Source organism: Rattus norvegicus, chromosome 11 (genome assembly GCF_036323735.1).
Source record: "Rattus norvegicus strain BN/NHsdMcwi chromosome 11, GRCr8, whole genome shotgun sequence".
Lineage (NCBI taxonomy): Eukaryota > Metazoa > Chordata > Mammalia > Rodentia > Muridae > Rattus > Rattus norvegicus.
Genome location: NC_086029.1, coordinates 27,962,785 through 28,034,873, shown reverse-complemented (window position 1 = coordinate 28,034,873; position 72,089 = coordinate 27,962,785). Strand labels below are relative to the sequence as shown.

Sequence of the window (72,089 nt, the reverse complement as noted above, 5' to 3'; positions counted from 1 at the left end):
ATAAAGAAAGAAATTGAAAACTTTTTAGAATTTAATGAACATGAAGGTACAACATACCCAAACTTGTGGGACACAATGAAAGCTGTGCTAAGAAGAAAATTCATAGCGCTGAGTGCCTGCAGAAAGAAACAGGAAAGAGCATATGTCAGCAGCTTGACAGCACACCTAAAAGCTCTAGAACAAAAAGAAGCAAATACACCCAGGAGGAGTAGAAGGCAGGAAATAATCAAATTCAGAGCTGAAATTAACCAAGTAGAAACAAAAAGGACCATAGAAAGAATCAACAGAACCAAAAGTTGGTTCTTTGAGAAAATCAACAAGATAGATAAACCCTTAGCCAGACTAACGAGAGGACACAGAGAGTGTGTCCAAATTAACAAAATCAGAAATGAAAAGGGAGACATAACTACAGATTCAGAGGAAATTCAAAAAATCATCAGATCTTACTATAAAAGCCTATATTCAACAAAACTTGAAAATCTACAGGAAATGGACAATTTCCTAGACAGATACCAGGTACCGAAGTTAAATCAGGAACAGATAAACCAGTTAAACAACCCCATAACTCCTAAGGAAATAGAAGCAGTCATTAAAGGTCTCCCAACCAAAAAGAGCCCAGGTCCAGACGGGTTTAGTGCAGAATTCTATCAAACCTTCATAGAAGACCTCGTACCAATATTATCCAAACTATTCCACAAAATTGAAACAGATGGAGCACTACCGAATTCCTTCTACGAAGCCACAATTACTCTTATACCTAAACCACACAAAGACACAACAAAGAAAGAGAACTTCAGACCAATTTCCCTTATGAATATCGACGCAAAAATACTCAATAAAATTCTGGCAAACCGAATCCAAGAGCACATCAAAACAATCATCCACCATGATCAAGTAGGCCTCATCCCAGGCATGCAGGGATGGTTTAATATACGGAAAACCATCAACGTGATCCATTATATAAACAAACTGAAAGAACAAAACCACATGATCATTTCATTAGACGCTGAGAAAGCATTTGACAAAATTCAACACCGCTTCATGATAAAAGTCCTGGAAAGAATAGGAATTCAAGGCCCATACCTGAACATAGTAAAAGCCATATACAGCAAACCAGTTGCTAACATTAAACTAAATGGAGAGAAACTTGAAGCAATCCCACTAAAATCAGGGACTAGACAAGGCTGCCCACTCTCTCCCTACTTATTCAATATAGTTCTTGAAGTTCTAGCCAGAGCAATCAGACAACAAAAGGAGGTCAAGGGGATACAGATCGGAAAAGAAGAAGTCAAAATATCACTATTTGCAGATGGTATGATAGTATATTTAAGTGATCCCAAAAGTTCCACCAGAGAACTACTAAAGCTGATAAACAACTTCAGCAAAGTGGCTGGGTATAAAATTAACTCAAATAAATCAGTTGCCTTCCTCTATACAAAAGAGAAACAAGCCGAGAAAGAAATTAGGGAAACGACACCCTTCATAATAGACCCAAATAATATAAAGTACCTCGGTGTGATTTAACCAAGCAAGTAAAAGATCTGTACAATAAGAACTTCAAGACAATGAAGAAGGAAATTGAAGAAGACCTCAGAAGATGGAAAGATCTCCCATGCTCATGGATTGGCAGGATTAATATAGTAAAAATGGCCATTTTACCAAAAGCGATCTACAGATTCAATGCAATACCCATCAAAATACCAATCCAATTCTTCAAAGAGTTAGACAGCACAATTTGCAAATTCATCTGGAATAACAAAAAACCCAGGATAGCTAAAACTATCCTCAACAATAAAAGGACTTCAGGGGGAATCACTATCCCTGAACTCAAGCAGTATTACAGAGCAATAGTGATAAAAACTGCATGGTATTGGTACAGAGACAGACAGATAGACCAATGGAATAGAATTGAAGACCCAGAAATGAACCCACACACCTATGGTCACTTGATTTTTGACAAAGGAGCCAAAACCATCAAATGGAAAAAAGATAGCATTTTCAGCAAATGGTGCTGGTTCAACTGGAGGTCAACATGTAGAAGAATGCAGATCGATCCATGCTTATCACCCTGTACAAAGCTTAAGTCCAAGTGGATCAAGGACCTCTACATCAAACCAGACACACTCAAACTAATAGAAGAATAACTAGGGAAGCTTCTGGAACACATGGGCACTGGAAAAAATTTCCTAAACAAAACACCAATGGCTTACGCTCTAAGATCAAGAATCGACAAATGGGATCTCATAAAACTGCAAAGCTTCTGTAAGGCAAAGGACACTGTGGTTAGGACAAAACGGCAACCAACAGATTGGGAAAAGATCTTTACCAATCCTATAACAGATAGAGGCCTTATATCCAAAATATACAAAGAACTCAAGAAGTTAGACCGCAGGGAAACAAATAACCCTATTAAAAAATGGGGTTCAGAGCTAAACAAAGAATTCACAGCTGAGGAATGCCGAATGGCTGAGAAACACCTAAAGAAATGTTCAACATCTTTAGTCATAAGGGAAATGCAAATCAAAACAACCCTGAGATTTCACCTCACACCAGTGAGAATGGCTAAGATCAAAAACTCAGGTGACAGCAGATGCTGGCGAGGATGTGGAGAAAGAGGAACACTCCTCCATTGTTGGTGGGATTGCAAACTGGTACAACCATTCTGGAAATCAGTCTGGAGGATCCTCAGAAAATTGGACATTGAACTGTCTGAGGATCCAGCTATACCTCTCTTGGGCATATACCCAAAAGATGCCCCAACATATAAAAAAGACACGTGCTCCACTATGTTCATAGCAGCCTTATTTATAATAGCCAGAAGCTGGAAAGAACCCAGATGCCCTTCAACAGAGGAATGGATACAGAAAATGTGGTACATCTACACAATGGAATATTACTCAGCTATCAAAAACAATGACTTTATGAAATTCGTAGGCAAATGGTTGGAACTGGAAAATATCATCCTGAGTGAGCTAACCCAATCACAGAAAGACATACATGGTATGCACTCATTGATAAGTGGCTATGAGCCCAAATGCTTGAATTACCCTAGATCCCTAGAACAAAGGAAACTCAAGACGGATGATTAAAATGTGAATGCTTCACTCCTTCTTTAAATGAGGAAAAAGAATACCCTTGGCAGGAAGGGAGAGGCAAAGATTAAAACAGAGACTGAAGGAACACCCATTCAGAGCCTGCCCCACATGTGGCCCATACATATACAGCCACCCAATTAGACAAGATGGATGAAGCAAAGAAGTGCAGACCGACAGGAGCCGGATGTACATCGCTCCTGAGAGACACAGCCAGAATACAGCCAATACAGAGGCGAATGCCAGCAGCAAACCACTGAACTGAGAATAGGACCCCCGTTGAAGGAATCAGAGAAAGAACTGGAAGAGCTTGAAGGGGCTCGAGACCCCATATGAACAACAATGCCAAGCAACCAGAGCTTCCAGGGACTAAGCCATTACCTAAAGACTATATACATGGACTGACCCTGGACTCTGACCTCATAGGTAGCAATGAATATCCTAGTAAGAGCACCAGTGGAAGGGGAAGCCCTGGGTCCTGGTAAGACTGAACCCCCAGTGAACTAGACTGGTGGGGGGAGGGCGGCAATGGGGGGAGAATGGGGAGGGGAACACCCATAAGGAAGGGGATGGGGGAGGGGGATGTTTGCCCGGAAACCGGGAAAGGGAATAACACTCGAAATGTATATAAGAAATACTCAAGTTAATAAAAAAAAAAGAATTCCACTGGTTTTATGATGACGGGAGACAAAAAGGGATGGGAAAAAGTGGCAGTCACTGACTTCTACTAGAAGCACGCACTCCTTAATTTTAGCTGCCAACTTAATACTACCTGGAATCTCTTCCAAAGGGAAGCTCAATGAGAAGTTGGCTACACCATGTTGGCCTGTTGGCTTGTCTGTGAGGAACTATCTTGGTAATGGGATGTAAGAACAGCCATCCCAGTGTGGGAGGCACCATTTCATGAGCAGAGCTCTGTCCTATATACTAGTAGGGTGTTAGCTGAATAACAAACAGCAAATGGTACAAATCAAATGGTACATTTGATTCTTTCTGCACTTGGCTATGAATATGGCGTCAATGCCTGCTTAAGTCTCTGCCTTAGTGGCCCTTCAATGATGAACTATAGCCTAGAATTGGAAAAAAGATAAACTCCTTTCTCCCCATGGTTATTTTTTTAAAGATTTATTTATTTGTTTATTTATTTATTTATTTATTTATTTATTTATTTATATGCACATATGTCTACATGACTTTATGCCATGTGAGTATAAGTATCCTTAGAGTTCAGAAAATGCTGGATCCTCTGGGACTCGAGTAAATGGTGGTTATGAGCCAACAGACATGGGGACTGGAGACCTAATTCAGATCCTCTGGAAAAGTAGTAAGCACTCTTTATCTACTGAGTCTCTTCCCCACGCACACACTCTTAACTTCTAAGCTGCCTCCCCATCTACACATTGGGCTACTTCTGTAAGACCTTGTATCTCAGTGACAGAAAGGTCACTAGAGCAAGGATGTAGAAATGAAACAAATGAGTCAACATAGACCTGAATCCCGAGAGCCTGGGCATTTGTCAAGCTGGGAGGGAGATTCTGTCTTTCAGGAGCCCCAGCATGAGTGATTATATTGCAGAGCCTACAAGGTGTCAAAACACATTGATGAAGATTGGGTGGGAAGACTGTAAGAATCAGAGAATTGGGGACTTTGCTTGAGATTATGTCTGAAGCTACACACAGAAGAGTCTCATTGTCATGACTACACACACATGAGCTAAACAAGCATGATACCAGTGGACATGCTGAAGATTACAGGGAAAACCCTAAAAGACTAAAACCCTGCACACAGAACTCTAGGCAACTGAGGAAAGTTAGGATTTCCCCAAGGAGGGGCACACTAACTGTTTGCCCAGTGCTAAAAGTCTGCCCTGAAAACATACATATGGTTCACATACAGACTGAGCAAGTTATATTTCAGAGTGTACCTGTATTCAGTAACCACTATTCAAAAGGGAGGCCACGAATTTAAAGGAGAGTAGGAATGGTTATATGACATGGGAGGCATTGAAGGATGGAAAAGGGAGGAAAAATATTGGAATTATATCATAATCTAAAAAATAATGTGAAAGAACTTTTAAGAAAACAAATATTCAAGGAAAGAAGAAGAATCATAATAAAACACAGAGCCACGGATAATGGAGAATTATTTTGAGAAAGGGGGACAGCCAGGACAGAGAGAGGATTTGAGGGGATAACCCAGGAAACACACTGGCAAATCTCCACAACTCTAGGAAACAGATAAGCATATATAATTCTGAGAGAAAAATTACTGTTCAAATGCTACATACTGTAAAAACAGGGCTTAAGAGTAAAGGATCTGATAAAAACTTCACCTTTTCCTACATTATAGGCATATGGTTCTGCAAATGAAACTCTAAGTGAAGAGATTTGGCTGAGATTAAATCTATCTCAAGGGAGAAAAATGCAACCATAGAATGGGAATCAAATATGAGCCTCAGGTTATTAGATTTCACATACTGGATGTTCACATCCAAATCTCTCCAACACTACCTTGATCATGAACTTTCTGACCTATGGTGTTGTGAGAAGTCAATTTTATTTTTTGAAATGGTCAGTTCATGGCATTTTGGTATAGCAGCAGGAATGCCCTTAGACATCTTGTAAGATCTATCACCTATCTGTGAAACTGGTACTGTCTTGAGGTTCATTCCAGTTTTTCATATGGATTAAGAGTGCACCAATTTTTGTCTGTAAAAAGTGCTTGCTCTTTCTTTAGACATGAATCTTCATTTCCACATTTCACTTGCCTTAGCATTATGTCCAAATAATGATCATGCTCATTTTCCTACTTCTATAAGATTGTCTACCCTACACTTTTAAATGATATTTTTAGATCAGTAAAGTTGAAAATGCTTACATCCAACGAATTAAAACCATAAGTTCCTAGAGCCTCCTTCTTTACATCCCTCCATGCTTGAGTCTTCAGTTCTTTTCTGATACCTGCAGCATTTTTTTTAAAAAAATGCTGTTTGCATACGATTTTCTAGATGATAGGTATACTCTGTTTTTGATTTATGTATTAGAAAATATCTATTGATTCTTGTTTTTGTCCTTGAGGGCTATGTATTGCTGTCTTTCTCCAGATCTCATATCTATTTAGTTATAAAATTATGTAAACAGTAACGTTTATGGCTGAATCAAACAGTGTTCCATGCTTTATATTTTCTTACTTGTCCAGTTTTACAATCACTGGCTCTCTTTTATGGGGCTGTTTTCATTCACATAAATTGTTATGATTTCAACAGAGATACTCTGTAAACATATGCTTCTGTCCCCACCTCTCTCATCCACTTCTTTTGAATCCTCTTCTGTTTTCAGGTCATTTCATTTTAAGTTTTAGACCGTTACCTTTCTGATCCTGTATGTTGTATATGTGTGTATAAAATTGTGTATGACAGATTGTCCTTCAGCTTTCCCGGATGATGAATGAGTTTCATTCTTCTTTATGACTTTTATTTTGTTGTTGCTGTTGCTGTTGTTATTGTTGTTTAAGGAATATTCATATTGCTTTTTATAGTAGATGTTCCAATCCATGTTCCCAACACTAATGTATAAAGGTCCCTCTCCACATCTCTGTTGAGGATTTTAACATAGAAATTCTGTACTTCTACAAAGTGCAGGCATTCAGGCTACAGCACTGGATAACTTCAAGCCTGAAAGGAGTTTTACAATGTATAGAGAAGATTGAGAAGTATTCTTACCCACATTATACTTATCTGTTTCAGCATAAAATTAGAAAAGATGATTATGATTATGATTAAGGTTAGCACTAAGTAGTGGTAACATCTACAGCAAAGAAATTTGAATTCAAAGATAGCTTTGTCATCAATGTTTTTACACATTCTTGAATTGATTTTCTCTATAACTACCTCAAGCTGCTCAGAATTATCCTCCCAGACCACACTAACCATTCCTGACCCCCACTACCCCATAAATCACAACAACTCCGTGCCAGGCTCTCTTAGTGTGCCAAGACACAGTTATGACATAGAGTGATGGTTATGAGGTGAGATTTTGGATTGAGTCCTGACTTCAGCACTTCAATGATGATCAGATTCGAATGAGCTCAAGAGAATTTGTAAAGATTGCATGGAAAACATAAACAACTCACATATCATACTTTATGACATATAATAAGCACTTAAAACCATAACCACTTCATAAATATTATTAAGTTTGAGGATGAGAGTAATTCATGAATATTATAATTTTTAATCACACACAAATAAAGTGTATCTTTATTGTGGGAACCACTAAAACATCTTTATATGATTTAAAATTACCCAGCAAGTATGTATTTCTAATTTATTAAAGTAATCAGAGAGATTTATATCCATGCATTAATTTTATCAGCTCTCCTAATTTATTCAGTTTCTTTTAAACCTGGCCTCCGTTTCTCATTTCCTTAGTCTCCCTATTCTGTTTCTCAAACATCTCCCATGGATAAATGTGAAGTAGGAATTTCTATCTCTTTCAAGTGAGTTTCAACCTGTGTGATTCTCTGAGCACTTAGATCAATGTGCTTTCTTTCCTTATTCTACAACCAACATCATAGTAACTTGTACTGCATTTTCTCTTTAGAATTGTAAAATAAAATATAATTTTGAAGGACTAGATTATCTTCAAGACGGTTCTGCAAATACCCAAAGCCTCTTGGTACATCTATGTTTGATCTTTCAGAAATATTCCGAGTGCAAGAGCGAATCTCTTTTTCACCTCCATATATACACAGACACAGACACACAGACACACAGACACACAGACATTCACACACACAAACAGAACAGTGCATTCAATGAAATTCACTTAGTGGTTAAAAAAAAGTAAGTTTATAGGGAAATAATCTAAAAAAGAGTTTCAAGTGGATCTGCAAATAGAATTGCTGTCTTCCCTGCAGACAATTTTAACTCCTCAAGGAGCCCATTCAATTGTTAATGGAGCCTCAAATAAGAACAAACAATAGGAGTTAAATACATTTCTTGTTTATTGATACCTAACTAGAATGATTATATACATCCATCTCAACATGCTGTATTCTTGGGGGGATGGAGTTTTCAGGAAAATTAATTATTAGGCTTTGCTTTTTTTAAGTCCTCCATCCCAGATGATCAGTACTATCTACCTTTGTTACTTTATTTATGCAAGGCAAAACTGGTCAGGTTCTCCTCTAATATTCCAAACCTTTTAGGAGAAGTGAGAACAGGCCATCCATATTTGTGCATTTATAAGTATTACATCACAGATCTCAGGTAAGACATGGAATCATAGAAGACATTAATGGAAAAGATTTTAATTTCAAATGTAGGCTTGAAAGGATTCTACAAAGTCTGGAAGATAGGATCAGTAGGCAGGGACTCCAGGGATGGGTAAATGACTCCCAGAGTAAGAAAAACCTTGACGTCCACAGGGAAGCCACCACAGCGGCAGGAGGCTGTGAGAGCTCTGTATCTGAACGTTCTCGAGATTATAGACAGGCTGAAATTGAGCGCCTCAGTCCATACTGCTTTCTGTAAATTTCCCTTCACAGTATGGAGAAAAGGGAGCCTGGTCTGAGGGGCCAAAAAGAAAAAGGACCTATCAAGTCAAGTTGCTTTTATGGTTGGCTCCTTCTATTTTTTCAAGACACCGAATTCTGCAGATTTTAATGGAGTAGTCTCTTCTTCTCCACTAATCTATTTTATATTGTGACTTTCAGAGATGTAATCCATGATGACAATTTTTTTTTATCTTTATACTTGAGTATTTCTTATTTACATTTTGATTGTTATTCCCCTTCCCGGTTTCCAGGCCAACATCCCCCTAAGCCCTGCCCCTCCCCTTCTCTATGGGTGTTCCCCTCCCCATCCTCCCCCTGTTACCACCCTCCCCCCAACAATCACGTTCACTAGGTATTCAGTCTTGGCAGGATCAAGGGCTTCACCTTCTACTGGTGCTCTTAATAGGCTATTCATTGCTACCTATGAGGTTGGAGCCCAGGGTCAGTCCATGTATAGTCTTTGGGTAGTGGCTTAGTCCCTGGAAGCTCTGATTGCTTGGCATTGTTGTTCATATGGGGTCTCGAGCTCCTTCAAGCTCTTCCAGTTCTTTCTCTGATTCCTTCAACGGGGGTCCAGTTCTCAGTTCAGTGGTTTGCTGCAGGCATTCGGCTATGTATTTGCCATATTCTGGCTGTGTCTCTCAGGAGAGATCTACATCCGGTTCCTGTCGGCCTGCACTTCTTTGCTTCCCATGATGACAATTTTATTTTGCTTCTTTTAACACTCTTGAAAGACTTCCCTGAGGGCCTGATCAACAAGCACTAGAGGTACAGTTAGCAATGTGCTAGGCTGTTTCTAACACTGGTCTCAGACACAGTTGTCTCAGTAAAGTGTAGGACCATGAAATTGTATGTGACCAAGCATATGGGTTTGAAAAGGCACAACTATCAAGGCAATGTGGTACATATAAACCCATTTCAAAGGACTTGACTTCAAAACCATTCATAGGTTGACACGAATGTAAACTATAGTCAACAAGACACTTCTATTCAATTTTATTCTTTATAATAGTCAGGCAGTGATGCCAATGGAACCCTCAACCAATCAATATGTTCAGATCACATCCCATCAATCAGACAGAAATTTCCCATGGTAACTACTTTCCTGTCACTTATTGTTTAACTTTGATGGTGACTGAATAAATGACTGGTGGATCAATGAAACAGCTTGTGTAAATCTCACTCCAATTTTTCAAAATGTATACCCCACTATCTCACCTCATTGAACTTTCTTCACAATTTTGACTCACCATCTACAAATAGGAAGTGGTTATGGACACCCTGTCCCATACTTGTTTCAACCTGTGCGTGCTTTATAAAATCATTGAGGTAGCATGTGGAAGCAAAGTACCGAGAGGACACTTTTGCAATTTCCTTCTTTCGCACATGTCTGAAGCAACATGTGGCCTGGTGGCTGACTTCAACCATGACTAGCAGTAGGTGTGTTCAGTGCTGCTCCTCACCTCTGTCTTGTTGTAGAATTGCCTTCTGAACTGGACCATTTGACGTCACTCATTAAATATCTGAACCGCAGACTTCCCTAAAATATAAGCAGGTTAATGGAAGCATTTAAGTGATGACTTCTAACCAGGACTGCAACATGGTTACATTGTAATAAGAGCTCAAACGTCATATCTTTAAATTATCAGAGAACAATTTTCCCAAATGAATGAAAGACTGGAATCACATTTTTTCATACATAAATTTAAACAAGAGAATTAATTTTATATTAATTTAAATACACCTTATGGTATTAGAACTGGTTAAATGCTTAGACATATATGCAGATGTTTATATGGAACTCTTAAGTATAATATTGTTTACTATAAAAATCATCTAATTTATACTCTGATAATTTCATATGTACATTCATAAATCTTGGTTTACATATCACCTAAGTCCCCTTCTTGCTTCATCTGAGATCCTGAATCCCTCCCTACCTTATATCTTTTCATCCTTTGTTGAGTAGTAGGTCTTCTCTAGGGTCCATGACCTCTCCAGCCACAGGCCCTTGGCTATGTTTACAGCACCATGCACGGATTTCCTCCTATTGACTGGGCCATAAATCCAGTGGGATAGCCATTGGTCACCTTCAAGATAATTGTACTACTATTGTACCACTAGGCATATTTTTCTAAGCAACTAATTCTTAGCGGTTTGCACAAACATCTTCTGACACTATGAGAGCTACTCCTCAGATGGGGTTTCCTGGTCAGTTCCAGTTCATCTAAGCCCTGTGTCTGGAGTGTATGATATCTTCGTCACTATGTGTTATCCTCACATTCTTAGAGGTAACCAAGGACAATGACAACATTATGTATTGTTATACTGTCTCTCAGAATCACTCACCACCAATTAGGAACTAGAAGGGTGCTTTCTATGACTGGAAAGGAGAGTTAAGTTAGGAGTCTATGACTATTTGGGAGAGCATTCTTACTATCATATGTTGTGTAACTCCACTGTATACACACACACACACACACACACACACACACACACACACACAAAATGGGGGTACCAGAGATTTGAATATTCACTATATTTTAGTTGTCACTATAAAAATAATTTTTGGTGTAAAACTGTTCTGAAGTGATGTCGCATGAGGGTGGCCTTATTGGCATTAGCTTTTATTCTCTGTGAAAGAATCATGTAGAAACTATCACCATCACCCTTCTCATTGAATTGATCAAATTCCACTGATGAATAAAACTTCTATCCATTAGACATGGAGATGCAAGAATTCAAGGACACTGATGTTACAGATAAAGTATTTTTTCATGACTTTCAGTTTCTTAGATGACAGAGTAGTTTATTTCCTTGGGTTAACGGAGACCCATCCAGAAAGCTTACAGAAAGTCACACTGCTAGGGAATTACCGAGCCTGAGGGTTTTCAGGTGGTCAGGTGTTATTCCCCTGTCATCGTACTGAAAATACTAACCTCTTAGTTTTCCAAACAATTCCCCTGCCAATAACCGCAACAGTTTATTAACTCTAATCCTCATAAGTGGTTCACCCATTCTACTGCAGTACATAAAATACCATTTTATTCTTGTTAGTCAAAAGTATTATCACATAGAAGTTGAGTACCTACTATGTCCAATAGCACATAGTAGGTACTTAATTCAGTCTTTCTCAAGTGAATTGGTGAATTTCAACTGGAACTCCAGGAGGAATGCACAGAGGTAGGAGGGAAAACAGACATGGGGGGCCAGAGCATGGCACCTACAGAAGCACCTACTGAGAATATGGCACTACTGTTTTTAATCTAAGGGGTTTATGAGCAGCAAGAATTACTTTTCTTGAGGCAGCCCATTTAACCAGAGCCAGCATTTGAAATACTCTGCACATGCTCATCTGATAAGGCCTTGTTTTGAAAGAAAGCATGGATATCTGGATTTGGCTTTTAGTAAAAACTTTAAGACATATTGGGGCTATTCTAGGCCCACTTAGTAAACACTGAATGCCTTAACTGATGGGAGGACTATGCAGTCAATGACATCATCTATCAACCAGGAATTATCAGAATACAGGAAGCGGTTCTTTTATTAATCATGGGTTTGTAACAATGATGTGCTTGCTTTTTAAATGTCACTGATGCCCAGTCATTAATTTCTGGAGTTAGAATCCTATTACAGTTAAGTATTTTTACCCTATATCCTACTTTGGTAGCTTTAGGGGAGATTAATATTATTTAACTTCAAATTGATCTTCATGTAGAAATGTACATTTATGTATATAGAAAGATACAGATGTATGTCACATTTAAAAATATGGGCAGTGAAATTGGAAGGTAGGTACCCTGGAAAATTTGGAAGGAGAAAAGGAAAAAGGTGGAAATGATGTAAGTATATTATAACATCAAAGATTAAAATATTATAGAAATATAAGATGGAATTCTTTAAATAGCCTCAAATTTTTAATAATATAAGTCCACAATATTCTATTTGATTTTATTTATTGGTTCAGATATTTTCCTCTTGTATCATCTTATTTAAAGTATTCAATTCTTTTACTTTTACGTAAACTGAGAAAATAAGTTTTGTTTTTCAAATCATTACACCCTTAGTAATTACTGTAACCATGTCAAGGGTGTGAGATCGGAATTATATCATAGACTATAGCACTGAGAATACAATACAGAGTTACCAAATAATTACGGTAAGGAAGGAGAGGGGAAAAAAAAAAAAGAAACTTTCCCCCAAGCAGACACTGAAGTCACATCCTGACCAGAGGAGGAAGTGTCACATCAGACACTTCCTCAGTGCTATCAGATGCTGTGTATCACGAACAGTAACGGTGCCTGCTCTCAGAGGTCTCTGTAAGAGCAGAACCTGTACTTACTAGAGGTGGCCTGAAGTCAAAATGCTAAAGAGGAAGCCATCCAATGCTTCAGAGAAGGAGAAACACCAAAAACCGAAGGTAAGTTTATTTTCTAAAAGAGTAAAACAAACCAAAAGATTTTACTAGAAAGCAGCACATACAGGCAACACACACACACACACACACACACACACACACACACACACACACATTTACATTCCTCTCACACATATAGACATATACATGTATACATACACATACATACACAAACTCACTCAAACACACAACAATTCAAACACGCATGCACAGTGACACACATCATACATAAAACACACACACACACACACACACACACACACACACACACACACAGCCTACACCATCAACACTACTTTCATGACACTTCATCTGGCACATAAATTGAGTAGAGGGCTGAGGGCATCAAAATACATATGGAAGAATTTGCATACTGATGGGCAATTTTGGTCTTTACAATTGTGTATTGGATCAAACCCTTTATGTTGGTGGCAAAGATTGGGTTAGGATAATTTTATAGAACTCTGTTTGGTGTCCTCTGCTTAACCATTAATATCATGAATTCTCAGCATATTTTCATTCCTTGATTGTTCAATGTCTTGCCAGTGTACTGAAGATATTATTTTATCTGTTACATCGTAGACATTTAAAATACATAACAGTAAGAAGACTATAAAATGGAGAAATTTTAGGTTTTTTTTTATTCTTTTTGTAATTCGACTGTTAAGCTATGATATCTTATTGGAGACATGCTTTTCTACAGTGTCACTAGAGAGAGAATTGTGCCCTATTTTAGGAAGACAGAAAAAATTATAAATTAGTAAATTTGATAATCCAGTTTTATGCAGAATGTTCTTTTATTCTTTCTCTAGATAATAATTGCCATTAAAATAATAGAGAAAAGGCCATGGCTACATTTTTATTGAACTCTAAACTAGTTTTACTAGTAACATTAATTTCTTCAGTATGAAATTATGATGTTAGAAAATTTCTGCCCTATTTATACATTCCTAAGGTTTCTCAAAAAAAAATTCAATCCTTTTTGTCTGTGAGATAAATACTCTTGGGGACCGATTTTCCTTCTGAACTGAGGTGGCATGGAATAGTCCTCAAAGATTTAAAACCTTCTCCAAAAGATCTAAACTAAACTGAGAATAAACTATTTCCTAGTATAAGAAACTAAAACTACCTGATTTTCAATATTATTTTTTCTAATACAAAAATTCAACAAAGGTTAGACAAGCATCTTATAAACACAAGGCATAAAAATATATCACTTTCTGTCTCTTTATTACTAGAATAAAAATTCACAGCAACACATCCCAAAATATACAAAAAAGGTTTTTCAAAGTATCATTCATACAATTATATTTGGTTGTGAGCCTAGCCTTTAACAGCTGAGCCGTATCTCTGGTCCCATATGCTTATTTTATGCAGAATATCCCTGATTAAATGAAAATATTCAATTGTCTATAGCTTTGGGAGGTATTAAGATCCAACAGTAGCTTCCCTCAAAATGTTTCAAAAATGACATTTGACTATTTCATAAGGACTGTATCGTGCAGTATATTATCAGAATATCACTTCACTAAACTGTAATCAAAATGATCTTTCATTATTTGCAATAGTCTAAATAACAGTAGTTATAGAGTACATATGAACTATTGGTCATCTTATTGACGTCTGCATATATAAACTAAAAACACACTTGACGCACCTGAGAATAAAATATATCATGAGAAATAGTCACACTGCAGACATATATGGATTTATCTTTTTATTGTGAAACTAATAACTTTCTGATTACTATAATTGTCTTTAGAAAAAATCTCCTACTAATTCATATTTATTTCTCAATAGAAAAATTTTGCGTATTTCATGAATAAGGAGTATACTCAGTAGAGAATGACAGAGAAGAACACATTATGTTCTGAGCCTTCCATAGATGGCTAGTTGAAGGAGTACAAATTCCACCACATGTACTAAGGGAGTGTGACATCTGTCTACAAAGACACATTAAAGCTACCAAGAAATTGGCCCGAAATACAGGATGTCACTGATGATACTGATTATCTATCAGATATTTTCCATATCCTGACCCACAGGGCTTCGTTCTTTGTGCTGTGGAGTATGGGGGGATTTCCTTGGTTTTACTGTTTAATTAAATTAGAGTTTTAGATATAATTGCATGGTATAGCACCACCTCTGTGCATAGGTTTAATCCCCTCAGACCACACATGGAGAAACCTATTTTATCTAATATTACCTTAAGTAAAAAGTAATGAACTTTTTGTTTAATAGACCGATGGGTACTAAATTATATGGGAGTAAGAAGTTCTGGGATGCTATGGGATAATAAGATGGCTATTTGTAATTAAAATGTAGCATCTTCTAATGAAATGGTAGGTTGGGGTGAGGGTAAGTCTCAGTCTGTAAAATGCTTGACATGCAAGCATGATGACCTGCAGTATTTCATCAGAACCTATGTGAAAATATAGGGTGCTGTTAAGTGCCTCTTAACTCAGCACAGGAGGCAGATACAGGCGAAGACCTGGAAAATGCTGGCCTGCTAGCTTTGCCTAGCATGGCCTAGCCTAGCCATCAAGACTCAAGTAGTAAGAATCACTGTTTCAAAGACCAAAGCAGACAGGGACTGAGAAGGAATAACACCTGAGATTGTCTAGTGACCTTCACACACACGTACGTACATGTACACTCAACTTACACGTGCACAAGTACATCCATGTACACACACATATACACATAAAGAAATAACTTGATAAATGTTTGAGAAGGGAAGAGAGATGCTTGATTTGAACATTTACAGACTTTATACATGTGTTGAAATTCATATGGTAGCCAGATTTATATGCAATCTGAACAATTCTTATTTTCATCTATAATAGCTAAAAATAATGTTACAGCAAAAGAGTTTGCTATTTGCATTTTCTAATAGGTCTATAGCTGTGATGTTAAAATATTTATGAATCTAAAATGTAGTGATAGATTTTAGAGAATTCTACATATAAAATAATTTATTATTTTCTTATGTGTATAGATAGTACTTATCAATAAACATTCTAATAAATTGAACTTTAAAATAAAATTATAGTTTTGCCACAACTTTTTTATCACTTGTGATGTACATTTTTATGTTTGTTTTTCTATTTTGCTAAAGATTATTTCAGCTAAATAGCTTGTATGTAAGATTGTCGCTCAACTATGTTCTTAAACATTAAAAGCAAAGACTGAGAGTCACAAAATAGAAGACATTATCAAGTAGGTAACTGTATGTACTAAAAAGTTAATAAATTCTTACAAGTTTAGTATACACCCGAACTCCATCTGGCATATTGGGTAATTTCCAATTAAAAATGAAACTTGGTGAGTAGTGGTTAAGAATTCTACATTTAGGGTACTTAAAAATAACCTTGCTTTATACACCAGACTTTCCTCTTGAGTTTTATTTTGACTGTTTTAGCACTAGTGCCCAATGCTGACAGTGACTTTAGAGACAAGTAAACATATTCCACATGCAGACCCAGTAGGTTTTCATCTCTACTGTTTTTGTGATCTATAAATGCACAAATGATTATAAGGCATGGTGTTTCTTGTGTTTGTCTAACACTTTTATTTTTGCTGCCTGTGTTTGTTATTAATTTATGATGTAACTGTCACTCTATTCAGATTTTCTACTCTCTTTAATACTTGTTCTAACTCTATGTGAGATCAAGTCTTACCTAGCCTCATAAATGAAGAGTCAAAGGCACACTAAAGATTATATGCATTTTAAAAATCCATTACCTTAACCAGAGATACATAGATGAAATATAGTGTCATATGAAAACACATGCCAATTGGTGCTGTCAAAATCCTGGATGTCTTACTGCCGCTGTGACAGGACCAGCATTGTCTGTCTTAAATGCCAGATGACTGTTAAAGACACCAACAAGACCCCATCATTAGAAATCTGTGTACTTTGAAAAGGAATTTAGGGACTTTCTCCTCTTCCAACTATATTCAGGAATTTTACCATGAAATCTCTCCAGGTACTATATCAAGATTTCAGCATTTAGAATTGTATGCATTTTTTCCTTAATTGCCAAATGGTTTTATAAAATTGTTATATGATGCCAAAACTAAGAGCTTGTCTCTTTCTTCTTTGCTTAGCTTCCCAACATAGTAAGGTCTCAACAGATATGGGGAATATTAGAGTTTCCTGAGTCTGTTAACTGTGGTTTTGGGCTACCGGGTTGTGCATGTGTTTAAATCCACCCTTGGTTCATTTTTGAGTGTTAAAGAACAACCCCAATGTGCCCAAGATTTTGCAAGATTCCTAGAAAGCGTATTGTCCTCTCATGGTCAACCTTTGTTTCAGGTGAGAGAGCATGCTAGAAAGTTTATAAGGAAAAAGGTATGGACCACCCAGATGAGATTTGGAAGTGTAATTAGGACTACACAGACTTAATATGTTGGCTTATGGTAATCTATATAAATACATTTTCACTGAGGTCTTCTTCCAGTTAAGAAGATTCAATACCACTGTCATTGTAAAGGGAAACATCGGAATAATGGCCCTTCTTGAAATAGCTTCTTTAAAAAAGGTTCTTTTTAATCTAAAGTGCATACAGAATGAGACACCATTAGTGTCACAGATGCTAATTTTCACTCGCAGTGACTGAAGTGGCATTCTTTCCCATTTGCATTTGATCCCAGCGATGATGAGAGGTGATGAGTTGATTATAAGCTGTTTTCACTGCACTGCCCGCTGTGCGAATTTATGCTCCTAGACAGGGATGACACGTAGTTGTGGCATTAAAGAGACGCCTGTATTGTTTTTTTGTACCAAGGCTGTTAAAATGCACTTTAACTCTTATTTAACCAGGTACAGGAAAATGGAGGCTCTTTCGGGACCTGGTATTTACTTAACACACTTGCACACAAAACCTATGTCCTTTGATCACTTTATTAAATCTTTGAGAACTTTACACAATAAAAATTTAATCCTATCACTCCCCCCAACCCTTCTCAAGTACACTTCAGATATTATGTTATATCTGTCCAATTTCAGCATTCAGAACTGCGTTAATTTTTTCTTACTGGTCAAAAATGATTATTGTTACATTTTTTTAAAGAAGTCACCAAGTCCAAGTCAAAGTTGTGTTGAGCATATATTCATGGGGTTGGAACCATCCACTGGAGTGTGGTTGACCTACCAGGGACACACCTTTGAGGAAACCGAACTTCCCCCTCCCTTAGAAGTTAGCACCTGTCAATACCTCCTCAGGGGTGGGAGCTGGCATGACTCCACCCGCCGTGCTGGAATGTTGACGACCTTTATCTCCTGCAGATCTTGCACATATAAATGCAGGAGCTGTGAGTGCTTGGAGCTGGCGTTCTGACATGTCCAGAAAATACCGTTTTGTTTGGTTCTTCCATAACCTCTGACTCAAAAACGAACCAAGGGTGGATGTAAATGCGTGCACAACCTGCTACCACATCTGCTTTCATATGGCCCCCAGAGCTTTGTGGGTGGGTTGATACAGAAGTCCCTTTTTGGGTGGAACAGTCCTCTGTCACTTATTCTCTGAAAATTAATCAGTTATGAGCTTTTGCACTAACTACCACCCGTTGCACAAAGGAAACTCTTTGACGAAGTACGAGAGCTGTACAAATCTACTAGTATAAGGATAAGCATTGATGATAGTTTGCTACAACACTGACTAAACGAAACAGTACATTCAGGGCACCACTGTGACCTGTGAACTACTCAACTATGGGTACTTGAGTAAATTTATTACATCAGGCATGAATTCCCTCCTATAAAGCAGGCTTCAAATCCAATCCAAAAACAGTTTGTTACACCACCCAACTCCCCAATTACCCCTCCCCCTCTCTCTTTCCTTTCTCTCTTCTCTCTCTCTCCATCTCTCTCTCTCTGGTATACACCTAACATTTGTGCCCATATTGTACCCATAGGCAATGTTGTTGACAATGTTGTTCAATATATAGCTCATGGGATTCACAGCTGGGCAGACTGGGCAGACTGGGGATAACCCCCGCCTCACAGTATACATAGTACCTCACAGTATGAGAACTAGCCAGTAGAAAGGAAGGTTCCTGGTCAGTTGCAAATTGATTTTTAAATATCCTTTGTCCAAAATTTGTAGTGTCTACAACAATGGGGTCAAGTGTTTGCCTGCTGGATACCAGGAACTCCCCTGATCAATAACTCAAGGCATGATACCCACACCAAGTTTCATTAACTTTAAAAATATTCCAAAAACCTCAATGACATGACACCATATTCTGTTAGTTTATAGAAAACAGTGTAACCCTACACATGTGAAGTATTTCACTCAAAATTAAGAAAGGATTTAGATTTTACATAACAATATTTCTATAACCAAATCTATACCTTGCTGTTGCTGCTGTTGCTTTTTGGATTTAATTTTAAGATACTCTTTTAGATAAATTCAGTTCACTGTGTAATGTTTCAAATAATAGGAGTTGGAAAACTGGGTCCATCGGAGGACTAGAATCATGAGTGTGCTGTGGACAAGACTTAGAATCTGTCATCCGTTTGGAAAGATGATATCCCTTTAAGTGTATTCACACTTCAAATATAGCAAACACTCAGACTGCTACTATCCCATAATCTTTCTATTCAGCTTGTGCCCATATGATAAGAAATAGCTCACGTTTATTGTTCACTGGTTCAAAGAAGTCATGAATAATTGATATACAACTTCCATCTTCCTTCAAAATATATTTATTTGATGGGTGAACTCATAACTTATTCAATTCACTATTAATTTGATTAAAATTATTAGTTGTTCTTTAGTGACAAATATTTTTTCTAACAAGTCACTAATAGGCTTTAGATTTTCCCATCCTGTAGAATGTAAACCCAAAACCAAAATTTAGTCTCAAGCAAGAGGCAACGCTTTGGGGCCAAATGGATTGCAAATACTTAGAAAGTGCTAAGTCAGCATGCAGAAAAATCCAGAGAGTGAGAGAGCATGGCTTCCCCTTGGTATAAGACCTGAATGTTTTATATTCTATAGGAAGAACGTAGAGCCACTACCTGGACTACTAACACACTTGTTAAAACTCCATTTGTCTCTTGTCTTTCCCTGCTTTAGAGAAAAATGATTTCATTATCCACAGGGAATGTATTTTTTCAAGCAATGGAATCAAGTCCATAAACAATATATCTAAATTTTCAGGTCATGGCTTACCAACTGATTCATTTCTCCCTCTTCGCTAATACTAAGAATTCAGGTGGATTTTTTGAAATAACCCATTGACGTTCACTTCTTAGTAGAAAAAAAAAAAAGCTGTCCTGAATTAAGAAGAAGGGATGTTTTGAAATTGTCTGTGGTGGTAGTTGGGGTGATTCCTGTACACAGGAAGAAAGCCACTGTCACTAGAGTTAAATTCACCTCATCTGAAATTAACATGGAAGGACGTTTGGTTTCCAAGGAGGTCTGCAAGAGAAGAGACTCTGCCACAGAGCGCCTAGCTTTGGCCTATAGATGCCCCATGTTTTCTTTTTCTGTGCAATTTACCCCAGGATCTCTTTCTGTCTTACTGACATCCTATAAAGAATCCAGTGGGATTTTATTAAGAAACACCCCAATGATTACATCATTTAGTTAATGATCTCTTTGAAGTTCTTCACACACAGTTACCTTCTGAAACACTCAAGTTAGAAGACGACCCAGAGGGCAACACAGTTTAGCCACTAACAGCCAGAGAGCTCCCACTAGTAGAGGTGATGATTTGATCTCCAGCTGCTTCTTTTCTCCAGCCATCTTTGAGGCCTTACTTCTGAGAGCTTCTCCACACTTGACCTGAACTCGATTGCCCTGCATGTTGCCCTTTCTCACACCCTCCCGCCCACTTCGAACTCTCGTCTTCTCTCATCCAGATGTACCTCTGCTATAATCCAGTAGCTTCTCTGAGGCATCTTTTAAAACAGAGGGATAAAATCTGCTCTGTACCGTTAAGCAGTACTTTGTAATTACATATTGGGATCTTCTGAGGTGCTTTACAAAGATAACCCACTAATGTACCATCTGGTTTAGGGGCTCATAGAGACCTCTGTTCCTGACGCTATGACCACTCACTCTGCTGCTTGTCCTCTTCAATGTGTCTGTATGTTCATGAGCTCATGCTTCGTTGACTACTAAGCTGACTGTCATGTCACGAAAGCGTGCCTCAGTGACTCCAACATGGTAGAAGTCATTAGTTAGCAAAAGAGTAGGCTACATGGACTGGAGTCACACAGACCTGGGTTTGAAGGTATGATATTGATAATTTCTAATCCAGATTATGGGTACTTTACTAAACCTTATTTGAACCTTGGTGTTGTGATTGGAAAAAGGGGACATGATAAAGCCTGTCATGGAGGCTTATTGTAGGTTGCTAGCACATGTATGTGTCCTGTATTAACTATGTTCACTAGATAATCTTGTGTAATCCTTATTTCATAACTGCTCCATTTTTGGGGCTATAGTTTCTTTCACTCCAACTAGCTCTCCTGTCAAGAGCAGATTTATCTTCAAATTTGTATCCTTTGAGGGGAGAACTCAAGAAGGACGAACTCAGTCTTTCTGACTTTCAGAGTACATTGGAGGTAGTTCTCTCTCTCTCTCTCTCTCTCTCTCTCTCTCTCTCTCTCTCTCTCTCCTCTCTTTCCTTTTATTCTTGATTACCATCAAAAACATTTTTAAAAGGCAAAACCATAGTGACTTTTCAGTATACGTGCACTGAGTGTGGCATGACTACTGGGTAATATTAGTCATTTACAGAAGTAACCTACTTCAGAGATGCCGAGCAACCCATCCATGATAAAGATCTGAGCAACACATGATAAAAAGCAGAGCAACTGTTTCTAGAATCAGAATGCAAAGCAGCAATGCAATAAACAAATAGTGTATTATAATGCATGAGAAATGAATGACAGCAGTACAGTGTTGCTTTGTAGGGAGCATTATATATATATATGTATATATAATGCTTTTTTATAATGATAAAATTTATTATATATTATATATTATATATTTTATCATCATAATAAAATGTGTTTTATATATATGTATATATATGTATATATATATGAAGCAAGATGTGCTCATTTAGCTCTGCAGATGTGCTCACAAACTCTTGAAATAACATCTCCTGAATTGATTCCACCTGACTTTACCATTATCCAGCTTCACTAAATAAACAAACCAGGTCCCAGTGGCATGCAGTACCATGGGCCATTTCTTCCAGAGGAGATAATTCTTTCAATAGTATGGAATCAGCATTCTCTTTTTAGGGAAGACTCGCTCACAGTCAAGAGATATTCGAAAGTGCTAAATCTTGGTATCCTTGTTTATAAGTAAGTCAGTATAAAGTTCTTATTTAAGTAAGCCCAACAGAATCCCAAGATCTGACCCAGAGACTCACTCAATGTACTTGGTTTCCTAAGACTAACTGGTGTTACTTCTAATAGCTTTTATTTATGTAATAAAGCAAAACCAGTAAATAAAGAGTTTTCATTCTGTAATTATGTAGCTTTATGATCTAGAATAAGATTCCAAGCATATTTAGCCAATATAGAATCTTACTTTACAATATCCAATGATTGGAATTAGATACGCACTAACCAAAGAACACACTGAAATTGTGTAGGGATATTCCCTGAATATTTTATTGTTGCAGTTGACTTTCTTTTGCAATCTTTATGCTTGCCTGACGTATGTTCTCTATTAGAATTGCATAGTCACCATTTTCCTTTGGTACAGTCATAGTTTTTCTTTGCCTTGTTTAAGATAGGGTATCTACAGGTTACTCAAGATTAGGACTACCGCAGTATTATTACCTCACTATTAATATCTACCAATTTTAAAGTAGCCATTAACAATGAAACAAATGTTTATAGTTTAAGTAATACAATTCCTTCAGAAGTAAATATTCTAGAGTTCCGAGACATGACATTATAGGCCATAGATTGTTTGTTGGTTCAATTTATTTTCATCATTACTGTGTATCCCTTAATACACTGAAATACAGGCAGATGTGAATTTGCAGGAAGAAAAAAAGGTTTTATAATGACAGATTTAGTTGTAATAATACATGTATTTGATAATGAAGAAAACCCAATGGTCTCTTTAAAAAAACAAAACAAAACAAAAACCCTAGCACCCAAGCTTTCTATGATTTTTATCCACATATTCTTTCCCTGTATGGGATTGCATATCATATATTTACCCCACATAAACATGTCTGTTCTTACTAAGAGAAAAAACACGTTTAAACTCCTAAGCCCTGTGGCAGCAGTTGCTGCCCGGGAAGAGAATGTTTATAAGCTTCATGATATTAACTGCAGCACTCAACCTCGGGCAGCATAAAGCATGCAAAAAAGAACTTTCTGTCAGTTTTATTATTTCTAAAAAGGTTCCCCTTGAAGCAGAAGAGTGACCTTGCTTTGCTGAGCTGACATATGCCACTGGATTAATGGTGGAGCTTGGCTGAAGGGAATCTCACAGACACATTACAACTCCAGAAGCTGGGCTGGCGGTGGCCATTAATCAGGGTCACCAAAATCATGCATCAAACCCACCCATTTAGAAGTAGTAAAGATGACTTAAAAAAACTTTTTGAGAATTAGCTTATTGTTTGTCATTACCTGTGTTCAAGGAGATCACTGCATGACTAAAATACCCCTTGAGGAGACCTTTAGAAAGGTCATTTCGTACTCAGAGGCCACCTGAAAGCGGAGTGTGGTTAAAACGTAAGGGACTTACAGGGTGCAGACTTACTCAGGTGATCCTGAGTGTCTGGTGGAAAGCTACTGGATGGATTCATTCCTTCCAAATTAACTTCCAACTTTGAACTATGATGTCATAGCAATGAGTACTATGAATGAACTTGACTTCTTTCTGACTAGATGTTACACTAATATATATTATAATCAAATATTACATTATATTATATGTATTATAAATATATACATATATATTTAAGCATCATAAACTCATATATAAGTCATAACTATAGGCTTGGTTGTTGTAACACATGACTGACAAGTTTGTTAGAGGTGTTTTCATAAACCTAAAGTTTGAATCAACATATTAAATGATTTAATATGTAAAAAGGTGTCCTTGGCTTGGAAGTGCTGTACATCCTTTTGTCATACTTATCACTGATGATGACTTCATTAGAAATGTTCATGGGCTTACTACCTTTAATTATTGAAAAGGTTAAAAATAAAAAGATCTGAGTTATTAACTTCTAATAAGGATTGTTCAATAAATAAGAAGGTAAGTTACTCTTATCTTTTTTGAACTTTCTTAATGCCAATATTTAAAGCTTTGCTTCTGCTCCGCACTTCTTATCTAGATTAGTGTTGCGTTATATAATACTATAATTTTCTTTGCAAGCCGTGCAAGTCAGAAATTAAACACATATTAAGGGGAAAAAAGATATTTTTAAATTTATTGAAAATGTGGGCTACCATAAAAGGGGAGCAGTGTTTGAAGTTCTTCTAAATAGTACTTGCCTTCTCTTACCAGGAACTTAGTATCACTGTGGTTGCTAGACATATCATACACAAAATATTAGAATGCACAACTATCTGTTTTTGAAGTTTACTTATTTGACAAAACTGTTAGAAGATTAAGATCAGTAATGACATTGACCACTTAATATCATACTAATATTTGGTTACAGATTAAAAGGTCAAGTGTGTACAAAAGTTATCTTTTAAACTTATTGGAGAAGAATGTATTTTTTTATTCATTAGAAATTTGAATCCCTATCCTTTGCACAGCTTTTCCTGTACCATGGTGCATAGAAACTAAGATTAGTAACGAGAAAGTTGCCAAAGGCAAGTTTTAGCATTTGGTAAGGGTGGAAGATACGTAAGCCCTGTTACCTTGGCTCCGCGGTCTTCCCCCTCCTACATCCCACATCCTCCCAAGTACTACCTGTAGACAGTATGCACTCTATAGAATAGCCGGGAGCGCTTAAAACCTAGGAGTGGCTTCTCAACATTTCTCAATGCGGCTCCCCCATAAAGCTTTCTAACAAACTATCCACACTAACATACTTGCAGAAAAACTTAAGAGTTCTTGCTAATTGTTTTGGGGACGTGGAAAGGGTTTATTTGGGTTACACTTCCACATCACAATTCATCATCAAAGGAAGTCAGGACAGGAAATAAAACAGCACAAGAATGTGGAGGCAGGAGCTGATGCTGAAGCCACGAAGAGCACTGCTGACTCAGCTCTTGCTAATTTTAACTTTGAGATATTATTGTTCACTCAGACAATGAAAAACCCTAATGAAATAACAATGTTCCAAATTTAAAAAAGATTAGTCATTAAAATGATTATGTCCATATGACAGTATTTTTTGTTCTGCAACCACTAAAGAGGAATTACAGTCTACATTAGTCACATTTTTGTCTTCCAGAAGTACTTTCAAATGCAGTAAACACTCCACCACCTTTTTTGTTATTTCATCATTTTAAAAAGCAATACTACCTTTGGATTTGGTGGTTTACAAAGGGTGTCTCAGTAAACAGCTACAAAATCTCTTAGAATAAGGAGTTTTTGAAGAAACAAACTTGTGTTGATTTGAGATCATTTCATGTCCAAATTTTTGATCATTTAAACTAATATTCTGTAAAATTAAGAGTATAGTTATGGGCCTAGATGTACATACATGATAGTATTACTAAGATTGATTACTTTTATGATCATCTGTGTGCAGTTTATCCATGTAGGTTCCCTTGTACATATTTATGTGCACGTGTATGTGGAGGCAGAAAAGAAACTCTATTACTCTTTGAAACGGCATATACCTCATTTAGGACAGGATCTCTGGCCTGATTCTCACACTGAACTGGGTGGCCAGCAAGCTCCAGACACCCTTTAGTTTCTTCCTCCCTGGTTCTGGGAGTGGCGCTGCATCAAATATTTTTAGTGATTAGGGGATCAAACATCTATATGCTTACAAGGGATAGAGCTTAACCAATGAGCAATATTGTTTCTTATATTTTATAGAATTTGTAAAGATTGTTCATTGTAATTTTTGCCCCCTGATACTTTTTTGGAAATATGTATTTAGAGCACATCAATGTATTACTTCTGAGCTCCCTTCAACTAACTTAGACTAGAGTAATCTTTACTGAATTCTAGAACCGTTACATGACTTGTAGTGCTTATTTGCGGTCTAAAATAATGGAACACAGTGGTAGACCATAGAAAGGTAAAACTGAGAATCTTAAATATGCAAGACTTTTGACTCTGAAACTTGTTCAATGCCCTACATCAGCTGTTATGAGTATCACTCTTAGATTGACTGTTTTCAGGTTTTATCTGAATTCTTCCCCCCTGTGCCACTGTAACTCTGAAATGGTTTCAATCTGCTGAAAACAGTTTAGTGCCACATAAAGTTCTAAAAGTTAAGTTTCAGTATGGAAAATTTGAGCAGTTTAGAAGTCGATGATAGCATTGGGGTCTGCACATTCTGTGGGTGTTTGACAGTTGACGTGAGGCTAGTGAGGTAGGGAAAGGGCCAGTTCACTGTGGTTCCTGGAAGCCAGGTACACACTGAGACTATCCACAACACTGGTCTGTGTTCTGCTTGTCTTGATCATTTTATTCAGCTCTGGTTTCCTTTATAAAAGGCTGTAGTGTTAGTGCTGAAGGCATGATTTCTCAGCTCTCGTTGCCGGTTTTAGCTTGAAGTTCCCTGACACCCCCACGTACTGCCTTCCACTGACACCGCGTGATACTGTGATTATCTAACGCTGAGGCAATCCTAACAGATTATTTTAAGTGAGTTAAATGTGATTTTTCACTCTCCAACATCTCAGCACCTGAGTCAGCCAGAACAATCAAATCCTCGAATGCTTTTGGGTAAACGGTGACAGACTTGTTGAGGTTTAACTTTTTTACAACACAATATTAATGGTAAATTAATATTCAAACGAATTTTGATCTGAAGAGTGGATACTAACAAATGCCTTGTGAGTAATATTTGGGTGTGAGAACTTGCTGGCAGTGAGTATATATAACTTCCAATTTGCCAGGATACTTCAAAACACTGTGGGAGCCTGATTCATGTATGCAAATATTTTCGTTGAAATTGATTGACACTTCTACCAGTGCCTTGCTGAATTTTTAAAGTCATAGTACACAGAGATTTTATTTGACAACTCTATAAGCTGGTTGCTGGGTAAGGAAAAGTAAGGCCAAATCTCCTGGTCAAAAGCTTGACTCATACTATAAAAAGGGGCTCCATAGTTTTCTTCCATGTTCATAGTTCAAATAGGTGAGTGGTTTAGGAAGCTTACATAGTTCCACTACCCTGTCCCGTTCAGAGAACTAAATCCTCTTCACAGCATTGAACACGTTCCTATGTCTCTGTTGTAATGAAAATACACACAGGTAGCTAGGTGTTCTTTAAACACAGAACATTTTTCAGTATGGCTCCTTCCACAGATTTTTTTTACACACTGTCTGTCCTTGTAAGCATAAAAGCATTTGACCCCCAAATCTACTAAAAACGTTGGGCACAGTGCTACACCCAGCACTGAGGAGGCAGAGGCTGAAGGATATCTGGAGCTTGCTGGCTACCCTTAACCTGATTAATGAGCACCAGACCAGAGACGGAAGTGTGATGCAATTCTATCCTTTGCTCCTGCCCCTGTGCACACACATACCTCTCTCCTCGCCCGCTCCCCTTCCCTTTGAATACCATCCCGTGCAAACTTATACCGTGCTGTAGTCATGAAGAACATGTTCTTCTTGCTTTTATTTCAGTAGACATTGATAATTATTCTCTATATCCAGTATTATAGCAGAGATTGGCAAAATAGTAATTTTATAATTTCATCAATTTTAATAACCTGAATACCTACATATTCAGAATAATTTCCCACAATCAATTGTTCAGTTAACTATGAAATACATTTCATTCAGTAAAGTCAAGATCCTTGTCTTTTATTTTTGTCTGTTCTCAAAATGCAGCTATTATATTTCCCAAAACAAACACGGATATTTCTCTTCAGTATGATGACAAATCAATGAATTTTGATGTTATGATATACTGAAATTATTTCACTGTACATTACATGTATTACTTCCATGAAAACTAAAATAGCATGCCTTGGGCTACAATCTGTCCAAACACTAAAACCCTTCAGTACAGCCCCCTAGCTGTTTGGAAAGTGTGTCTATAGTGTGACAAAACAGGAGACATAAAGGTGTGTGCAAAGGGTCTAATTTGTGAATTAGAATTGACAAAAGGCTGTATTGTCATTGTTCTAGACCTTTATATTATGTGAGTGCAGCTAGAAACAGAATGCTTTTAGAAGGATGTTGGGAAAATCTCACGGTCCTTTCGATTGGGATTTAAGACTGTGGGTTACTGAAGCACTTTGTTTTATATCTGCAATGATTTTATTATATTCTGATAATCTTGACTTAAATGGACCTTGTTACTGACTTTAATTATTATTCAGTGTTTATATATGCACCAGTCCTACTAACCAGGATGGCAGCAAAAAGGTTAAGATTTAGTTTGCCATTCCATTTTGCCCTTGCAGTATTTCTGTGTACAGACTGCCAAGTTACTTCGTTTCAAAATGACTTGTAATAAGTTTTCCTTTAAACAGTCAACTCAATTTAGAGTTAGCAGATGGGTTTCATTTGGATGTTAAAGTTTAGTGCTTTTTACTTTGATTGTATTTTGTTTATGAATTTGAGAAACTTTTACACAGATTTGTATTCAAATCTATGAAATGACACATATTCAGAGAGACATGTTTTTTTTTTCTGCCATGCCCATTCACTAGCTTTCACTTGTATGTCTCCGAAAGAAAGCCTGCATTTGCCTTCTTGAGTCATACAGAATATTTTCTCACTTACATAAATGGTCACTTGTTCTACACACCTTCCTCTGTTTTGTATTATCAGTTTCAGTTTATGCTAGTGAGTTCTGTTTCCATTGAATTAGGGAAAAACAAATTTCAGTGTTTTTTTTATTGATATAAATACATACCACTCACTTAGCATCCTCTTGGTAAGTGTTGAAGTTTACAGGTTTTGGGGTGAAATATTACAATGAATGTGTTGTGCATTCATATGTTAGTAGCTATATTCATATGCTAGGATATTCACCTTAGTCTGGCATCAAAACTTAGAAATGTAATTGCTATGACAAAATACAATTATATATGAAAACTTACTAGATGTTGCCAAATTTCCCTCCAGAGATGCGCAATTTTGCAAATGATTAACTAAAGGTATAAGAAGGGCTATATACTTCATTTGTCTGGGGTGGAGCTGAGATGAACATAGAGTTGCACATACATGCAAAGTATGTGTTCTATTTTTGAACTACACTCCAAACCCTTGCAGTATACTTACACAAAATGTATAGAGCAAGTATGATCTAATGCCACCATTACCAAATATTACCTATATTTTAAATTGCTTTTTTATTCAAGCTGATTTTCCCAGAGACAGCTTTTTTGTTCATGTAATTACTTGATCTTAGTTAGAACTTCTGTCACCAGCTACTGTCTGCAAACTGATCACACATACAAATTTGTGAATATTCAAACACGTTCCCTTTTATTAAGGACTACTATGTAGGAAGCAGGCTTTACTTCCTCATAATTCACCTTTTCACTATAAAATTTGACAGTAGAAATTATAAATCCATTTCTTGTCCATACCTCATAGTAGACATTAACTCCTTTCTGACATAAGCTATAACCTATAAATATATTATGAAACCATCTTCTCGGAAAGTAACTAACTTTTAGAGTGGATAATGAAATATGGTAAGTGCCCTTTTAAATAAGAACTGAAATTTGCTTCTTAAGAGTATCCGAGGGTGGACAGAGCGACTTCTCGGTCTTTAGGCTGCTGAGGAATGAGTATTGACAGGGCTGACAAGACCCAAAGTAGGAGTTTTTTATGTTTTAAAATCACTATTCCCATATCTGCTTTTCTTTATTGGTATAATGGGGGAAGAATTAATTTTAAAAGGTGGTGGCTATTGATTACTTAATGGAATAATACTGGGCAGAGGAATGCTGAAGTGAATCTATTCTGTGCCCTCCCTTGTAACAGGCCCCATTATCCAACAGTGGGAAGCATCCTGTAGCCCTCATGAATATGAAATAGGCACCATAGGCTGGATATAGGCTACTGACCTGCCACAGGCCTGGTTACAATAGTCCAAAAGAATGTCTCAAGTATACAACAGAGGAATGACTGTCCTTGATGGATTCATCTGTGAGTAGGACAAGAGTTTCCTCACTTCTCTCTGATCTGTGAGCCTTGATGGCCTGGTGGAAAATTCACTAGGCAAGGTGAAGCGGTCCATGCTCTGGGTTTATCTCTAGTTTGGTAAGCTCTGTATGAGATGACTTGGTATTTTCCACTGTGGAACATACTTTCGGCTATCTTGTCTCTGGTCTCCCTATAAGCAAAAAGAGCTGTGAGCTAGTTCAGCAGGAGAGGCAAGTCAGCAAAGTACGATGTGTCTACAGCAGTCATCATCCTTGGAGCAATGCTCTAGAGTACAGTGTCCAATAGGCCAGCTATATGTCATGTGTTCAGGATCTTTTTATTTTGACTCATTTTATAAGAGAAATAAAATGCTTTAACGGCAATTGGTGGTGAGAGGTGTGTCTAAGAATGATTCCAAAGACAAAGCTTTTCTAGCAAAGAGGTTTTAAAGAGAGAGAAAGTTCTGAGTGGACAATAACAAATTCTATAGGTTACTGACTACTGCTATTGAGCCTTTTTTCAAATTTCTCGGTTTCTTTTTCATTAAAATCTATTAACTTCTAAAACGTATTATTTTGAAATGAGGTGTAATCCTTAGGACAAGCTATCTTCTTTGGATCTGTGGTTACACACACACACACACACACACACACACACACACGTGTGATTAGATACCCACCACCCTAAACAATGAATAAAATTAAATAGTGAGAAAGTCAATTTTTTGACTCAGTGATTTTGAAGAATTTTGAAAATGATTCAGGAGAGCCATTTAACTTTGAGGCATCTCCAGATTAGTGGTAATTACCTACTGACTGAGTTGCATACGAATAACAATTCTAACACTAGGGGCGTAGTCTCCTACAACATATGAAGATAGTCCTTGAAATCAATGAGAGAACTTGACCTGCCCAATGGGGAAAGGGACTGGGATCTCATTATAATTCCATGTGAAATGTGAAGAGATTCCGTTTGACCCTCCGTCTTTGTCTGTGCATGCCTACATGTTCAGTTTATTAATAGGTCTACACGTATGCATTACGTTCTGATAACTGACAGGGAATTTAAAGTTAATAGAATTTATTAGTGGGAAGTGAACTGGGGTTAGTTTTGTTTTTCAGGAAGCTTATCTTAGAAGGCAGAAGAACAGTTACTCTGACCCTTGCTTGATTTCATTGTTGTGTTTTACGCGTTGCCCACTTTGTTGATAAATACTGCCTGTCCTTTCCTACTGAAAATAATGAGTGTTTAGAAGTGTAAAGAAGACTCAGTTTAGAATTCTCATAGGCTTCAGATGCTTGGGTCAGGAACCTAAGTAATGCTGTGAATAATTAAAAAAAATAACCCCAGTCTTAACCACTATTACACAAATCAAAGGATGATTTTTATAAATTTTAGCATAAAATATGAATAATATTTATACATCCGTTGCCTTTTGAAAGCCTAGAGAACTTTTCATTGCCTTCCATATTTGAAAGACATTTCTGAGAAGCTATAATAAAGTTTACTGCTTTCAGTTGTGGACGTCACAAACCTTAAGTTTCTTTTTCTTTTTCAATTTTACAGCGCAGCAGCAGTTTTGGGAATTTTGATCGTTTTCGGAATAATTCCATATCAAAATCTGATGACTCAATCGAGGTTGGTATTTTATTTCATCTTTATGAATATTATGATAGTATATTATAAGAGCTTATAATGTAAAAGGAGAGTGTTAATTTTTGAGTTAGGTAAGGAAATGAAAAACATCTTTCAAGTCCTGAACACTCACACAGAACTTTGAAATAGATGAGCAAATACTTAGCATCTGGCACCATGTTGGGCACTAAGGTAAGCTATTTAAAAAGCTGGCTCAATATTTGGGCAGAAGGAGAATTTCAAGCTAGTTATAAATTAAAGCTAGCTATAATTCAAAGTTACATTGACAGTTCCAAGTCGCCTGAGCATTTCCATGCTGAAGCAATAACCACGCCTGAGTCTCTAGCATGCGAGGTGGGCGTGACGGTCACTCTGATCAGACGAGCATGTAGCTACACCACTGAACTCTGTCACTTCTAGTGTATACACTAAATATCTCGCTGGTTACCTTTACACACATATTTGGAAACTAAGCACTTTGTGTATGGCCTAACAGTAATGTTAAAGTGGGCTTTAATATTAAATTTTGTATATAATAATGACAGCAGTACCAATGACAGCTATATTTAATGGACTGCTTGTTATGAAGTATAGAGTTACCAATTTGCTTACCTAAATAGGAACAATCGGTGTTTCAATTTATGTTGAATAAATATATAGTTAATATAATGTGTAATATACAATATACAATATAATATATAATATATTATACAATATAATATAATATATAATATGTAGCACATAACATGTAACATGATATATGATATATGATATATAGTGATATATAGCATAGTTCCTTTTCTACTTCAGAGTTATCACATTGTGAAGGCACAACTCAGCCTCTTATTTGATGTAATGCCTGCCGTTCTGCTATACTGTCTTATTTACTAGGGGCCATCTGTGATGGAAAGGCACAGTAGTTAGCCAAATAACAGAGTTGCACACTGAGAAAACTAAGACTGCAACACATATCCATTACCAACCCCAACCCTAACCTGACCCTGACCCAGTGAACTCACAAATAGTTGCTTTTAGATAAACATGTTATATAAATATCACTTACAGATGTGTGTGTGCGTGCATGTGCGTGTGTGTGTGTGTGTTTTTATTCAGCAAGGAATATTCTAAATACAGTAAATTAACATTTCCTATATCATTATTTAATATATGCATTAACATATGCCTATATGTAGAATATATTTTATTGATTTATGTAATATATAGATAAGCCATTACACACAAATACACATGTGTGTGCACACACACACACACACACACACACACAAATTCCTGACTTAATTTTTTCTGTGCTGTTGTGATAAAATACAGTCAGGAAGAACTCTAGAGAGAGTGGTGCTTTGTTTTCATAGTTCAGCTAAGGATTAAAGCCATCATGGTAGGGAAGCCGAAGCTGTGAGATGTTGAAGCAGCAGGTCATATCACATCCGTAGTCAAGAAGCTGAGAGCAATGAATGACCGCTACCATTCAGTTTCCTTTCTCCATTTATAAGGTCCATCCAGGGAATGGTGGCTACACTGGGTGACTCTTCCCACATCAATTATGTAATCCGGAACATCCTACACAAACACTCAAGAGATTCAATTCCTAAGTGATTCTAGATCTTTCCAAATTGTCTATATAAAACCTAGCCACTGAAAACGTGTTTTACAGTCTACATTTTTTTTTTAATGGCAAAGGTCCTTTTATTTAGGATCTTTTAAATGGGAAAACAATAGTATAAGTGGAATGATGTCCTCTACAGAACCTATTCTTTTTTTTCTATTCTTACATAATTTTTTTAAACTTTATTAACTTGAGTATTTCTTATTTACATTCGATTGTTATTCCCTTTCCCGGTTTCTGAGCGAACATCCCCTTAGCCCCTCCCCCTCCCCTTCTCTATGGGTGTTCCCCTCCCCATCCTCCCCCCATTGCCGCCCTCCCCCCCACAGTCTAGTTCACTGGGGGTTCAGTCTTAGCAGGACCCAGGGCTTCCCCTTCCACTGGTGCTCTTACTAGGATATTCATTGCTACCTATGAGGTCAGAGTCCAGGGTCAGTCCATGCATAGTCTTTGGGTAGTGGCTTAGTCCCTGGAAGCTCTGGTTGTTTGGCATATAATCTACATTCTTATTGTATTACAATAATATAATTATATATGTATTCACATAAACATATATGTATAAGTACTCGTTTATGTACGTGTGTATATACACAGGGGTACTTACTTAGATGACTATTTTCACTTAGTTTCATATTAACTTTTACTTCTCTATAACCATTTACTGCTGTATTCTGCTGCCATTTAGTGTTTAATAAAGCTATGACAGTACCTCAGGTTCATTCGCAGTCATTGGGATAGGTAGTAATGACTTTGTCATTTGTTCAAGCATTTAGCAGAGCTGATAAAGTAGTTTCTCATTCTTCAGAAACCCAGCATCAATTCTTTATCCTGTTCACGGTCATCTACACAGTGGCAGGATTCCTGTTAGGTACTCCAGAGTATTGTTGCAGTGGAAGATAAAAATGGCTACTTCCTAACACCTGGAGATGGGAAGCAATGGCGATGTTGACGATGACAACAGACCTGTAAATTCTAGACAGAAAATGGAGTTCAGGCTATGGAGCAATGAATGACTGCTACCATTCAGTTTCCTTTCTCCATTTATAAGGTCCATCCAGGGAATGGTGGCTACACTGGGTGACTCTTCCCACGTCAATTATGTAATCCGGAACATCCTACACAAACACTCAAGAGATTCAATTCCTAAGTGATTCTAGATCTTTCCAAATTGTCTATATAAAACGAATTCAGAATTTACTTTCTCTGAAGCTTCTGTAAACAATGATAAGAAAACCTAGCAGTATTCGTATTGCATTACTTGACGCATCGATAATAGTATTAATATCAGTTGTAACTAAGTGACGTTTATATCAGTTACTAAAGTAAGTTTATGGTAAAAACAAAGTTTAAACACCGGAAAGAAGGAAGAAAAGGCCAAATAACTTTTTAAATTGCTTCCCAATTCGATTTCATTCTGATACTTTGAATTAAGCAAAGACTCTTTGCCTTTGTAACCTTGAATGTAAAAATTAATAATGTGCAATGAGGGCTTAAATTGGCTGCCCATTCATATTTATCATATGCAATTTGGGGTAAGATATGAGGCAAAATATAATATTGATTAATAATGATGTTAACTATGTGCTTAAACTCTCATATTAAAATATTCATGCTCACTAAACAGAAGTTTCCCGTCATTTCTTATGTGAGGTATGGGTAGCTGCCCACCCGTCAAGCATGGTGGGCATTCCTCATGCAGAAGACCTTCACCGTTCATTGCTTCCACATCTGAGGTAGCAAGAACATCTAGTCCAAATATGTCCTCCAGTGGAGGTGGACAAACTGCCTCAAATTTATACATCAAGAATTTCATATTTTTAAAGGTTACTGAGCCCCAGTTAACGTGCCTGGAAATGTTCCTGAGAGTAGAATGAAGTGTACAGAGAAAGCTTTACTCCCATGGAGCGTGCATTCTGGGAGAAGGGCAGATGAGTCGTTACATGAGCAAAACATTTTCAAATAAAGTAAGAGCAGAGACAAATACTCAGGTAAAACAAGAAGTGTGGACAAGCACAGAGAGTGACCAATCAGATGACTTCTTTCCTCTACTATGCATTAAGTGGAAACTTGGATAGCTATGAAAATACATTTGTGGCTATCTAGAGAAGCCAATGCAAAAGCGAATCCAAACCCTGGTGATAACTGGATAAAGTCAGAGAGATGCATTATCATGGCAGTATTTGATTATCATTTCTTTCAAGTCTTATCATACATCTGTGAGTCAGAATCACTACAAAGGACTTGAACAAACTGTCCTCCAACACTGTCTTATTTAAAAAATGCTGTTTTGAAATCTGATTAGTAGTGAAGAATAAGTTCATAAAGATATGTTTGTTATATCTTACAGATTTTATATGATATAAACACATATTTTAGAAACATAATATTTATTTAAGTTAATGTCAATTGTGTGATTAAACTTTAATATTAAAGCATTTAAGATCTTTACCAAGACGTTTCCCATCATAAACTGAACTATATCATTTATGTTATGTTGTTGAACTTTACAAGAAAACACCAATACTTATATTTTATTCTGAGTCAGAGGAGAAATCCTTGTTTTAGGAGCTAAGGAGCACCAGTTAACAGTAACCCTAATAAGAAACTTAATTAGTACCATGTATGCAATATATGAACTACATATTTCTTTATTAATTAATTCAGCCAGGTAATATTTACTATTGCTTAAGGTGAAAATGTATATGCATACATGGTGCATGAAAGCATCATAGAATTCAACTGACTTAACTAATTTCACAACTTCTTCAAAGCGACGGTTGATTGGAGCAATCTGATTGAGACCCAGGAGGCTATTGTAATGCTCTTCCCTCACAGATGGGGGTAAAAGCCTTCCTAATCCCCTCATTCATTGTTCTCCAGTCCACACATCTGTAATCACAGAATGCCTGATGGTTACTTCTATTTTGTTTATCTCAAAGATGAGAACTGAAATGATTGTTTAATAGAGTTATTAAACCATAAATGCTCAAGGAATTTCACCTGTGAGGATGAGAACTTTCAATGAAGTTACGCAGGCAGCCAGTTGAACAATATGTGTTATACCCAGAAGGTGGACTGCCCAAGAACAAAAATTTCCAACTTAGATTCTCCCTAGAGAGGCTGTCAATCAATGCTCTTCAGGGTGGACACAGAGCTCAGATGTAGCTCTTGCCTATCATGTGAAATCCCTAGCACTTAAAACCACTTGACTCAAATACATGATCCTTTCTTCTTTACAATTTGTCTTTTGTAAAAAATCATCTATCAGGTCCGTGACGGGGAACTGACAAATGGAAGTGAGGAACAAAGCAAAACTTCAAACAATGGAGGAAGTCTAGGTAAAAAAGTGAGGGCTATTTCATGGACAATGAAGAAAAAAGTAGGGAAAAAATACATCAAAGCTCTTTCTGAGGAAAAAGTAAGTATATTTTGTCATATGTATGTATTCATATATATATTTTTTTTCCAAATACTCACTGGCAGACATGAAAATGTAGATTATTTATAAAATGTGGTTTTATATATATATATATATGTGCATGTGTATATATATATATGTATATATAATATTTGGTTTTTTATGAAGCACTTAGACATATTTTTTCCTTCACCTGTCATGCCCAGAAGTTTTGTAGTGCTTTTAAAAAGTGTCTGTTTGTGCACATGAGTACCATGAAGCAGTGCAGACCTCAAAGATCAACTTTCCACAGTCTCTTCTCTTTGCTTATCTACACAAGTTCCTTGGACCAAATTCAAGTCCTCAGGCTTGCATCACAAGTACCTTTACCACTGAGCCATTTGGATGGCCCAGTTCCATGGTTCTTAAAGGATCCTTACTCACATTTTAAAAGAAGACAAAACAAACATCTAGAGGGTGAAGAGGAGTAAATTGCTTAAGTTGTAGCAAGCACCAGTACTTCATTTCTTTTTATTGCAAATTATTATATTATTATAAATAATCTACATTTTTCACATCTACTGATGAGTATTTGGACTGTTTCTACTTTGGGTACATTATGAATAATGCTCCTGTAAATGTTTACATGTGACTCTTCATATGAAGTTATTTTTTATTTCTTTTTGATATATGGTAATTCTGCTCCTTATATTTTGAGACACTGGCAACTCTTTGCTCCAAACTCTGCTCAATTTTACACACCCAATATCAGTGAATTTTACATACACGTAATATCAATGTTTCTACATCATGTCAGCCTGAGGTATTACTTAAAGTTGCAGCCATTGGCGAAGATGAAGTAAACTCACACTGCCAGTCTGATTAACATGTTTCTTACAATGAATGCTATTATCATTTAATGTGTTTATTGGTTATATTGACTTATCTCTAAAGAAGTATTTATTCAAATATTTGTCTGATTTTAATATACTGTTAAAACCATTTATTAAGCTTTAAATGTTTATATAATTCTGAATGAATCTTATATATGTGACTTCTAAATACAGATTCTATCATTCTGTGAATCATACTTTTATTTTTACAGTATTATTTGCATCCTAACTGTTTATAATCTTATAATAGTACAGTTGTTCTGTTTTTCTTATTATTTGGCTTTTGCAATCATACTGGAACTATTGCTTAACACAGTATAATGATTACTTCTGCATTTTCTCCTAATGGCTCTGTAATTTTAGCTCTTAAATTATAGTGCATGATCCACTTTGGATTAGATATTCTATGTGTGGTTCAAATGAGTAAAAAAAAAATCCATCCTTTTCTTGTAAATATCAAGTAGACTCAACTTCATTTGTGGAAGACTCTTCTCTCCCCATTATATTTTCAAAGTCAGCTAACCATCATACACAATGTCATTATAAACATAGAGTTCATACAAATAAGGGTTTATATACAGACTTTCAGTTCTATAATTTTAATTTGTCTTTCGCTCACTTTCCCTTTGGATTCTCTTTTAATTCTGACCACAGTATTTGCTCCCAGTAGTAATAATCTTTGGGTTACCAAGCACAGTGTTATTTACTTTAGCTCTAGACACACTGGTAACATGCTCACATAGAAAATTTTCTCCTGGCTGCTCTGAGCATTCTTTTCTCTTTCACATGGTTCCTTTTGGCTTTTCTTTTTCTCTCTGAAAATGCTGATGCTTCTTTTCTTTCCTTTTTTTCTTTTCCTTTCTTTTTTTCCTTTTGACATAGCATTTCTCTGTATAGTACTAGCTGTCCTGGAACTCACTAGGTAGACCGGGCTGGTCTAGAACCCAAAGATCCACCTTCCTCTGTCTCCCAAGTTCTAGGATTAAAGGTGTGTTACACCACCTCTACACAGACGCAAAGCTGAAAAATCCCAGCGGCGCCACTAAATATGCCCAGTCCTTTCCTGTGATCTTAAGTGCACTCATAGCTTCCCAAAGTGTCTCTGGAAAGGCCCTCTTCATCTGATTGCTATATCCGATCATCCAACTGCTCATTTGATGCTCTCCCAGAGATGTCTAACAGATACCATAACCTCTGCACTTATCAAACTTTTACATTCTCAGCACTTCTACTAGAAAACAATTACATCTCACCCATTATTTCTAGTGCCAAAGAACAATACTTTCACGGTTCCAGATGCCGAAAAATGGAATAGAAAGGTATCATTCCAAATTCCTTCTCCTACACTCAACATCAACAAATCACAATATCCTCCTGTTCCTAATATCCGAGGAATATTTAAAACTCTAATTTTTCTATTCAAACTAGTACTGATTTTGACTAAGGCACAAGCCTCCCCTGCCTGCAGCACTGCATCAGCTACCTGTGTCATTTCTATCATCTCTCTAATAAGATCCAGTCAGGACAAGAAAGCCTGAAGTGATGTCTGAGAAGCGAGATCAGGACATATTGGGACCCAAATTAAGACTTCAGAATATCCTGCAAAAAAAATCCTTTTACTATAGAGCAGTAAAGTTAGTCCTTTTATTGGAATAGACTTCCAAAAATAAGAAAAACAGCGAGGATTTACAAGGGGGGATGCCTATGAGCTCTAAAGGAGGGTAAGGGCAACAGACAAGTCTTGCCAGGACAATGGAAGCCTGACAGCTATAGAAGGAGAGGAAGAGGTGAGATTCAATTTCTCTTGGCAGTTCACTTCTGAGAACATTTTGCCAGATGTGTGGGGGAATTCCCGAACCAAGGTTTCCCACTAGAATCTGGTTCCTTTTCACCAAGAATAGGTATAAATGTTATTTACATGTATTCAGCCCCCAAGACCATGAAGGGTCTGACTTCCGTGCAAATCACAGGTAGATACAAAGGGGAACGATCAGAATTGCTCAGGTGTATTCGTCATATTTCTGTTGCTGATGACGTAATGCGATAGACTGATTATTCACAAAAAGCCTTATTTGGGTCATGGTTGTGGCCCAACAGAAGGGGCCACATCTCATGATAGTTGTTTGGGTGGTAGAGTTTCAGAACAGCAGAAGATGCCATGCAATGCAATAACAAATACGAAAGGTGTATAGATGTTTTAGTGCCTTTCCCTTTGCTAGTAGATCCACAAATACCCAGTTATGGAGGCTATGTTCTGATGACCTCATCCAATCACAATCACCTCCCGAAGACCCAGCCTCTAAACACCAAGGTCAGATTCCCCTTTATAGTTCAAAGGAAATTGAATGCACATGTGAATTTTTGGAGATGATAAACAAAATGGAATCCTAACACTCAGTCTCCAACTCCCAAGGCTCACATTTTCTCACACACACTACACATCACAGTCAGTAAGACATAGTCCCATGGCAAGAGGTCTAGATGTCTCTCCCATGGCCAGCACAGTACTCTAGGATGTTTTTCATTCCCTGCTTTCAAAATTAATATGTAATGTCCTCCTTTCTTTCACTACACTAGCCTGTGTATTGAGGCTAGTTGTAAGTTCAGGTTTGTTCTTTTCTTTTGCTTAGAAAAGTACCTTTAGAAGATAATATACATTCTATGTTCTCATAATTAGAATTATTTTTCTTTATATTTGAAATTTATTATATTTATTACTTCAATTCACAGCTTTTTAAAAAAAAAATATTTGTTTTTACACTCCAGATTTTATTCCTCTCTAGGTCCAACTCCAGACTGTTCTACATCCCATTCCTCCCCCCATCCCCAGTCACCACAAGCTTCTGTTCATTGGTTGGGTGCACATATCTGTATCTGACTCTTTCAGCTGCTTGTTGGATCTTTTGGAGGGCAGTCACGATTGGTCCCTTTTTGTGAATGCCCCATAGCCTTAGTAATGGTGTCAGGTCTTGGGGCCTCCCCTTACACTGGATTGCACTTTGGGCCTGTCTCTGGACCTTCTTTTCCTCAGACTCTTCTCCATTTCCATACCTGCATTTCTTTCAGACAGGAAGAACTATGGGTCAGAATTTTGATTGTGGTATAGCAACCCCATCCCTCCCTTGATGCCCTGTCTTTTCTGCTAGTGGTGGATTCAATAAGTTTCCTCTACCCTCTGTACGGCATTTCATCTAGGTTCTCCCACTTTGAGTTCTGAGTGTCTCTCACCTCTCAGGTCTCTGGTACATTCTGGAGGGCCCTCCCAACCTCCTCCCTCCCAGGGTCATCTGTTTCCATGTTTTCTGCTGGCCCTCAGGGCTCCAGTCCTTCTCCCCTACACAATACCAAATCATGTTCCCCTCTTCCCCAACCCATCCTCTTTCACTCCCCATCCCTCTCTCCCTCCCCCCTTGTGGTTGGTTTCTTCTCCCTCCCAAGTGGGACTGAGGTGTTCTTACTTGGGCCCTTCAGCTTGTTGACCTTTTGGAGTTCTAAGGACTCTATCTAGGGTATTTTGTACATTTTTGTTTGTTTTAACTAATATCCACTTATTAGTAAGAACATGCCATGTATGTTTGTGCCAGAGTTACCTCAGTCAATATGATATTGTCTAGTTCCATCCATTTGCCTGCAAAACTCAGGATGTCCTTGTTCTTAATAGCTGAGGAGTATTCCATTGTGTAAATGAACCACATTTTCTGTACCTATTCCTCTGTCGTGGGGTATTTGGGTTGTTTCCAGTTTCTGACTATCACAAATAAGTCTGCTATGAACATAGTGGAACATGTGCCCCTATGGTATGGTGGGGCATCTTTGGGGTATATTCCCAAGGGTGGTATTTCTGGGTCTTTAGGTAGGTCTATTTCCAATTTTCTGAGGAACCTCCAGATTGATTTCCAGAGTGGTTGTACCGGTTTGCAATCCCAACAGCAATGGGGGAGTGTTCCTCTATCTCTACATCCTTGCCAACATAATTGAGAATTATATATAAAAGAATATCTTCATACATTTTCAGGTGGATTCTGGGCATTTGTTTTCTTAGAGTTGAAGTCTTTGGAATTCATTTTTCCTAAATCAACTAACCTTCTTTATCCTTACTTGATTTACTAGTTCTCTCATATTCTATATCCTATCTCCACATATATGTATCATACTAATACTTTTATGTACTATTATTATTATTATTTCCAACTAGTTTAAAAACATATAAACTATATCTTGTACAGTATGCATAGCCCATTCAGACAAGAACATAATTTATTAGAGCCAAAGTACTTTTACTTTGTTATCTTGTTTATTAAAGTATCCACAAATTTTAGAAAGGTGGCAAGTATTTAGGCTCTGCGTTATAAACTTTCCTTGAACTACTAAATGAGTGAAAAATAGATAAAAGGAGAAAATCAAAATCTGCACATGTTATGAGCTTTATCAATGCTCAGTAATGCTCAAAATAAGACTATTGAATTACATCGCAATGAGTATTATGAAACTCAAGGGCTTTGTCCAAACTTTCTAAAAATGGAAACCATGTGAGGTGTTTTCAAGGAAATGTAATTTGTTTTGAAATTGTCTGTCTTTTCTAATTTTATGCAAGATTTGGTTTTCACTTGACTAGGTGGCGAGCACAGTGTGAGATTTGTAAAGCTCCTTAGATAAGACTTACTTTAGAATTGCAAAGTGAGCATGTTTTATTCATATCTAGTGATCTGGTAGCGTGCAAATAACTGACATGAAACAAATGTGCAGAGTTTAAAGCTGTAGTATCAGATCTCACAGGATTAGTAATGGTGACAAACAGATAAGGAGAACATGAAAAGGAACTGCACTTTAGCAGAAAAAGCATTCATGCCAATACATCTAACGTTTCTGATTAAGTATTCTTGATATGATGATATTCATCTTTATTTCCAAAAAAAATAGACCATAATAATTGCAATTGAATTCCACAATAAGCAATGTCTCGTGGAGGGAATTTTCCCAAGTATCCTCTAAACTGTTTTCCTAGAAAATAAACTGAAGATTAATGACTCTCATATTTTATGCTGATGTATTCATGAATGTTTTATTGTTCAAATGTGTCTTGGTTCTTGAGTCAGTGCACACAGTGAACATCTCCATGGAAATCTGATCTGCACGCTTAACCTTTGATCCATTTTCTCCTGAAGGAGGAGGAAATTAGAGAGGAAACCCTCCAGTATCGGAACAGTGATCCCATGATTGGAACACGTACAGAGAAGATCTCTCTTAAAGCCAGCGACTCTATGGACAGTCTTTACAGTGGGCAGAGCTCATCAAGTAAGGCTAATGTGTAAGAGGCGTCACTGTAGACATGGAGCCTGGGATAAGCTAATTAAAAAGAGGGAATGGTCAAACAAACAGGAAGTTGTTTCTCAAGTTAGAAACAGATATGCAGATACTTGATAATAGAAAAGTCAGAAAGGTGGGGTACATTGAATAAACATGGACTTACTATCAATTGTGATGCATAGCACAACATAGTTTTGATGTTATAGCCTACAGTGTTCTTGTGAAAATGCCTCAAAAAGTTGTGTTACATAATGAAACCTGGTATCAAAATTGTATGCTCTGAAAACCTAGTGTTATCTTGATTCAAAAGACATGAAATTATTTGAAATAGAGAAGTGGAAATTTGTTTTTTATTTTCCTCCTTTCTTTGATATTTTTCTTTCTGTTTTTGTTCCTTCTCTCCTTCCTTGTTGCTGTAAATATTTTTTAAAAAATCCACCATCCCACTCTAGTGCCAGCTCCAGTAAGCCACATGGCATCTGCGGGGTATTTCATCTTAAAGAGCAAAGCATCTCAGACCACTTGCTATCTCATGCTGCCACAGGCTACTCTCTGAGCCCTGAAGCAGCCTCACTCTTGCAACTCAACTGGCTTTCTGTGGACTCTGCTCACATTCCCAGCATCTGCCCCCTGTGGTTACAGTCACAACTCCCAGTAACCTATTAAAATCAAAACTCAAGGGGTTGGGGATTTAGCTCAGTGGTAGAGCGCTTGCCTAGGAAGCGCAAGGCCCTGGGTTCGGTCCCCAGCTCCGAAAAAAAAAAAAAAAAAAAAAAAAAAAAACAAAATCAAAACTCAATAAGCTTGTAATTTAGCAATCAGACTTATATCTTAAATTCTCATCCCACAAAATGTCCACACAATAAACTTACAACCAATTGATAATAACATAAACTGCTCACCTAGATAAGATAATTGATTTATAAAAATCCATCCCTTATGAAATATTCATAACTACCTGTGACCCTTTAAGGCCACACTGATCTGGGTCATCCTTCTCCCTCCTTTCTGTCTTTCTTTCTGTCTTTCTTTTTGTTGTTCTGTCTTTCTGTTTTTCTTTTCTGTCTTTCTGTTGTTCTTTCCTTCTTTCTTTCCTTCTTTCTTTCTTTCTTTCTTTCTTTCTTTTTCCTTCCTTTCTTCCTCTCTCTCTCTTTCCCTCTCTCTCTCTCTCTCTCTCTCTCTCTCTCTCTCTCTCTCTCTTTCTATCTCTCTCTCTCTCTCTCTTTCTTTTTCCCTGCTTTTCTGCAAAGGACAGGACTTTTGCCTCAATTCTGTCATTTCTATTCACTGTTAGTGTGTGGAGACTGAAGCAGTGAGTACTATTGTGTGATAGATATGTCACCAGTGGGGTGGGAAAGGAGATTAGCAGGAACTATATAAGGAGTGCGGAATCAACACTGATATTGGTCTAAGAAGGATATTACTTAATATCAGCTACATTTTCTGCTACAATAGCGACAAGAAGGTACTGACAGTGCTGGCGCTTTATATATTTTATAATGGTTTATCAGTAAACCATTGTAGTTTCTCCAGTCCAGTCTCTTCAAGACTTTTAAATGGCACTGCAAAGATTATTTTCCACTTGTTTTTAAATCAACTACTTCTGTTATTCAAAGATGGCTGAGAAAGAGCAGATGTTCTGAATACTCTCAATTTTCTTATTATTAGCTATAGAACAGGTATTTTGTGGTAAAAAGCTAATGCAGAAACATTTGGAAGGTGTAGTCTGTGTGTGTGTGTGTGTGTGTGTGTGTGTGTGTGTGTGTGCGTGTGTGTGTGTGTGTGTGTGTGTGATTCAGATTTCATAATTATCCAGTTCTGCTGTAAGTTTTCAAATTCAAGTGTGTGACACTGAATGTGAGAACTTTATTATTCCACTATGGCATGCAGAACCAGCACCCACGCATTAATTCAGAAGGGAGGCATGGGGAGACAAGTGCTTCATTTACATGCTCCATTTCTCTTCACACCCAATGTGGAACTTACAGGACTTTTGCCTTATTTCAAAATTCCTAGTAGTGAAACAACAGCTCTTGCCTCCTACGGCAGCAAAAGGTCAGCTGAGGAGGAAGTGAGGAGGCCATGAGTGTGGGAGAAACAGCTAAGCACTTTCACTAACAGAAAGGAAGAAAAATGGAGCAAGATGGAATGTTCTCTCTGATTGCTTTGCTTGTTTTTGGTTTTTCCCAACTGAAGTTCAAGATCAGAGGGGAAGGGAAGCAGAAGATAAGCGTTCGGGCAGTGTAGGGTAGTGTGGGGGTTCACACATTTGGACAACTCTCCTCTCTTCCCTCGTGGCAAACCAAAGGGTCGCCTTTGATAGGCAAAGATGGCCTTTGGCACACAGCAAGAATTCTGGGAAAGACTTTTATTACAATTATGTAAGTTGTATGAAACCCTGAATGTCATGGGTTGACCATCTATGATCAATAACAACACAAAAGGATTAAACGGTTTCTATTGAATTCTTTCTTAGTTTTCAACTCTGAAATTACCTGTCTAGGTCAAAGGATAAACCTATACTCCAAATTAGCAAGTGGGCATTGTTTAATGCCCTCTAAGATAGATGAGAGCCAAATGGGGAGATCACCCAAAAGAAGATAGTACTGGGATAAGGATTGGCAAGAGTACATACAGACTGGCAGAGAAGGAGTCAAAACGAGGTCAGAAGAAGGTCCCTGAGGGAATGTGACTGAGAGCTACATAAGGCTGGCATCCTTTGCTGTAGTCTGAGGCAATGGTACAGGAAGCTAAAAACCTTGGCTAAGAACCTTTACCCTTTCCTTTATCAGGTGGGATAACAAACTGTTCAGATGGAACAAGCAATCGGGACAGCTTTCGACTGGACGACGACAGCCCCTACTCAGGGCCATTCTGTGGCCGTGCCCGAGTGCACACAGACTTCACACCAAGTCCCTATGACACAGACTCCCTTAAAATCAAGGTGGGCCAACATTACCTATGCTTCCTGGTTTGCCAAGCGCTAGTTGCATGCTATACTTTAGGGACTAAAGGAAGTTGGCAGTAAGGATATATGTTCTTTCCATACAGTAAGTTGGACTAGCTCACAGTGTGAAAAGTTTGAACTTAGTGCAAGCCATTGGTCTACTGTGGCTATTAGCATAATAAATTCAGAGTCTGTGGGGCAGAGATGAATTGTCTGGAGTTTTCTGAACTCTGCAACTCTCAGAAGTAGGCCGCTAGACATGCCCACCTGATACATACTAGAGTAAAAATAATGAAGCAAAAGAGAGGGAGAAAAGCCAGAACTATCTAGCAGGAACTGAGCAGAGCAAAAGCTGGGGGAACCAGACTTGCCTAGATCTTTTATTTTTTATTGGTTATTATGTTTATTTACATTTCAAATGTTATCCCCTTTCCTGATTTACCCACCTCAAATCCCCTATCCTATCCCCCCTTCACCTACTTCTGTGAGGGTGCTTCCCCACCCACCCATTCCCATCTCAGAGCCTTGGCATTCCCCTACACTGTGGCATTGGCATCCGGACCTTCACAGGATCAAGGGCCTCCCGTTCCATTGTTTCCTAAGTGATTTGCCATGAGCAACCAGAACTTCTTTCCCTAATAATAACCGCTTCCCAAATTTCTTCTTAAAACAAATTTCCCTCAACTCGGAAGCTTCAAATAACACATATTTATTCAATTACAGTTTTGTAGGGCATAAACCTAGGTAAGTAAAACTCAGCTGTTTTCTGTACAAGGATACCCCTGACATAAATCAGGCTGCCAAATTAAACTGTGATATCCCCGAGACATGAAGTCCTTCTTTAAGGTCCCATGATGTTGGTAGAATGCAGTTTCTCATATTTCCCTATTAAATTATATCCACGTGGCACTGTTGTGGTTCTTTGGAGCTCTCAGAGGACACAATGAAGATCCCACAGTTACCAACGGGGAAGGAAACTGATTGAGTCTTTGTCTGGGCTAGCTGTCAGCTTCAATAAAATGTGCAAGTGTAAAAGATATGATATGCAAGACCTTGAAATTAAATGTGATAGGAAAGACACAGTAAAGACTCACCACTCCTAGAAACTCTTCAGTGCTTCTGGGGAATTTGCACATCTCCTTGGTGTTTTGTACCTGGCTTGCCATTTCATTTTCTCAAGTAAAAAGTGGAAACAACAAGACCCACACCCAGACAGACATACATACAATCCCAAATCAGAGAGACCATCTTTTAATCACACTCTATTCTAAATGGCTAACAATTACACGGTTTTACATCAATCATACATTCACAGACCAGCAGGACAATAGATATTTAAGCAAATATTGGGATTGATCGCATGTTTTGGGGATGTAAAGTTATATCTCAAATGAGGAATTATGACTCTTACAAATATGCACTTATTTGCACAGAAATCATACTTCTTCATAAAGAAATATTCCCAGGAAAATTTTTACTGTTCCAATAACTGCAATGTGACCAAATATAATTTTAGATAGAAATACAACACGCTGGTTGGTTTGGCCACATCAATGTGCCTACTTCATTTTTCTATGGAAACTTTAATAGTTATGGTCTTTTGGGGAGTGGTTCTACATAATGTTATTGATATCAGAAATTTTGCAGAATCCCAGTGAGGTCATCATGTTACCTGGGAAATGAGGGTCCCTGCGTGGAGTTCTTAGTCCCCTTAATAAAATAATTTCAGAATGGAGTCCAAAATTAAGGGAAATTTGATTATGATTTACAAAGAAAAACTCCTGTGCTGCAAACTATAGGGCTCAGGAGCTGCAGGGAAGAGGAAGAAGAAGCAGAACAGAGACACAGAGAGAGACACACCCTTTGAGTTAGCTCTGTGTAGAGGTCACCCATAGGGCAGACAAGCAGCCATGAAGTAGAGATGGACATAAGGGAAAGAATGAAGCATATTAGGGAAAGCACACTTAGAGAAGAGATGGGAACATGGAAAGGTAGAGCTATGCTTTCTAAGTAATGCAGTCCAATCTGGGCAAGTTCTGCAGCTCTGTACTAGGGTTGACAACTCAGGGAAGTTGAGTACGCTAGCTCCTTAAATAGCTCGTTATTCCTTTTTTTCCCTTGAGCATGGCTTAAGATCAACCCACTTCCCAAGAGCGATCATTTGACTAAATGATTGGCCAGACCAAATAGACTAAGTCTTATATATTTTGACATGATTGATATGTTAGGATTTAACCCCAGTCAGAGAAATAGCTTTCCCCATGGGCCTCCACAGATCCCAGCTCAGTGCTACAGTGAATGTATAGGAAGTGTGCCATCAGTTCCTCAAGAACCAAGCAGCATGCCTGTGTGAGTACTTCTGCTACATACTTAGTAAATCTTACACTTTCATTACTTTATGCAGAGTAATGAAAACAGTTTGCACGGACTTATTTTGTACTGTAAATGAGTTATGTCAGGTGAGTTAAAACCGTGGGCAGAGTCTACCGTTTCTGTCTTCCCATCTTCCCCTTTAAGAGAGCACATTGAATGATGCTTTCATACTTTAGTCCTATATTGAGTGAGGAAGGTAGAATAGAAAGTGTGTCTCCATCCTTAACTTCGTTTTGGTTCTTGAGAACTTATGCAATATCACTGTTTCTGTTTCTGTAACGTTTAAAGCAATTATCTGATATCTCATACTATTTACCCAACACATAAGTAATGAGCAGAATATAACCGTTCTTAATATAGCGTATATATTGTTCTAAAAATGTAAGTGAGTGAGATAATGTAAGGTCAAGAAAAGCATCATCAAGCATGCTGGTGTTCTCTTCACTGCATAGTGAAAACTGTCTTGAAGAAGTGAACTCCCATGAACTTCTGTAATCTTTGAAGAGTTTTTGCACATTATCCTCATTTCTCTACATTTCAGTAGTTGCTTTCTTTGTACATGTTACTGCAGCATGATGGTGCTTCAGAACTTGATATGTATTTGTCTTCATCCTTAGAAAGGAGACATCATAGACATTATCTGCAAAACACCGATGGGAATGTGGACAGGGATGCTAAACAACAAAGTGGGGAACTTCAAGTTCATTTACGTGGATGTTATCTCAGAAGAGGAAGCAGCTCCTAAGAAAGTAAAGGTGCCCAGAAGCAGTAGAAGAGAAAACCCCCAGACTCTCCAAGAATTCTTAGAGAGGATTCATCTTCAGGTTAGTAAACCTTCAGTCTGTTTGGTTTTGTTCAAAAGGCGATAGAATAGTGGAGAAGGGTGGATCATTATCTATGCAAGGATGTTAAAAATATAAGATTTATGACAAGTGAAAACCTGTTTTCCTAGAACAGCTCCGATTTCTCCTTCAATACTTTTATTATGCAAGGATAAGACTTGATGTAACACCCTTTGCACTAAACCCTGAAAGTACTTAGCAGCCAGTGACAATAGAGGTTAATGTAAAGAAATGACAATGAAACTGTATATACACACACAGAATCACACAAATATGATGAGGATATATAATATATATTATATATATAATTCATATATATATATATATATATATGACCATGAAAAATGTTTCAGTGAGAATGATTAAGAGACTAGGAAGAATATAGTGAAATCCGAGGGACTGAGAAGAAAAATGACAAGAAGCTTGAATTTTTACATAGAGAAACCAAAAGGAAGTGCAGAAAAAAAAATCATTGCAAACCAGCATCTCCAAAGTAATTCAAGAAACATTGATCACTGGTGTTGTAGTGATCACTTCAAGGAAAGATTCATTTTATAATAACTTCACTTGAACCCATTGCACCACTGGCATCCCAATCGTCTGTCCTATAGCCCTATTTTTCTTATATTAGTACGTTTTAAAGGAAATAACTCTTCCGTAATGGTAGAAAGCACCATAGAGTACAGTAGGCACTGTAGTCTCATTCCATTCACAGTCTTACATCCCATTTGTAAAATTAACTCATCAGTGCTTTCATACAGTAAGTAAATCATCAAGACAATATAAATTATGTTTCCTAACTGGTGTTTCTGAGTTACTAAGTCTTTTGGCAACCCAGTGCTTAAGTTTCTCCATGGGAAGACTGGTACTGTGTGATCCTCCTGGGAGGAAATGCACTTTGAATCCTGCCTGTAAGATCAAGAGAAAAAAAACACCTAAGGGTGTTGTTCTCAAGAAGTCAGAGTTGGTTGTGTAAGAATGGACACTTGGCTATCCTGCATTCTTCTAAATGCATCCTGCATTCTTCTAAAATGCAGTAATAAAAAAGAACTATCATTTCCCCTCCCTTTTGGTTAAAGTTTGGTTTGTAAGAAGTCTTTCCTGATTGTGGAGCCTAATTAGTGTCTCTCTTATTTGCATGTGTTTAGGGCTGAGGCTTCCTTCCTTTCTTTCTTCCTTCCTTTCTGTTTTACTTCCTTTCTTCCTTTCTTCCTATCTGTCTTTCTGTCTTTCTTTCTGTCTTTCTTTCTGTCTTTCTTTCTGTCTCTCTCTCTCTTTCTTTCTTTCTTTCTTTCTTTCTTTCTTTCTTTCTTCCATTACAAAGTACTCTGCAGTTCTTGACACACCCTCTATTCTGGATTTGGAGGCTTGACTAGATTTAAACAGTCATATCCAATTTTAGTTACTGAAATAAAGATATTGAAAGGGTGATCAGGTAAAACGGGAGGAATTTTTGAGGAAGCTTATAAAACAATTTATATAATCAATCTGTTAGAATAGGCATTATAGAAATAACACAGATAATTTATTAATGTATTTTAAACTAATATATGTTGATGCAAATAATACCCCTACTGAGGAAATACTATTATCTTCCACTCTGAGTCTTCCACCTGTAATTAAAATGTTAACTTAAAAATTAAACAGCAAGTCCGTGATCCATTAGATATATAATGCTTTTAATCAGTTAAAATGATGACCTTCCTTTGTATACAGAATTTTGTGTTTTAAGTTTATTTCTACATTTTACATTTATTTATTTATTCATTCATTTATTCATTGTGTGTAAGTTTGTGTGTGTTTGTGTGTGTGTGTGTGTGTGTGTGTGTGTGTGTGTGTGTGTGTGTGTCAGAGAAAAGCTGCAAGTGTGAATCTCTTCTTTTACCATTTTGTGTTCTTGGACCTAATTTATTTAGGTCATCAGCCTTGGAAGCCAGCACTTTCCCTACTGATCCAGCTCACCGGAGCTCATGTTCATTTTTAAGCTACACTAAAAACATAATGAGAGTAGATATTTTCATGACCAACAAACCAAAGAGAGATTGGTTCAGAAATACTTCTGTTACTTTATCTATTAGAAATATTCTATTGAAAAACTTTTAAAATGCTGTCTGTGTCCATTTAACTACATATGAAGTAAAAGTGCCAACTGGGATAAACGAATCAGCTGGTGAATGACCCACAATTTACCACTACTGTAGATTTCAGTGATTATTTCTGCTCTACATTCGCCCTCCCGAAGGTTAAAAACTTACTTTTTTTTTCTCGCAAATGCCCTTGAGTTTGTACAAACAAACTCTTACAAGAGGAATTAGTGGAAATAAAATGACCTTAGGCAAAAGTTTCATTCATGCTTTGGTTATCACATGCATTTCTATACTTACTTTTAATTCAGAGAAAATGAATATTTGATCCCTACTAGTTTACAGATTATACCTATTTCTCTCCTCCTACAGGAATATACTTCAGCATTTCTGCTCAATGGTTATGAGGCCCTGGATGACTTGAAGGATATCAAAGAAAGCCATCTAATTGAACTAAACATTGCCAATCCAGAAGACAGGGCGAGGCTCCTGTCTGCTGCTGAGAGTCTCCTGGATGAAGAAAGTAAGTGTACACTCATTCTTCCCCTCCCACTCATCACACCTTAATGTAAACAATGGACTCAGTAAAAGCAAAGCCTCTTTTCTATAACATGAAGGTATTTTTACACAATACTGGATACAACTCCAACCAAACTTTATAATTGGAGAAAAGATTTCTAGTATATTCTTTGGAAAGGAAAAGATTTCGCTGGTTCTCTTGTTTTGAATCTGCCAAGCTATTAATTTATATACAACTGGATGCCTGCATTCTCAAAGACCAAGGGACTTAGAGACAAATATTCTGGTGACAGCATGAGACATTAGTAACTAATGCCGCACATGTCTTCTTTAGCACAACACAGAGCCTGGCTCTAAGCTAATGAGCCTTCCCCACCACACAAGAAAATTCATTTCATTACCATATAGTCACATCCTGTGGGTGTTTATGTTACTCTTTGTAAATGTTATAATAGCTTGCAAAAATATTCAGCGCTCACTCATTATCAGTGATGGCTCTCTGTATTTGTAAATATAAACTGAAGATGAAATAATAAATGCAGATTCATTTATGGGTGAGTTCAAGTTATAACAGCTGGGTTTTTTAAAGAGTAGCTTTCATTTTTACAATTGCCCATTCAGAAAACGTCATTTCTATTAAATTTAGTCAAGCCTCCAAACCTGGACTTTAAGAGGTGCCAAGTACTGCAGAATATTTTGTAATGAAAAAAAAGAAAAAAAGAAGTCTCAGCCCTAAATACATGGAAATAAGAAAAAAATACTAGTTAGACTCCTCAGCTACATATGCATAGTTGTTGTTATTGTTGTATGTTCTTGTGAACAATAATTCTACATGGAAGGTTTGGGAAACATGGTGAGAGAGAGAGAGAGAATGGACTCTAACCTCAAAGCTTAAAAATAATTTAAACCATCCAATCTCTTTCAAAAATAATACTACCGGTGGCTTTTCATTGCTTTCTTCAAACATGTAAATGTAGTAACATCCCAAGGTCTACACATTTATTTTGTCCTCAGTGTTGTTCCTGCTCAGACAGAAAATGAACTTCTCTGTTTTATTTGAGAATCTGAGGCAGAAAGTGCCTTGTGTCTCAACCTCAAGTTCCTAGTGATTTCCGAGTGAGGAATTCCAACCCAGTGTTTGGGAAGCAGTGCTGGTTTTCCTAGCACTGCAAGAAACAGCTCAGATAGTGAGCAGGAGGGACTCGTATATAGCACCCTGCCCTGTTGACTTTTTCGTGAGTTATCCTGTGCCTGATTTCATGTGTTCTATCAAACTGAGGCATCATCTATCTATATCTGTTTCATGTGGAATAGGAGTTAGTGTATTTCTTGAGACACTTTCTTATTTTTTTCACACTTGCAGTCTTGGGGGCCTGCACAGATATTTATCCTTCTCGTACATCTATGGCGTGAATGACTAACCCATGCAAGAAGAAATGGTTGCAGGCTTTGGTATTTTAAGTTTTATTTCTGGGGACTTAAGAGCACAGAAGGAGGATGGAGGCAAACAGCAGTCAAAGAGTGACATAGAGAGACAGCCCAGATAAAATCAGCCTTTGTGAATTGATGAGAGATACCTCTCAGGCACACACAGCTTCATTTCCATCCTGTCATTTTAGTCCATGACTCCTCACTGGACACTGTGAGCTACGAAACTAACTCTGTAGGTTCCTCATGTTGATCCTGTGTAGTGGCATAGCCAAGAATCTCCAAAAGAATGTGAGCATGAAGTGCGAAGAGAAGGGTCATCTCTAGATGTTTGAAAATAGTTACTGTTCTCCTACAATTCAAAACATCTCTCTTGTCTTATTTCCAACTGGTGAAAATATTCAGAAATAAATTTTGAAGGAGTAAAACAAGTAGATAAGGAGGAGAGGTGGGGCTGTGGTCCAAAGCACTGTTGGAAAGCTCAGAGTTCCATCCTGTGGGGTGCAGCCCAGTAAATATAAAATGATAAACATTTAAAAATGGAAAATTTCTGCTACTTCATCCATTTCCAAAAGAATATTATTCAAGCATTCTGGCTCCGGGAGCGAGCACAAATTAAACTCAGTACTCAGTAGGCTAAGGCAGGAGGATGGAGAGTTTAAGGTCAGTTTATTTATACAGATTGCTATTGGGTTTGAGACGAGAGAGAGGGAGAGAGAGAGAGAGAGAGAGAGAGAGAGAGAGAGAGAGAGAGAGTCAGAGACAGAGACAGAGAAATAAAATTGGATAAAATTGGTGTTGTGTTGAAGAAAACAGGCAATACCATCAGAGCATCTTCTCACAGAGAAGAAGCTACTGCAAGCTGTCTTGCAGCAGGGTTTGTGATGTGAAGGGCATGGGTACCGGGCAAGCAGTATTCAGAAGGAGCCAACAAAGGGAAGGCAGAGTCACCCATGACCACTCCACTTCTCCATCTGTATCTCTCATTATCTGTCTATGCTAGTCAGAGAAGAATGGCTTACAGAGGTAACAATTTGAGAGCTGGATGCAATTTTATCAATATCTGACCCAAAAACATTAGCTTTCAAGGTAGAGAAACTAAAGAATGAATAGTTGATTTTCTGAGCCCATATATCTGGGACTTAGTCCTCCAGACCTCTGAGATTATATATGTTCCAGACTTTCCTGGTCTTTGAAAATAAAACACCGTTGTCTAAAAACATTGTGTGGCATTCACTGTTAGGCATACAAAAAGGACAAATCCTAGAAATGACTTCCTTGTACAAGACTTTAGACTGTGGTACTTGAAAGTCAAGAAGAGCCTCTGGATAAGCATACACACCAAGACTCTAAGTTTAGGGGACAAACTATAGAGAAATGCAAATTTGTCTTGTGTCGCTTTCAACCCACGGCTCTGAGGTTATTCTTATTTGAACCTTGTGGTGTAATGTTAGAATACACATGTCAAAAAAGATGCAGTTCATGTGTTAGGCTTCTCTGACTGTAACTTATTTATCTTATATGAAACTGCTTCACCAAAGAAATAAAGAGGAATGACTTGCATTTGTTGATAAGATAGTGAATTCTGATGACGTAGCGGCCATGCTGCTGCGGGCTTATTTTTATCTCTCTGACTTTGTGAATCACATCTTCTACAACCAAGCTGAAGAGGAAATGCACAACCTTCATGATCCTTGAATGATAAAGACCTTGAATATATGGTGATATAAAAATGCAAAAGCATTAAAAAGCAAAACAAAACAAAACAACAAACGCATTTCCCAGTCAGACTAAAAATAGCTCTTTAAAAATAACGGGCCACATAAATTACCCTCATTTTATGCATGTAACTGAGGGGCTATGATTGAATCCAAACAGCCCAGCAAGGCCAGCAAATGCCTATGTTTTTCCATTGTTAGGCTGAACATTTGGAGAGTTTGGGCTTTTCCAGTCCTTCAAGATAAAAATTAAGCAAACTGGGAGTGTGTCTTGAGTATTAAAACCTTATGATAAGCCCTGTGTGAATCTTTAATATATCGGGAGTTTGAAGAGGAGAGGAGAAAGGACAAGGTGTGGGGGTGAACAGCAATTTAAAATTTGAGAGGAAAAAAACAACTTTTAATTTCTCTTGGCCCAGAAATAGATAGGACTGCTCTCACTTTGACCTTTAAAATGTAAACTGGATTAGATATTTTAGGCCCCTGCGTGGCAAGAGGCACAATTCTTCCCCATCTAGCTGATGGAAGGCGTAGTTGAGAGGTATTCAAGCTGATCACAGGGTTACTGCTAGAGGACAATGATGACTTCGGGGTTCTGCAGTCCCAGTGGGACAATCAGAGATATTCAAAATTCACTCCCACTTTACATCATCACTGAATAGAATAAGCTCATTGGTTCTTTCACTTGGGAATGTAAAGTATGACAAAAAGGGGGGGGGTCTGTGACCCAGGTCACAGAATGAAAAATGTAGGATGTTTACTTTGTGCTTATAAGGATTCCTGTATTTATGATGGGATTTCTTAAAAATTTAATTTAACTTATTTTTTTTACTTATTCACTTTACATTTCTCACACTGCCCACCTCCCCATTACCCCTCCCACATTCCCCCTCTTTGAGCTGGTGCTGACCCCCAACCTATCTTCCCATCCTGGCAATTCAAGTCCCTGTGAGACACTTCCTCTCCCAGTGAGGCCACACTTGACAGCTCAACTAGAAGAACATATCCCACATATGGTCAATAGCTTTTGGGATAGCCAATACTCTAATTGTTCAGGACTCACAAGAAAGCCAAGCTGCACATCTGCTACATATGTGTGGGGAGACCTAGGTCCAGCCCGTTTATGTTCTTTGGTTGGTGGTTCAGAAACTGAGAACCCTAAAGTTCAAGATTAATTGAAATCTGTTGGTCTTCCTATGGGCTGCAATTCTTCTTATTATTCTTCCTTTAAAATTAGTCTCTGCTTTGAGAGGAAATATTTCCATCAACTTGAAGAGAATGGTGTGTGTGTGTGTGTGTGTGTGTGTGTGTGTGTGTGTGTGTGTGTGTGTGTGTGTTTTCCTGGAGGTGCTTTACAAATAAACTTTTAATGCCCCATTATCTTACTTAGAATTATTCCTTAAAATAAAATAGTTAATTGCTGTTCATAGTATATAGTTTCCTTTTCTCCTACACAGTTTCTTTCTGTACTTTTGGAATTATGCTGATGTCTCCTAAAATATGTCTACCAAAATATGTACAACGGTCCTTAGGGTAAAAAGGTGATAGAAATATCTTTCTTTCTTACATTCAGGGCTAATTAAATTTTAAATTGAAAAATAATAGAAACAAAATAAGCCGACTTCCCGGAATTGCGACTGCGCATATTTTAGGCACTTGTAAATTTTGATTTCGGTGCCAAGTGAGGAGGAAGGGTAAAGGGTGGGTTGTGTGCCAGGTGGTTGGCACCGGCTGTGGTCACAGCAGCTCCTCATTGCTCTACCACCCCCAGTTGTGCCTTCCTGCCTGCCCAAGTTGATGCAGAGCAAATGGGAGGGCCCTGTCAGGAGCTGGAACACGTTCTGCCAGAGGGGAGATTTGTGGTGATGCCAGAAAGTCGTCCAGCAGTTGGTCCAACGGCTTGCCAGTCTATCCTGGTGTCTAGCTCCCGACACGTGTACCTGGGTTTTGTAACCCACCTGGCGTATAATGTGATTTTTGATTAAAAAAGATACACATTTTAGAAAAGATACAATGATTGTTCACATAAATGATTAGAGGAGACAGAGAGCTGTTTTATTGGTATTTGTTTACACACACACACACACACACACACACACACACACACACACACACTTTAATATATTTTCAGTCAGACCTGTTTGACTTTAGGATGTAATTTCTTCAGATGTATTTTTATCGTTACTATCTGAGGTTTCAATGATTACAAATAGAATATTCTACGCAATAAAAGTAAATTGAAATCAAAGCATTTTTACCCTTTCTTTAGAGAGTAATTTCTAGTGAGAGGAATTTTCACATCCGTCATTTAAAAATTACTATAAGGTTTTTCTCCTCTCTCTCTCTCTCTCTCTCTCTCTCTCTCTCTCTCTCTCTCTCTCTGTCATACTAGTTTTTATTCTACAGTGTGATTGTGACTAAGCCTAGGAATGGCTTTGAAATGATCACCTCAGTCAAACAAGATGAAATCTTCTAAAACATGTGCCTTTCTAAAGCTCCCAGTACTGCTTCTTATCTAGGAGGGGGCTAACAAATGCTTACAGACTTGATATATACTGAGTGAGGATTTGAAGTAAAGAGACTTACAAATAATGAGGAAGAGTTTTGCCTGGTGATTTAAAGTGATGTTGCCTCGAGCAACGCCCTCCCCTGCCACGCCTCCCACATGTAGCGATTCCACAAATAGGCAAATGAAAGTTTGGTATGTGATCGAGATTTATTTCATGGATATGCTAGTGATATATGTGTGTGTGTGTGCAAACACTTTATGGAAAGCAACTGTACATACCATTGAAGTTTTAATATATAGCAATTCAAGGTATAGGATTTTTCCATTAAAGTTACCAAAAAGGATTGCTTAAACAATAGTAGATCTAGTTAACATTCTACAAATTAGTTTGTTGCGAGAATTAAGACACCCTACAACAAAGTACTTTGAAGACATTAAGAGCCTCATCCTGGTCTTTGTACTGATATGAACATATGAACATAACATTAAATGACCCGTCTTTATTGTTGTTGTGGCTAAGTCAATGACATGAGGAAACTTGAGGAAGAAACTTAAGGGATTTTGTCTTAACAGTTTGAGACTATAGAATTGCCAAGTTTTGTTGTTAGGGACTCAAATGAAGCTCAATCCTGAATGGGTTTGTGACTACCCTAAAATGTGTCCATCTGTTTCTCTTCAGTGGTGATGGAGCCACAGAAAGACTCATAAGGCCATGCAGTGCCATCATTTCCTTCAAGAATTCATAAAATCCCCTTTGGTCATCTTCAGTTTTAATTTAACTCTCCATTAATAACTTACTTTGGTCAGGATTTGAGGATCACAGAATTGTTTCTTTTGTTTCATTTTGTTTTTTAACATTTAAAGTAGTTAAGTGAAAATTCTGGAAAATTTAGGTAAAAAAACTCTGAAAGGTCAAACAAAACCACGGAAGTTCTTGCTTTCACTGAAACTTAAACTTTAAATATTATTATTAATAATTATTATTATTATTATTATTATTATTATTATTATTTCCCCTCTCCCCTTCCTTCCAGTTCCTTGCCCCCACCTCCTCTCTACCTGTCCCCTCCCACCACTTCTCCTCCATTTCCCTTCAGAAAAGAACTGGCCTCTGATGGTTATCCACCAAACATGATATATCATGTTGTGATAAGACTAGACATCTCCCCACATATTAAGACTAGACAAGGCAACCAAGTATGAGGAAAAGGATCCCAGAAGTAGCAACAGAGTCAGGGGCAGCCCCTCCTACCACTGTTAGAAGTCCCACAAGAAGACCAGGCTGCAGAGTTTAACAAGTTTATGGAAGGCCTGGGGCAGACTCCTGCAGGCTCCCCTCTATCGGTTCAGTCTCTGTGAGCCCTTATGAGCCAGGTTAATGGTTCTCTGGTTTCTCTTGTGGTGTCCTTGACCCCCTGGCTCCTACAATCCTTCTTCCCAGCAGGAGTCCCAAACTCTCCCTGATGCTTGGCTGAAGGTGTCTCCATCTGCTTCCATTAGACCCTTACCCTGTTTAATGTGTCAGACTAGGGAGGACTGATTTCCTTAGAGACCGCGATACTCTTCCTAGGATCTAGCTTTATGCCTTTAAAGTGTTCTTCACTTTAGGTATAATTGAGGCTGCCTGCACTTAATTAATTAAATGTCATAACTCCAATATAATTATTTTATGATAATTATATTAGCTGTCTTATGTCTTAATTACCATGATATTTTTCAACATTGATGACAATCATGGACCAAATATAATTCTCTAAAATTTTTGTTAGAAAATAAAATATTTTCTAAATAATCTTTTCTTAACATAGTAATTTCATTTTCATTATGTATCACATAAAACCAATTCTAAAGTTTATTGTGGCTATTGATTGATTGCAATAAGAGAAACATAACTGTAATTACTAATAATTCAGTATACTCACATTTGAAAATGCATGGCCATTGGGAAATTTGCAAACCATTCTGTGGCTATATTGAATAAAATATACTATTTTAACTTTTCCAGTATCTAAAAATAAATAAAAATATTGTAGATATCCAAGAAAAAACAGAAAATCCACCTAATATTTGAATACTTGTTTATTAATTGTATGAACATATGCTCTTATATAGACTGAATAACATAGTGTAGAAAATATGTGTTATTTTGTTGTTTTGTTTTATTTTTAACATATCACTAGAAATTTTTTAGTATGTACAGATACACTCAGAAGTACTCTGGGAAGTCCATAATTTGGGCATTAAACTGTTTCTTTGTACAATGTGTTATTTGCCCGGTTAGCTGAGATGATTAGACCACAGGACATAGCTGACACAGGTTGTGTTTTCCATTTCTAGGTAGGCCAGTTAGGTCTGCTCTATTTTGCTGACACGTGAACACTCTAAATGACTTAGAAAGATAATATGAATACATTACTGTGAGTTTATTCTCTCTGTAGGCAGAAAAGAAAACCCAAACAAATAAAATAACAATGGAAGCCTTGTTATTTATACCTAAAGTAAGACCAGCATTTCTAGCAATCTCTGACATTAGTGTCGAGATGAAAATGAGGAGGAAATCTGGCCATCTAAGTGTAAAGCTGGGGTACTTAGGAGCTGTCCTCTCTGCGGAGCTGTATGATGACCTGCCTTTTCTTTTTATAGTTACAGTTGAGGGGCTCCAGCTGCTAACCTACCTGGAATTATTGCATGCCTGGTGGGAGGCATCTGAGGAGAACAGTCATGTTTTCACTTGATGAGGAAACCATTAGCAAATCACTGCTGTTCTGTAAATTACTGGAATGCTTAACGTTCAGACTGAGAAACGACTTTCTTTTTTCATAAAAATTGCAGAAAGGGCTCTCACAGTCACAAACTTGTATTTAAAGCAAAGCCACTCCTACAGTTCAGAGCCAGGGAGAGAGCAGTTCTCAGGTAGAAACCAAATGTTCTTTCGTTACTAAAACAATGGATGAGTGTTCCGGGAAGATCAGCTTCATGCACTGTTTTGTGGTCATCTGTGGTGAATGTGTAGAAGCTTCTGAGGATGAAAACAGAAGTTAAGTGTTTTCTTTTGCTTTGTTTTTGAAAGAGAAGAGTAAATAATTTTGGAAATCAGAGGCGTTTGAACCTCAGTTGTCCATCTTCAGAACTGTGTCACAAATTTTCCTCAACCTGGACAGGACAGGGGGCCAAGAGTAAAAGGTTCTCATGATTCCAAGTTTTGCTTAGAATTTCATTCTGAACAAAAGTAACTAAGGGCTTTTCCTTTTACATTGGAGTAATAAACCAACACTTAATATGAGCAAACATGGCCTTTTTTCCACAGCAGGACTAACGGGATGATAACCCGAATAAGGTGGTCTCTACTAATGTGGAAACTAGGAGTAGAAACTAGTCAGGCTAGCTTTCTCCAAAAGTGACAGTAAAATGGAACGCAGAGCTGTATCTTTCTTTTCATAGCATGAAATGAGAAGGCAGAGGACAAAAACAACGCCTGAGAAAGTGAGGACCAGCCGCCTGTGTAGGAGGCATCATCTGGCAAAAATAGGAGGAGAAGCCCTTGGTCCTGTGAAGGCTTTTTCTCCAGTGTAGGGGAATGCCAGGGTGTTGAGGTGGGAGGGTGCATCCTCATAGAAGCAGGGGGAGGGGGAACAGGGAAAGGAGATAATACTTGAAATGTAAATACATAAAATATCCAATAAAAATGCAAAAAAAGGGATGACCACACAGGGCTGCCGTCCACAGAGGAGGACTTGGAAATACAGGTGACCGATCTTCATTGAGTCCACTGAAATCAATCTTCCCTGACTTAAGGGTCTTTGCGAATAAACAGCAAATACTGCACGGTAGATGAATTTTTGATCAAACTATTCACACCACCAGACTTCAATGGCAAAATACCAGGAAACTTGAAAGTTGTAGCAAACATTTACCAGGAGAATATTATTTATATATTAAAAAGTCTATTGATATTATCTATCAGGAATAATTTATTCTGGAGAACGGGATAAATGTGGGTTTATGGTTTAAAAATAAAATCCAGGAAAGGGTTAAAGGAGCTAGTGTGTTTCATTTTGAAGAAAAATAGACCAGGAAGTGGTTTCCGTTTTTCTGAGCAAGTATATATAATGAAACTGCAGAATCAGAAAATATCTATTTTCTCAATTCATCTTTAAGTGTCACACATAACTACCACCATTCTGATACATGAAAGGGAACTTATTTCCCTACATACACAGGTACCCAGTCACCAGGGCTCAGTTCTCGTGTCTGTCAGAGGTTAGTGAGGATTCAGTAGATAGATGGCAGAGAATAAACAAACAGTGTCAAGATGAAACCTAGACAATGCTCTTGAAAAACATGTAAGATGAAGACAGATTCCTAAAAAGGACTTAATTAGCACTAGGTGAGTCAATTGAAAACACTGAAACTTGGCTTTATTTTCTTCTGACTGGAATTGGATGAGTGCAGGACAATGCGATTATGAATTTACAGCACAGTTTTGGCCTCAGTTACAAATCTACATGCTTGCATGTCCCAGTGTGGGAGAAGTGAACTGACAAGTGGCGAATCCCAGCTCTTAGGTGAAATCAAAGGATGTGCTGGTGATGTTGTCAGAGCTAAGAGATGACAACGAGAGATTCGTTTTCAGTCTGGAGGACTTGGCTCAAGATAAAGCAAAATGTCTATCTGTAGTATCAAAGAGGACAAACGTCCCATTGACAGAGAGAAAGCCAATGATAAAGGAACCCTGAAAGAAGTCACATTATAAAAAAGTTGCCTAGGATTTGTAGAGATACATTTTGTTCAAGTTCTAATAGTCTTTATTTTAAAATGTAATACTATTTTGGTATGTAAAAGTGCTTTAGTGAATCAATCATGAAATAAACTATTGTTAGAATTACAAAGGTGCTAAGACAAACTAAAGTTTTATAAAGTACTTCTGGGAAATTTGGAATCATACTCAAAAATCTGCCTCTTTTCCTTATGTTTATTTTTATGGTGAATGCAGATGTAGGACAATTTTGGATATTTCAAATAGTACTAGCTAAATTCCAAGTTTTTGGAAACCTGCTATATAGTTGCTCACAGTGAGTAATCTTTTAGTTACATATCCACATATTCATAATTCCAGAACGGTTCATCAAAATCACTTGGATTATACTTCAAGCTACATATGAATTTTTCTAATGATCCCTTAAGATATATTTGGACAGGCGTCTCTCATGCTGTGCATACAATCTGCTTTCTTTGGCAACATACTATTAATGTAAACGGAGGGTCCATATTGGACTTTGCTCATATAGGCAATTCACATGGATAACATGAAACTAAAAGTGAAGAGTTTCTGACATCCAAGAGTTTGAATGTCTGTGTGTACCGATCTTGTTTATAACCAATTAGTGGGTATTTCGTTCACAGGAGTTTCCACTGTAATAAAGGCAGTATTGGAATAAGCTAAGTAGGACAATGCTTGAAGGTGACAGTCATAGAAAAGTTTCCATGGCTCTTCGTAACCAGGGCACCTTTTCCATTTACAGCTGCCGCGGAGCATGAAGAGGAACCTGTGCCTCTGTCCTCAAACCCAGACATCTTGAGTGAATCACAGTTAGATGACTGCCCGAGGGACTCTGGCTGTTACATCTCATCAGGAAATTCAGATAATGGCAAAGAAGATCCAGAGTCCCAAAGTCTGCCTGACATGGTACAGAAGATTTCCATCACGGAGCCCAGTGACTGAACACACACCCTCGTGTCCACACCCACAGCTGAATCCCATTCGAGCTTTTTGTCTGCTACGGGAGCCAATGGAGGGGTTCCAAATGCATCCCAATGGGCAAGGGGTTTAATCTGAATGACTGGACTTGCAAATTTGTATCTCTCAACCATGAGTGAGGGTGCATACAACGTATATTTATTAAATCCTGTGTGTTAAAGTTTACCTACCTATATTAGAAAAAAGATATAATGCAAGCCCCTGTGTGGTATATACTTATTTGCCTTTATGTCGTAAGTGTAAAAAATATAGACATGGAGACCATGTACTAATATATATTATTGAATATGTTGTAGAAGGAGTTTCAGTTGAACTAATTTCTATGGGTAGAATATGTACTCATTTTTAATTACTAGGAAAGTGGATATTGAGACTAGAGACTTTGTTTTATTGCAAGATGGAGTTTTAGTAACAATTTTCTGTTTGTTTCTTCACTCTGTTATCTGATATGCAGATAGAGTTAACAATTTTCTATGTGTTTGGTCTAGTAAACATAGTTGCCGAGATGTTATCTTTATATGTAAATATTTTTAAAATTTTGTATGCTATAATAATAATAATAAAATAAACTATGTACATATTATATTTGCTAGACTAAAGTTATTTAAAGTATTTTAATATTATAATTTAAAGAAAGTTTCTATTAGACCATGTTGTACATACCTAGTCAGTCCTAGGTAACACAGTGACTTCCAAACCATCTAACTCCAGATCCATGTTACTGAACGTCCTGAATACTCCCGATTTCAGATGGATGTGCCTAAACCTTTTGTTTTACCCATAAAAATGCCTCTCTTGTTTTATTTTTACCATACCTTGTTTTTTTCTTTTTTTTGAAATGAGTTCCGCACTGAAATAGAAAGTTATTTTGTTCTTTGCTCTGCGTGTATCTTCCTCAGACAAATTCACTACTGATGTCCTGTGGATGCTACCTCTAGTTAGTCTTCCATAGTCATGACATCGCATTCATACTCAGGGCCGCCATCACATTTTGGACTCTTATGTGTCATGTAACATCTTTCCAATGAGTATCCCACCTTCAAATCCATCCCCACAGAGTCTCTAGAAAAATCTTTATGACCCCAATCAAATCATTCTACTTGCTTGAAGCATTTGATGGCCTCTCATTAATTTTAGTACAAAATGTAAATGTACTCAAGTTCTTTGCCAAGTACTTTTAACCTTTCTTAGGAGTTTTGTCTCTGACCTCCACCTTTCAGTATAGAATCTGACCACACCAATCTACTAACAAGCTTCCAAATGAATAGTTCCCTTCATGAAGTCCATGAGCTAGGTATTTTTCCAGTGCCTTTCTTGACTTTCTTTTAGTTACAGATGAATTGTCCCCCTATTTTGTCCCCAAACTACCATAAAATAGTTGCCTGATCTGTGAAAGTTTCATAAACCCCTTCTGTGTTTCCTTCTTAGTGTTTTCACATCTCTCTCTATATTGCTGGTCACAGAAATTCTGTATTTATTTACATCACAGCTGCTTTTACACAAAATCTCCTCATGACAGAATTTATTTGCATAGGCTTTTAAATACCCAGTATGTAGCCAAACCTATTAGAGAAGGTACACTTAGAAAATTGGTGCTCCAGTGTATTGAGGATGGCAATTATTTTCCATATAAAACTGGAATATTGTCTTATGTAGGTTAGCAAGTCATTCTTAGCCACACGTAGGTGAATTCCTCCAAGTTATGTAAATGTATTTAGAGACAATGTGGAGTTGGAGAGATGGCTCATTGTTTAAGAGAGCTTGTTCCTTAATCATGAGATTTAGAGATTGGATCAGGGCAACCAAGTAGGGTGGCTCACAAACATTTGTAACTCCAGCTCCAAGGGAGCAGATAATCTAGAGATTCTGGTCTCTATGCATACCTCACACAGACACGCTCATACAGCTACACACACACACACACACACACACACACACACACACACACATACACCCCACACACAGGCACACACACCACACACACACCACACACAGGCACACACACCAAACACACACCACACACACACACACACACACACACCACACACACACATACACACACCACACACATACACATACACGCCACACACATACCACACACAGGCACATATACAAAACACACACCACACATACACACACACACCACACACACACCACACACACACACACACCACACACACACACACACACACACACACACACTTAAAAAATGAAATAAATACAAGGTAAAAAACAAACCTCAGGCAAGGTAAAATATTCTAAATGCTGAGGACAACACAATAGCTTTAATCTCTGGCATCTTTAACACACCTAATCTCACCAACAGCGCAGCATAAAATGAGATGCATGTGCATCCTGTTATTTCCTTCCCAGCAAAGTGGGCATCTTCCTGACTACGGTGACCACTCTTGGTAGAATAGTCTAGAAACTTTTCTTGAGTGCAGCACAGGTATTAACATCATTAAATTTTAAACTGTCCTGTTCCTTCTCTCTCAGGTTGTTCAAGAGAATTTAATATATTTTTATGGTGATACAAGGAAATTCAACATTGGATAATAACTATGGAACAATAAAACAATGTCAGTCTCCTAATTTTTAAACTCTTTCCCAATTTCTATCCCTTGAAAATAAAAGTTCCATGCTACTTAAGAATTTAAGGATACCCTAAAGAGGTTTTGGGAAGACAATAGCAAAGAAAGTCTGAGTTCTTACAAAAGGAAGAAAAGAGAAAAGTTTAAAACAACAACAATAAAAAACCCAATAAACACAAAACCCATAAACGAAGCCAAAACAAACAAAAAACCCCAAGAAGTATAAGTAGCTGGGAGAAAGAGCTGATGAGGACATGTCTATAGGAATCAGTGTAGCATCAGTCTGATCAATGCCAAGGAGGTAAAGTCAGAAGGAATCAGTTTCTCACTTATTGCCAATACACAGAGCACTGTCTGGAGCAACACAGAAAAGCTAGAAAGATCTTGCCGAAAGCCAGTGAACCAAGGGAACTGTATCTCCGGCTGCTCTTTCTAGAAAGAGAGTCTGGGCTCCTAAGAGCAGATGAGAAGAGAGTCAGAAAGCCATGAAGTTAGTATTTACAGGATATGTTTATTGGCTCTGTAGGTTTAAACCTGGCAAGATGTCCAATCGCATTCATTGTTTAGACTTGTTCAATAAAGGTCGTTTGGACCAAAGAATGCGTACTGGGAGACAACAGAATCTACCTGTTTGAACTGGTCATTCACAGGTAGATTTAAGCAGCTGTAAAAATCTTTCTCATATGCAGTGATGAACTTATCCCAGAGGTTTCCAATATTAGCAAATTTAACTATGAGATCAGATACAGTTAGAAAAATTTTATTCCCATTGATAAATAAAACGTTCTAATATAAAACCAATATTCAATATTTGGGGTTGAACCTTACACCAAGTGTGTAAGGCAGAGACTGTGTCACTCTCCTGTCTGCCTCTGTCTCTGTCTCTCTCTATCTGTCTGTCTTTCTGTCTGTCTGATTGTCTCTCTCTGCGTTTGTACTTCTCTCCCTGTTTCTGTCTCTTTCTTTTTTTCTACATAAAGTCCAGAATGGCCTTAATCTTCGTAATCCTCCTGATCCAGGCTCCTGAGTTACTGAGATTACAGGTCAGCATCATCCAATCCAGTTTTTTTTTTTGTTTTTTTGATAAATACAAAATTTAGACCATTTCAGTTCTAGTTTTCCATTTATCCTATAACTGATATTTGTAAACCTGAACAGTATTTTTAACTAAAATGTGTTATTATGTGCTTTTTTTATTTTTTAATCAGGTTGTAAAGGGAGATAAATGGAAAAACACTAAAAAGAGTGGTCTGTAGCTGACTATTAGGTTTCAGTCGAGTTCCACTTCACTGAGGTTAGAACCATGTGTTTTGCAACTTCCTGAGTGTGGCCAAACTGATGACATTTCATGTTGAGAAATTTCCGCTGTGAGCATAAGTTCTGAGAACAATATATGATGACATTTTAGATAGTCCCTCCTCTTACACAGCACTGTTCTGTACTGCCACCAAAAGACTTCCTATCTAGGTAGCATTGACACTTCAAATATTCTTGAAAAAGGGAGCAAGCCTACTGTATGTACAAAAAGGTTCAGAGATAAGTCAATAGAACCTAAGGAGGTTGAGAGTAGCAGCAGCTTCTAACTCTGATAGGTGTTGGAGCTGTGGGAATCAAACAGAAGTAACTGGATTTTGTTCTACCCCGTTAACTGCTGAACTCCTCTGTGCAGTCTCTGTGTATGTGCACCTATACACTAAAGGCTATGGAGTTATCTGCTTTTGAGAACCATGTGACTGTATTCAGGCATCTATCACGAAAAGGTGATTCTTCTTCATCTAAAAACGGTAGAAATTACAGTTCGTGTCTATGAAGTTCTCAACTCCATCCCGGAAGTGTCTGGATGAAAGCCACTACAATTCTGATATCCACACCTTCATTTTCCGCTCACTTAGCTCAGCCGTAAGATGTAGGCAGCCCTCGCTGCTAAATCGTACTGGTATTTACTTAGAGGAACTTGAAAGTTTCACACATAAATGGCCGGAGGTTTAAAGACTAACTTGGCTGGCCAGAAGCAGTGAGTGAGAGTGAGCTTGTTGTGGAGAACTCAGCTCATAGGCTTTACGTGATGCATTCTTTCATTGTTCGCATCTGATCGGTTCAGAAAGACACCGTACTGCACTTAGCCTTGGTTCTCTACTCTTAGACATGGAAGGAATCATTATTTTAATAATGATTTATTAAATATATAAATTGTTGGTTACTTTAACGAATGAAAATTAAAATTGGGGTTGTTATTGTCATGGGTCTTGGTTTTTCATAAGTTACAGAGCCAGACTGAGCTACGGGCAACAGAGAAGCTCTTACATAGGTACTGTAAATTTATTTACATATTGTGATGGTTTGTACATGTTTGACCTAGGGAGTGGCCCTATTAGGAGATGTGGCCTTCTTGGAGTAGGTGTACAACTGTGGGCGTGGGATTAAGACCCTCACCCTAGTTGCCTGAAAGTCAGTTTTCCACTAGCAGCCTTCAGATGAAGATGTAGAACTCTCAGCTCCTGCACCATACCTGCCTGGATGAGGCCATGTTCCCACCTCGATGACACAGGACTGAGCCTCCGAAACTTTAATCCAGCCACAATTAAATGTTGTCCTTAGAAGACTTGCATTGGTCATGGTGCCTGTTCACAGCACTAAAACCCTAAGATACATGTATAGGGAGCTTGCGCACATTTATGCTGAAGATTCCATGAGCCATTGAAATGCTAACATGTTACAAAGCATGTATATGTGCTTTCCATCACTCTCCTTCCACATCTGCATCATGAAAACCGCTGGCGCATCCATTTCCAACACTTAGCTGTGTTTTATATTATATTTTACAAACATAAAAACTATAAAGGAACAGAAGCTGACTTTAGTAGATTCTGTGTTATCTTTGAGCTTCTGGGATCCCAAGTGAGCCCTAGAGCAGTTTCCTCAGAGGGCAGGAATGGAGTAGTGATGCACCCGGCTAAGAGGATCATTTTCTTTTTAAGTTCTTGGGCACCAGGCCAATGAAATGGGCAGAAACCCTACCATTTGCAGAGGAAAATGGGGCGAAAACCACTTTTGGCATACTTTGTCCATATAAATTATACTTGTTTGCAATTCATCAAGTCGTTCACTCTTTTATATCCATATGTGATGTAAAAGATCATCTTTCTCTGAAGCTCAATAATGATGCACAACTCAAAATGTGATAGAATCAGCTAAAAGAAAGCAGATGGAAGGCTTTTCCCTGACATGCATATTCATAAAAATATAGAGAACTCAACAAAAGCAGATACATAAGAGCTTGTACCCGAAGGCTGCATGGACTTATGCTCGGCAGTAACTTTATTTTCTGCAACTGTTCTTCAAACCTTTACTCATTTCTTCCTGAAGCATTCACTGATCATGCCCTGGGGGGAAATCTGCTTCTCTCTACAGAAACAAACATATTCCCCTTTGCATTTTTATTGTGTCTTAGAATCCAAGATTCAGGAAGTAATGTTTAAGTATTTACTAGAGACTATAATTAGAAGGCAAACCACATACCAAAGTGAAATCGTAAGGGATGCTTTAGAGATATAAACCGCAGACACTTCAATCACACTATTACATTCTTTCCCCCCCAAAAAAAAAACCCACTAAAAGAGGAATGGTAGTGGACTGTCTGGATCATGTTTCTCTATGTTATTTAAAAATGTGTGATTAATTACAGATGAAGGCAGTTCATTAAGTGCACCCTGGAAGAGAACACTGCTTAAAATGTTGTTAATATAAATATTACTTCGTTATCCACACCAAGCTCATCTCTGTGGCCTCCTTCTTGGACTTGTACATTGAAGGTACTACTTGGGTTCAGTGAATGGATGGCTCCATCAGAAGATTGGTGGTACAGCAGAAAATGCGAACCCCATAAAATTTGTTCTACCATAACATTACCTTGTGCTAGCAGCCCCCCTTAATAAAAAAACAATCACATGCCAGTCCACGTCAGGTAACTTTACACATGATTCTTCAGATTTTAACAATGTCTCCTTTCCTCATCTGTTAAGGCTGTATACTTACTTTCTTCTAGACATTTTTGGTTATTCTGTGCTCACACCTCTGTAATTAATTTCCTTATAAATAGGACCCCTTTAAATTATCTATATATAATAGTACCATCTGCTTTCTGTATGAATTATGGTAGTGCATTCATCTTTTGTCCCTCATGACTGCTAGTTACTGGGTCATACATGAATCCAATGAGCCTTGCTCAATGCCTTTTCTATGACTATGTTTCAATGGTCTCAGGTCATTTACTTCTATCTTACTCCCAGGTTTGGTTCCTGTTGACAGTCAAGTAATTCCAGGAATAGACAGGAGAAAGATAAAACTTTTCCACTCATACCACCAAAACATATGCCCTGCAAATTTTCAACAACTTATCTGTTTCATGACCCCACATAAATAATTATTTTTCCAAGAAGTTTAGAGTCATTGAGACTGTAGCAACTATCATGATATAATAAGATATTATCACAATAAACTTTAGGTCAATCTAGCTACCAGAAACTTCCTCTTAGCAATAACCACGCCTACAGTACCTTTAAATGAAATACAGGGTCATTTCTATTAGGACAAAAGACATCTACCAACATTAATATTCACCCATTAACTATGCACTAAAATAGAATGATACAGGAGCATAATTCAGCTAATAACTAATGAATCAGAAATGTTTGACATTAATAGCTTTTTGGGAGTTTGTATAAAATTGATATCACATACACACTAGGATTATATTAGCAACATTTCTTATCTAAAATTCTCTAATTCGAAGTTACATTTTATACACAATATTACTCCCTAACACTGGTCTCTAACACACAAAATTCTGGGACTCTAAGACTTGAAGGAATTTATTTCAAAATATGGATGGCCAGATAATTTTCATGGTTAATGGAAATACATTTTCAAATATTAAGCATTTAAGATGTTAGCATTTAGTAGGCTTTCTGACAAAAGTTAAAAGACTATTAGAATGACTGATGAATTGCTACAGTACATTAGCCCTCAGAACATGGAAAGAGCTAGAGGACATTTATGCAATTTTGAGTATTCTTGTTTTTCTGTATCCTACCTTCTCCCAACTAAACTGTCCTTTGTGTGACTTTGGTTGTTTTAAATGGTTATGCAGAGATTTTTGTGACTTTGAGGAATTTGCAAATTCCATAGAAAACTATAAGCCTAAGGGTAAAGATAGAAACGGTGTTAGAAATGATGTTGTACATAATATCTATCCCATAGTAGGAGATAAAAGTATGCTGTATGTAAAACCTGTTCTCTTTCGTGGTAAGAATGATATTATTACTAAGCAATCAAAAATAAATGCAGTAAGATAAACTAGAAGGTTCTTCCTCGATCAGCAGTTAGGTTACTAGCAGTTTAGCAGTTCTTAGCTAGGGAACGAAGAAAACACACTCTTCCTATTTATTACGAATTGTGTTTCAAAATGTTACTGAAATCATTCGAGAGTCTTTTGTCTTTGATTGCTACAGAGCTTATCATAGCCTAGTTGGTCATTGTTCCCTCCTCTTGGTATACTGAGAGATGAAATGGGTCCATGATCATGCTCCATATGATTAAGGAGTCAACACCAGTGTAAAGGCAGTGTCAAATGGAGACCAAAATAAATTCTTAACGTGGGAACAATCAGCAGCATAATGACCTTGCTTTGGGATAGACAATTAGCATTGGTACAGGTGAATGTCCTAAACTGAAGACTGGATCCTAGCAGATGCCACAGCCAACTAATTAAGTAGCATCTCTTTCACGGTGTTGTTTATTGTATAATTCTTCAGCACAAGTCATTCCTGTGAGCATGAGAACAAATATGCCACTCTATATCATTTAGTATCTCACTGCTTGGTCAATAATGAAGTGTGTGTGGAGCAAAGATCGTAGGCTGAAATACTGCTCCAAAGACAGCAAACCCTAAATCAGGGAATCCTGTGCATGCTACTTTAATTGGGTAAAGGGTCTTTGCAAATGTAATTAAGGATCTGGAGGAAGGAATCGCGTGCAGGATTGTGTGATTGCCTAAATGCCATTAGAATTGTGATTATCAGGAACAGATGAAGGGGCCTGAGGAGATAACAGAGCCAGCATGAAGACCCAAATTCAAATATCCATAACCTAAAT

At 37.5% G+C, this 72,089-nt stretch overlaps 1 protein-coding gene across 1 annotated transcript; it reads left to right on the top strand.

The window, feature by feature from the left end:
* The first annotated feature begins 12,929 nt into the window (after positions 1–12,929).
* Positions 12,930–63,309, top strand: Samsn1 (SAM domain, SH3 domain and nuclear localization signals, 1). The gene is made up of 8 exons (NM_130821.2): positions 12,930–13,068; positions 31,878–31,949; positions 36,839–36,988; positions 43,026–43,155; positions 45,960–46,111; positions 49,105–49,311; positions 51,786–51,936; positions 63,110–63,309. The coding sequence occupies exons 1-8, from the start codon at positions 13,012–13,014 to the stop codon at positions 63,307–63,309; spliced, it is 1,119 nt and encodes a 372-aa protein (NP_570834.2). The 5' UTR covers positions 12,930–13,011.
* The last annotated feature ends 8,780 nt before the right edge of the window (positions 63,310–72,089 follow it).

Coding starts and splice junctions, on each gene's coding strand:
- Samsn1 (NM_130821.2), top strand. CDS start 13,012: ATGCTAAAGAGGAAGCCATCCAATGCTTCAGAGAAGGAGAAACACCAA. Junction 13,069..31,877: donor AGAAACACCAAAAACCGAAG/GTAAGTTTATTT, acceptor TCAATTTTACAG/CGCAGCAGCAGTTTTGGGAA. Junction 49,312..51,785: donor TAGAGAGGATTCATCTTCAG/GTTAGTAAACCT, acceptor CTCCTCCTACAG/GAATATACTTCAGCATTTCT.